Here is a 72,089-nt window from a genome sequence, read left to right as displayed (position 1 = left end):
ATCAGCTTGTACTGATGATGTTGATGTTAAAGCGGAGGAATGTATAGAAAAACAATTCATATATTAAAATAAACAAGTGGGCATCGCGGTATTACCAACAAATTAAAAATTTATTTTCTATCTGCTGTTGCTTTATTCTATTACGCAACAGCAATTACCACCATGATTATCACAATAAATATCAAACTCATTTTTCAATTTAAAACTTACGTATCGTGTAAAAGATCTTTTAATTAATTTTCTTTCTCTTCGGACTGCTCCCTCCTTTCTTTTCTGAATAACTTTTTGTTTGATTGGATCTTCATTATTCATTAATAATAAAGTCGATATAGCGTCGGATTTAATTTTTCGAGCACTTTTTGGTGAATAATTTAACATTTTTTGCTGTTTTGTTTTTTGAAAGCAATCTGGTCCAAAATGTATTGAGCATATGGCGGTTAGAAACATTTATTATTATTATTTATAAATGTATTTGAATGCTAAATCGTTCCTTACCATTTTTTAAATTTATATAATCTTCTCGCTTACACTTGTTTATCCAAATACTTCTATACAATTAATTTTTAGGAAACTTAAAAACCCTAACACCTGTTGTATGTCTGTTACTATTATAACATCCCACTACTGCACAATGCGGCATTGTAAAAGCAAATATTTAAGAATAGGAATTTATTGACTATTGACTTTTGAACACAAAGAAAGCAGATGTATAACAGCAACTGCATTTACTTCAACTGCAGCGGTGGCCGGACTCGTGGTCTCGACTCGAAGGTGACGTCAGCTCCACCCGCATACATGCGCAATAAATGTTTATGCACACTAGTGATGGGCATAATCCGATGATTCAAATAATCGGAATATTGGCACTCGGAATCTTTTTACAATCGGAATATCATCCGATTATTTTACATTCCGTATTTATTCTATGTTAATTTTTTAATACGAGTACGAGTGTATATCGAAAGAAATGGCAACATTTTATTCGAGTTTTATTCCTAACACACGTGCCACGTGCCTGATCGAGCTTGCCGCCTGGTCTACCGATGCATTTCCAGTGGTGTCTTTTTTATCAATATGAATATTTTAATGTTTTTGAAGGAAGGCCGGCGCTCTTTCAGATTTTGTTTACAGTAAAATTTATAACATTTTATATGGCGGGCGGCACCCTTTTTGTTTTTTACTTAGCAATATAAGAAAATAATATGCGCGTATGTCTTGGTATCTCTTGCCAGCTAGGTTTTAGTAATTTAATTATTCAACAAACACTTGTGTGATCGGCACTAGCGAGGGCATACGTTTTTATAAAATAATTTTATTTAAACTGAACTATATTTTGTGTGAATAGAATATATATTTTACAGACAGGTATAAAGTTAAATCCAGTTTTATTACTTGGTGAGTTTTTTAACATAAGTAATTGTTTTAATTTTGGTTAGATAATGGCTCCGAATAAAAGATCAGTTGTTTGGAATTTTTTCGAATTGTCATCAGACAAGAAGACTGCAACCTGCCGGTTGTGTAAAAAGACATTAAAGTATTTTGTTAGTACTACAAATTTATCGCAACATTTGTTGAACAAGCACCCGATTCAGTATAAAGCTGAAAAAGGTGAAATTAGAGTTGAACCTACAAACAATGACGATAATAGTGTTAATGAAAGTCAGCAAACTGACAATAATTTCTCCAGGCAATCAACATCAGCACCTTCAACGTCTACTTCTGGTGCCGAAAAAAGAACAGCTACAGAAACCTTGTCAAATGTTCCTGTTAAACCAAGACGACAGTTAAGGCTTTTTGGCAGCACATCAAACACATTGTCAGACATACAAGTTAAAACCATTAACAGACAACTTATTAAAATGGTAGTGACAGATTTCCAGCCCTTGTCGGTGGTAGAAAATAGAGGCTTCTTAGACTACAGTAAGTTTAAATCCGCTATACAAACCTCCATCTAGAAAGACTTTGAGTACGATTTTGATTCCAGAATTATATAACGAAGTTGTCTCAAAAATGAAAATAATGTTGGAATCTGTTAGTTTCGCAGCCATTAGTACTGATCTATGGACTTCAGATAGCAATGTGTCATACATAACTGTAATAAGTCATTTTATTTACAGTAAACAAATGTATTCTCTTGTGCTGGCACCGCGAGAATTGGAAAAATCTCATCATACTGGTGAAAATATTGCCGAAACCATATCGAATATTTTAAAAGAATGGAATATTCAAGACAAAATAGTTACAGTTATCTCGGACAATGCAGCAAACATGAAAAAGGCCGTGAATGAATATTTGCAAATGCATCACCACCCTTGTACAGCCCACACTTTAAATTTAATTTCAACTGATGCATTAAAATCACCATCTAATGAAGAACTTATCAGAGTATTAAAAAAATGCAGAGAACTGGTAGGGCATTTTAAACATAGCGTTTTAGCTACAAGTGAATTAAAAAAATGTCAACAGATGATGGGTCTACNCAAATGAACAGACATGAATTTGTTGGTTAACTCTTTAAATTAACAACTATAATGTAACTATTTTCTTTAATTTAGTATTAAATGATATTGTAATTTTTTATTATTGAAAGCCGTCAAAGTCTTTCAAGGCCGGCGGTCTATGTTGAAATATCTTGTTAGCTATGAAGTGTCAAAGTGACACAACGTTTTATTTCTGTAATACATAACAACCAAATAAAGATACAGTCCACTTCTAATCACAACGATTCATTTCATTATTCAAGGCAAATCATATAATTATATTTACTCGAAAAGAGAAAATACAGCACAGATATATTTGATCCGGGTTTCTACCGAAGGAAATTGGGATAGTTTTCTGAAAAGATTTTCCATCACTGCAACAAAAGTAATTACTTTCTCATGAGTTCCTTGAGTTCTCTGTCGAATCTCTTCCCATAGCATATATTCGTAATCATATGACTGGAATGCTTGCCGCAACTGTGAGACCAGATTATCCCAAGATATAAAACGACCAGTACGGTACCATAATAAGGCCTTTTGTACGAATAATTCCGGCGCTGATCGCAGCAATTGTTCCTTAGTGACACCCCTAGAGACACGCAATTCTTCAATTCTTTCTAGGAAATCGTTGACACTCGATTTTCCATTAAACCTCACATTCCAAAGACCAATCTCCGGAGCCTTCGGTCTATCTTCGTACGTGACTGGATAATTGGAACCTACAGATGATAATTCTAGATCTTCCAAACGCACAGGGAGACTCTCAACCGGCTCGAAAGGGATTCCAGTTACTTCCTTCTGGAGAGGCTTGCGAAATTCTCTAATTGCATTGGGACGTTGAGATATAACTTCTGGGAAGCGGACTTGTGGTTCTGAACTATTCCTGGGAATCTTAGAACGAGGTCTGGCATCACCGGAATGAGACTGTTGACCTTCAACCCTAGAGTGACCGGTCAGAACATAATGGCTACTGGAAAGGATTCCTCTCGTCAATAAATCATCTCGAGAAATAGATTGACCAGCTCTTGAAGTTGGAACCTCAATTAGGTCATAGGAGACTGTAACAGATTTAGGTTGTCCTGAACATACTTCTGGAATAAGGGGATTGTCTTCATCCAGTATGGCCCGTTCCAGATTTTTGACATTATCAGATTGAGCCTCTGCCTGGCTCGTAGATAAACCCTCGAATGCTAAATTAAGATCGCCTATCAGCTGAGCACATTTGGTTACTAAACTAGCCTTTTAGCCTATTTGATTTTCCTCACACGAGATCCGATTTAATCGAAGAGAAATATGTAACAATCGTGAGTAAATTCGTTGAAATTCATTTTCCCTATTATTTTGATGGAACTCCGTAATAGCAGAATTTAGTTCCTCAATTTTCCCAGAACAAATAGCAAGTTCATTAAAGCAGGCTGCACATTATCGCGGAGCGGAATGGAATAGAACGGAACGGAAATTTTGAAAAGCATATAATTAAGTTAGAGGCCCCACACTACCGTGGATCTGAATACCGCGGAATGGAATAGTTGTCTCGAATATTCATTGCATCACGAGTAGAATTACCTCCCATATTCCTCACTCTTTGTAATCCTCCTGGCACTTCAGATTGTTCTAGTTCACCAGGTTGCCAATAACACTTATCATTTCTTAAATAATTGTGCAAGCAAGTAGCTGCCATAATTATTTTGTCAAGATTTTCAAAAATCACGTTTAATTTTTTGAAAAATATCCTAAACTTTTTACAAAGTAGACCAAAGGCATTTTCGCTATACCGTCTAGCTCTGCTATGTCGGTAGTTGTAAATTTTTTTCATGTTATTGTTTCGAAGTTAAACTCCAGGATATCGACGCATTAGATTTGTACTTAGAGGAAAAGCTTCATCCCCTACTATTACATGAGGCATCAAAATATCAGTTCGAGGCAACTTTTTTGGTCCAGGTATTTTTAACGTACCGCCATTCAAAGCTCTTCCTAGTGCCGAATTTTTGAAAATTCCTCCATCGCTATTTTTTTCGTAAGCGCCAATATCAATGGTAATAAATCTTAAGTCAGCATCGACTAGCGCCATCAGGACAACACTAAATTCTTTTTTATAATTAAAATAAGTTGACCCACTGTTTGCTGGTTTTTCCGTCATGCTTCCCATCCAAAAACCTGCAAAAAAAATAATATATTTTTTTCAGTTGAAGATTGCAAGAAAAAGTGGAAAAATTTAAAAGATTACTACAGAAAATCACAAGCTAAAAAGCGCGGTAAAAGTGGCGATTGTGCAGATTGCATTCCAAAAAAATGGAAATATGAAGATGAAATGAGTTTCCTTCTTCCAAATCTGAAGGAAAGACCTCAAAAATCAAACCTAAATGTACCGACTGATTATGCAATGAATGAAGGAATTGCACATATTGAAGATGAAGGTGGTGAAGATTCTGTCGCTACTCAAGATACATTTGATGACACGCCTATTTTGTCACCTCGCTCAGAGATAGTCATAACACCTACTTCAAGCACATCAACCGTCTCTAAACCAAAGCGCCTTCCAAAACCCGAATTGAGAACAGCAACAATATTGCAAAAGTTCTTAGAAAACAGAAAAACGTAAAAGAGCGGATCATTTAACAAAATTTTTTGAATCCGCCTAAGAAACAACACGATCTTTGCCTCCCGAGCTACAAGTTGAAGTAAAGCATCGAATTTCAATGTTGCTTTATGAATTAGAGTCAAAAGCGCTGAAGAACTGAAGTTTAAATGCTTATGATTATACTGAATCAACAAGTTCTAACCATTCGCTAACATCAGATAACGATAATATTTATCTAAATTTATAAAATAAAATTTAATAAATACATATACTTATTTCAAAGTCAACGCCAATTTTTCTTCTGCACTTATAGCTTTCCGAAATGTTGTATCTTGTTTCTGAATGCCTATAATTTTCAACAAATCATAAAATTTTTCACTAGACATTTGGAAGTACTTAAAAAATGTTTGCTCGTCTTTTAAAAGATCTGGGAATAGATTATGAAATTCCCAATATTGTTGTCTTTTCACGTTAATTTCATGGATCCATTTGCGCTTTTCATTGTTTTTTCTCTCAATTCCTTCTTCTTCTTCTAAAACTACATACAGCGCCACAAATTCTTCGTCTGAAGTGTCTATTGCGAAAGAACAATACACACTAAAACAAGGGTTGGCAACTGGCGGACCGCGGTCCAGATCCGGACCGCGGAAGGTAAAATACTGGACCACCAAAAATTTTTTGAAAGTATAAATTACTCAAATAAATTATTTAAAAAATGTTCTTTACGTTTAAGTGCCAATCTTATCATTTTTTCTTCTACAATTGTGTGAGTTCTTAATGGTTAGTAAGCAGATTAAATTTGAGTCCAAATTAAAATTAAAAAATAATATGAATTTTTTTTGGACCTCATTAAAAATTTTCAAAAGTATCCGGACCCCACCTAAAATTACTTGCCGACCCCTGCACTAAAACTTAATCAAGCTAAGCTAGTAATAAATTAAACTCATATACAAATAAATTTTTCCGCGTAATTCCGCGCTAACGTGCGGAGATTCCGAATTTCCATTTCATTTCATTTGGTCTTGTGATTTTATATTTTCACTATCTGGGGATTTATTCTGAATATTCTTACAATCAGCTTGTATTGATGATGTTGATGTTAAAGCGGAGGAATGTATAGAAAAATAATTTATATATTAAAACAAACAAGTGGGCATCGCGGTATTACCAACAAATTTAAAATTTATTTTCTATTTGCTGTTGCTTTATTCTATTACGCAACAGCAATTACCACCATGATTATCACAATAAATATCAAACTCATTTTTCAATTTAAAACTTACGTATCGTGTAAAAGATCTTTTAATTAATTTTCTTTCTCTTCGGTCTGCTCTCTCCTTTCTTTTCTGAATAACTTTTTGATTGGATCTTCATTATTCATTAATAATAAAGTCGATATAGCGTCGGATTTAATTTTTCGAGCACTTTTTGGTGAATAATTTAACATTTTTTGCTGTTTTGTTTTTTGAAAGCAATCTGGTCCAAAATGTATTGAGCATATGGCGGTTAGAAACATTTATTATTATTTATAAATGTATTTGAATGCTAAATCGTTCCTTGCCATTTTTTAAATTTATATATTCTTCTCGCTTACACTTTTTTACCCAAATACTTCTATACAATTCATCTTTAGGAAACTTAAAAAACCTAACCCTGTTGTATGTCTGTTACTACGATAACATCCCACTACTGCACAATGCGGCATTGTAAAAGCAAATATTTAATAGGAATTTATTGACTATTGACTTTGGACCACAAATAAAGTAGATGTATAACAGCAACTGTATTTACTTTAACACGGCGTCCTGGGTAAGCGGCGACAAACGGCCGGTGCGGCCGGTGCGACCGGAACGGCCGAAGCAGTGATTTTCAAAATTAGAGCATCATAGGTTCTGTCCTACGTACGAGGTACCGCCCGGCACAAGCGGCTCGTGCGGTTTTCATGCGGACGACGCGATCAAATTATTTGATAATTCCGCCTCTGCCGCTTCAGTTTACATTTTTAAATCTTAAAAATTATATGAGAATTATATAATCGACCATTCGAGAGAATGGACCTGCACTCTTAACAGAAATAGGCGTTAGCATCGCGTCGGCCATTTCAACCGCGTCGAACGCGCCGGCCGCACCGGCCGTTTGTCGCCGCTNTGGATAAGCGATGAACTTACGCATATGATAGAAGACGGTGCTAACACAAATGATTCAAATGGAAATATCGATCAAAATGAAAAAAACGCTATTGACTCAAATACGGATATTAATCTATCTCTCTGGACATATTTTAATAATAAACTCGCTCAAATAAAATCTACCAGTAATCCAAGGAGCAATGCAATTATGACTGTTAGGCATTACCTGGAATTACCACATCTTCCAAGAGATAAAGATCCTTTGGAATTTTGGGAACAACATAAATTAACCCTTCCAGAACTATACCGGCTTCATTTGAAATATCTTGGTTGCCCAGCCACTTCCGTTCCGTCCGAAAGAATCTTTTCTAAAACTGGACAACTAACAACCTTACGAAGAAATAGATTGGATCCAAAGAATTTGGATAAAATTATTCTTCTCAATAGTTATTTTTCTCACCCCTCTGAATTTTGAAAATAACACTGATTTTTCATAAGAAAGACGTTTTAATTTGTTAAATAAAATAAAGTTGATTATTTTGCATATTTATATTTTAATTTTGTTTATTTTTGAGAAGAAAGTTATTTCATTGTTAAATAAAATAATGCTTATTTTGCGTATTTATATTTTTATTTTGTTTACTTTTTATGTGAGTGAAAGCCAGTAATTTTATTAGTAAGTTATTGTACACATTATTTCAGTTCTTAATTTGCAATTAACGTTTTTATTGATTCACATTATGGAAGATAATTATGACATGTCTTTGTTTTTCTACATATCAGAATTTACTTAACACACATGCGGAATACATTGGTAAGCAATTCAAAATGCTAATCATCTAATGTCTACATTTTAAACCGATAATTGCGATTTCCATGAAACTAAACAAAACGATTATGAAATGACGATACGATGCACACAGACTTCGGAAGGTAAATGTTTCACCACAATTCCACAATTCAGTTTTCAGTTCTCTATGGGTATACTGACCGAATGCAATAATCGGAATAGGCATCAGAATAATCGGAACGTTCCGATTATTTTTACAATCGGAAGGTTTCCGATTTTTCATTCGGATTGGCCCATCACTAATGCACACACCATCTATATTTGCGCCATGGTTGGGAGCATTGTCGACTGTCATTTTAATTTGTTTTGTTTGTTTATGCTGTAATAGTATTCGAGAACTGGTGTATATTCTAGGGTATTATTGGAATATATAAGGTATTGTCTCTGATATTCGAGTGAGATTTCAGTGTATTTGTTTTATATATTTATCATTGAATAAGTTATTGTTGGTATTTATATAATCTAAGCTTAAAAACTTAAAAAATGCCTGCTTGTGCTGTATAAGGATGCCTCAGTTCTTCCAGGAAAACTAAAGGAACAGATATAAAATATTACCGTTTTCCCAAAACTGAGGAACTATCAAAACGGTGGGTACACGCTTGTCGTCGTGCAGATAAATATTCAGCAAGGTAAATAATTATTAGATGTATATCAAAAAAATTATTTTACAGCACGAATTTGTTCGAAGCACTTTTCTAACCTTTGTTTCCACACTAGTTTGAAACATGAAATGTTAAATTATATCCCTAAAAACTATCGAAATTTGAAAATGGATGCTATTCCCACATAATGCTTACTAATAAAAAATATAACACAACAAATAATGCAAACGTGCAAAATGAGAGACAACGACGAAATTATGACAGAAATGAGAAGAAAAGTGGGAAAACTAGAATCTGTTTTAATGGAAACAGATAGCATACTGAATAGTCCTGAATTAGATGGCGAAGTACCAGCGTTTGAAATTGAATCCACAAGTTCTGAAAAGTCACTACTTGATGTGTAAGTTTCACTGTAAATTGTTTTACTTATGATTTTTTTAAATTCCTGTACTAACTGTTGAATTAATTTTTATAGAAACGAACTACAAAAGGAAAATGGCGAAAGTACAAGATCAGCAGCTGTCTTGATGGAAGAAAATAAAAATTTGGAAAAGCAAAATAAAGCATTAGAAATGAAGTGTGAAACTAAGATCTAAAGTAAGGTTCTTACAAGAAAAAAAAACAAATCTTTGACAACTGAACTGAATGAAAATGATAGTACATTGAAAAAGCATTTTACTTCTAGATAAATTAAGAGATTAACGAATCCAACAAGAAATTTTACATGGAGTGCAGACGATATCGCATCAGCAATTTCCCTTAGGTGTGTCAGCCCTAAAGCATATAGGTACTTAAAGCAGAATGGCTATCCCCTACCTGCACTTTGAGAAAATGGGCTTTAAATTTAGACGTTACACCAGTAATTCTTAGTTAATTTAAATAATTAATGAAAGTAAAAGGATGTTCATTAAGGGTTATGAAGAGGATTACAGTTTTATCCTTTGACGAGATATACATCTCGAATAAATTATGCATCGACAAAAAAAGCCAGCGAGTATTTGGCCCTCACAAGTCCTACCAAGTAGTAATGACTAGGGGTTTGTTTTCCCAGTGGAAACAGCCTATTTTTTATAATTTCGATTTTCCAATGACAAAACATACTTTGACAGAACAGATTAAACAACTGCACAATGCGAATGGTGTCAATTACTAGCGACATAGGACCTGGAAACGTTGGCTTATGGAAGCAATTATATGTTGTGCATGACAGAAATTGTTTCTTTGCTCATCCCGTAGAAACGAACCAAAAAATTTTTGTTTTTGCTGATGTCCCACATTTGCTAAAGTTATGTAGAAACCATATCTTAGATCAGGCGACAACAAAGTGGAAAAAAATTGCGTGGGAAAAATTGGTATCTGCATCAACGGATGACCTCAAGACTGCTCATAAAATTAATAGTTACCATCTTAATGTACGTGGTACTGAACGACAAAAAGTGAGGCCTGCTGCTCAATTCCGAGCGAGCAGCTGAGGTGAGCAGACGTGTCCGTGAAGTGAAGTGCAGTGCAAGGAGCAAGATCTACCTGCCTTTATTAAGGCTACCTGGAAAGAATCCCTTTCTTTCCTCTTAATCACCCACCTAATCCCCGGCTTAAGCGTAGAGGCCGTCGGCATCCAGGTACCTGTGCCGTGGTTATGCCCAGTTAAGTCCCACTTTTACTTATTTATCAGTTATTTGCATTACTTTAGAATGCATTTCTTTAAAATTGCGACCCCCGACAAACAATATACCAGACAGACAAATTACACCAAGACACGTACGCCCCCGTAAGGGGGCATCCCCACACGACTAATACATACATAAACACACACACACACACACACACACACACACACACACACACACACACACACACACACACACACACACACACACACGCACACACGCACCCACGCACCCACGCACCCACGCACCCACGCACGCACGCACGCACGCACGCACGCACGCACAAAATGTCGGACTCCGAACACGAGGAGAACATATACATATACATGTACGATACAGACAGCGAAATACTCTCTTCAAGGGTCTCCGCCTCACCAAAAAACATGACCACTAAAACAGATTTATACGAACAGCTATCACAAAAACAAGAAAACGAGACGCTGAAACAACAAATACACGAACTCACAGAACAAAACATCCGACAATACCAACAAATACTAACCATGACACAACAAATCGTCGATTTGCAAAAAACAATTGAACTTTCGGACGAAAACACCACTAAATTACACCAAAAACTCGACAAACTCATCAACAAACAAATGACAGACAATACACTCCAGACAGGCACACACACATACCCCAAACACACACGCACAGAGAAACGCAAAAAACACACGGCGGAATCCTCTAGCGAGGATGAAGCCCCCAGATATAAAAAATCAGACCAAACAAACAAAACACGACCACAAACACAAGCGCCCTACAAAACACCCCACAAAACACACAAAAACAGACAGATAAAACCAAGCTAGTCCCCGTGGTAATCTTGCGAAAGCAAGAACGGTGGACACAAGTACAAAAAATACTCACGACTCATTAACTACATAAAAGCCAAACTGACTAAAGACGGTATAGCCATATACCCAAACACACCTAAAGACCACAGAATATCTGCGAGGAGTACCACACCTTCACCCTAAGCGAAGAAAAAAACGCTGAGGGTGGTCATACGCGTAATACCTGCGGGTGTTTCGCCAAGTGAGGTCCAACTCGACCTCGCACGACAAGGGTTCCCCGGCGTAATAGAGCACCGCATGGCGAGCCGACAAAATAAACAGGAAATGCCCTGTCATAAGACGCTCCGAGAGTGCCAAAATAATAATCCTCAAATTAGGCGGGATCCGTATTTAAAGTCGGTCAGCGAACCAATCGGCGCACCGAACGCCGAAAATCATGAATAGATGGAGCCTCGGCCTCCCACAGGCCCAACGGCGAAGTGAACGCAGCAACGCAGGAAGTAAGTAGTGAGTAGGCCATCAAAGCGAACGTGTGTCGCCGAAACCGCGACGTCCCCTTTACACTACACACAGGCCGCCATCTTAGCAAGTTAGCTAGATACGCGCGACGCGCTCTCAAAAAAAAATCCTTCAAAAAACCTGTGCCACCAGGCTCAGTTCACTCCAAAACCCTCGCTACTCAACCAACAATCATTCCACGCTTCTATCACAAAACAAAGTGTTCCATTTGCATACGAAAAATTCCATATTTCATCACATTAAGGCCTACGTGCAGCTTCTCTAGAGCAAGTAACTTTCAAGTCTCCGGTCGGCTAAAAGACGCCGAATATCAGCTAAGTCACCCCCTCGTCGCGTAATTAAGTGTGTCGAGCTCTTGGTGCTACCTAAAACCATCGATCAGGCTACGAAGTGTGTTGAGAAATTTCCTATACTAAAAATACTCCCCAGTGTTTCATTAAACGGTCCCTTTAAGAATTAATCTCCTAAAAGTGTTGTGCCGTGCCGCATCTTCGCCAGTTAGATCGCCGGAAGCAAACCAGTCCGCCACCGCCAGCTTGCCGTCCCCCAGGTCCATGTACGCCGTCTCCAGAGTCTACAATAGGTAAGTGGCCAGTTTGCCCTATTTTCTCTCTGCAGGTCAGCTGAAGCCAGGGTCTGCCGCTGTCTGTTCAAGTTTTATGCCTCTTTTTCAGTCTGCCGCCGCCGTACCCGAAACAAAACCGATATGAATAAAGTACAAAATCTGAGTATCATTAATTACGACAAGTAATTATAACACCCCCCAATTATAGCCGGACAGCTCTGTGCTATATCAAATTCTTCACCATTTACCTACATTTTCTAATTAGTATTCCAATAACTCATGCTCCTACGCTGTGAAAATATACAGGGAAGCTAGGAGTCAGTGACGAGACATCCAGTACATTTCCGCGACCGCGGATGGCGCCCGACGTTTAATTATATCTACCAAAGAATCTCGAAATCTAATAACACTGTTTCCGAGCCTCGCTGACGCCTTGAATTTCCCTAAAATATATTTTTACCAGCACCCGAGAACGATCAAGTTGACAGCCCCTGGTCCTAGTTCGGGCCCCACAGGACCAGGAGGGCATTCTGAAGGCAACTCGCTGGTGCTCGCTCGTGGTTCGAGTAGAGCTGCAGCGAAAGCAGCGGGTTGTCACACAGTGCCGCCGGTGCCAGCGGTTCGGCCACGGCCAGTCCCGGTGCACAGCTATGCCAAAGTGTGTAAAATGTGGTGAAAACCACAGCACGCACGTCTGCAAAAAGGCCAAAGACACGCCCGCCAGGTGTGCAAATTGCGCCGGGCCTCACCCCGCCAGCTATATGGGGTGCCCTCAATACCCCATAGCTAAAAACACAAAAACACAAACACACACGACACAAAACACTACACATACGCTGACATGACTAGAAAAACACAAAACACACAAAAACAACAACACAGCACCTCACCACACGCACACACAGACACGACACCCTCCCTACCGGGCGCGGCGGCCCTGATTGACGCAACAAAGCGTCTTCAGGACTTCTGCGTCCAGCTGACGACCATGGTGTTGAATATGCAAAAATTATTCGACTTCTAATAGCTCGTCCGCCTTCCCAACCCTCCTCATTGAGAATTTCGTCCTGGAACCTTGACGGGTTCCGGACCAAAACAATGGAATTCGTGGACATCTTGAACCATCTAAACATAGACGTTATGGCTGTCCAGGAGACCTATCTCAGCGAGGCATCCCCATCCCTGACTATGACATATACAGACATGACAAAAACCGTAACGGAGGGCATATTTTGAAACAAAGGCCGCTAGAAGCATAGCTTTATAAAACGATGCCTAATTGGTCAATTCGTAATCGTACAGTGTTGGTTCTACGCCGGCGCCGCACGAGTAAGGTTTGTTTACATCAAAACACTTAACCAAACTTAGATATGTGACCAAACTTCTTATCGATTTGCAAATCTTATGCCGATTTGGCACATTTTATGTGTGTTCAGTGTTTTTACAAGTGAATATTCCTATTCACATTCTGATAAAAACCATTTTATTACATAAAATACGCTGTGAGGCTCTATTTTATTCTAGATATTTATTAAGTTGTGATTATTCAATAATTATGAACTACGAGGATATTTTAAGTTTTACACGAATAAGTGGTTATCAGTGTGAATTAGAAGAAACCAACGAAAAATATTTTATTTTGCGTATAAATATTAATGATAGTAACGAGGCTGATAGTTATTTAAACTTGTTTGAAGCACATACATTAACGAAGTGGATAAGAAATGGGGAGTTGGCAAATCCAGAAAGGTATGTAAACATAAGTACTTAGGTACTCGAAACAGTATACCTACTACTAATATTCTAAATATTTCTTTCGTATTACAGAGTCGTTTATCATAAATACTATGTGTGCCAACATAGTGCTGTAAATAAAAAGTGTAGTGCTTATAAAACCGAATTTAACACAGGCTGTACTGCAAAACTAGATATAGTCATAAAAAAATGTACTCCGGCTACGAAAAGAAATGACAAATATTTGAAACTGAAACCAGCACTCTGTGGAAAAATTAAGATAGATATTATACATAACCATACTATAGGAACAAGTGGTTCTCTAAAATATTTGAAAATGTCTAATGAGGTAAGGTGTGATTTCTGTCACTTTGTTTATGATAAATATAGGTATTGTATGAATTTTATTTAGAATTGAATCTATTTTTTGATATTGTAGACGAAGCAAATATTTGAACAGTATTTTGACAATGGAATGAGTGCTTCTGAGGCTTTTCGCTATCATGAAAGCATGTTAATGTTTAATGAGAAGCCATGGGAGAAGTTAGCAAATGCTTCAATTAATCCCACGAAAAATGTTGTATATTATTTACACAGGCAATGGACATTGAAAAATTATGGAGCAGTTTTTGAACCTATCCCAAAATTGCAAGAGAAACTTACGTTTTATGAAACAAGAGGTGAGTTTATATGCATATTGTAGTGGTTTTTAATACTGTTATGTTGATTATTTAGTAAATAGTATAAGATTGTTCATTGTTCATTTCTTTGAACTTCTCCCCATTGAGAAGTCAAATTTTATATATATTTTTAATTCAATTATTAAAACAATATCATCTTAGTAAAATTATTAGTAAAACAATATCAAGTAATAAATAGTATTTTTTAACAGGAATGAAAGTGGTATTGGCAACAAATCCTTGGGCAGTAGCAGTAGTTACTTCAATAATGCAAAGAGCACAGCAGTTGAATTCTTCTAAAGAGATTATATTTTGTGATAGTACTTCCAGTTGCGACAGTACTGAAACTACTGTTACTATTTTGCTAACGGTTACCAAAGCAGGTGCTATTCCAATAGCTGTTCTTTTACATGATGGACAGTCTATAGCTAGTTATGAGCAGGCCTATGGTTTGTTAAAGAAAACAATCTATTGTTTTGGGAGGAATACGGTAAGCAAACATTTTTTTTAACAATCCAAGTACATAGGTACTCTGAAACTTAATTACTAAAAAATGAGTAACATTTATGCAAAAATATAATTAAAAATATGTTTGTGTTATCTGGAAATGATTAGATAAGAATGGTGTTTAGATGAATTATTACAGAAAAATTACTTATGTTGTGGAAATAATATATAATTTTTAATTTTTGACATTTTCTAGCAACCACTCAAAATTAAACAACACAACATACAAAAATAAGGAGAAATATATTAGAAATTTGTAAGTATCCAGTATGTGTGTCCAAAACTGGTGTTGTTACTCACTATATAGGCATAGCATGTAGAACAGGTGGTTGGCTTTGTAGTGTGTGGTGTTACTGTAACAAAAACTTGCGTTTTTTTTATCAGGTACCTACTTTATAAAGTGTATGATTGGCTTTGTTTAATATTAGTTAGTAATTTTGTTGCACATGCCGTGTGTATCAAAAGGGTTAATAGTTAATTTTTCCGTGAATATTCTATAAAAATTGTAATAATTTGATACCATAATTTGAGCAATTGTTTAAAAAATCATAATGATAGAATGACTACATGGACATATATTCTTATATTAGGTTTGGGCTATTTCTGCAATAAAGTAACATTGTACAGGTATCATTTTGTCTGGTTGTGGTTAATAGAAATATTCATATTTAGTATGTTAGGTAATGGAAATTAAATTGTAGGAACCATCATGTTTTATGACAAATAACTGTAAAGCTGAAAAAGCTGCATTGGCAAATGCTTATCCACAATCAAGACAACTTCTCTGTTTTTTCCATGTTTTGCAAAAGGAATGGAGGTGGTTATGTGAAAAGAAAAATGGAATTCCATTAGAGAGGCGACAGTTTTTGATGAACTTGTTTCGTAAGGTGAGATTAGTTCTGTAGTTAATTTGGGGGTAGTGTAAATCTACAGGAGGTATATGTTTAAGTTTACAGTACAATTATATTTATAAAACAATTTACAGCAGATGTATATGAGTACTTTAATGAACATATAATTTTACTTACATTAGATGATATATGTATTTTTCTTTCATTTACAGGTTATGTATAGCGAAACAGAAGATGAATTGACTATGATGATACTGAACTTCAAACAGTCATCTCAAGATTTCCCTAATTTTATTAATCGTTTTGAAAAATTTTATTCGAGATCATAAGAATGGTTATACGTTCACCGTAAAAACATTATCATTAGGGGTAATAACACCAACAATTATGCCGAAACATCTATAAGAATATTAAAGGACACAATTATCCACCGAACAAAAGGATACAATTGTGTGGCTTTAGTAGATTTTATTTGTTTTGTCTGGGAAGAATATTTCAAAATTAAATTGTTGGATTATGCACATGACAGGAGGAATAGTATTCGAAATAACTATTTAAAATTATGTTCAAGAATGATATCTGTAAATCCAAGCAATTTATGTGATTTGGGAAATAATTTATATAAAATAAGTGGCACTAAAGACTCCTCGGTGCACTATACTATTGATGTAGAAGTAGGTCTATGTAGTTGCCCTTCTGGCATAAATGGAGCTTTTTGCAAGCATCAGGCTTATCTACATAAGCAGTTGTAAATGCTCCTGCAGTTACTTGTGAGGAACGTAAATCTTTGGGAAAATTAGCGTTAGGTCTCGAATGTCCTAGCAATGATTGGTTTATGGATTTAACTCATACGACTCATTCCTGTAATTCAGTTTCAAGTAGCCAAACGTTAGAATCGGATCATGTTAATCCGCAAGCAGCATATACGGAAGTAATTCTTAGCAACTCGCCTGATGAAGAAAAGCGAAACAAGGATGATGCCATTTCACAGCCGTCATTGGAGTTAGACAGAGTTAAAGCACTTGCCAGTGAAGTACCCAGTACTTTGATAGAGAAGTTTACCAAGAAACTACAGAAAATCAAAAATTTCCAACAATTATACTCAGCACTTAACGTTCCAACGAAAACTTCGATTAGAAAACAGTCGAAAATTAAAGTTCAACCTACAGCTATATCCAGGAGAAGGCCAGGAGTAACTCTTGGTAGTACTAGGATACCATTAGGAAGACCATTCAGTGGCGTGAAGAATAAAGTAAAAAGGAAGCATAATATAAAATTGAATATCTTGGCAAATCAGTCAAATGCTGTACTTCATGGTCGTGCTCATTAGTATAAATAAAAACTTTGAGCTAAAGAAGTTCTAAATAAATATGAAGACAGTTCATGGAGCACAAGATTAGTAAAAAATAAATGGATATATCAAAGAAGTTCATAAAAAGTAAGTGGCAAATGGACATTACTACTTAGATATTACTAATTTTATTTTTTTTTTCTATATATATATGTATTACACCATCAATGGCCAAACTCAAAATTCCAATCCTGTTCTTTTCATATCGTATGTAGAACAGACAGAAAAAACATCAAAAATAAATAGTCTTGACAATGGCACATAATATTTTGTCCAAGCATGGTACAAACTAATTTTAATTTGAATGAAGAAGAAATTTCGAGGCAGATCATTTGAAAAAAGTATTATGTATGTATATTTATGTATTATTTCTATATTCTTAGGCAAATAAATGTCATATATGAAATTTAAAAAAATTGAGAATATTGTACATAATCTAGTAACATCTTTTCATTTAGCTTTTTAGCGCACCAGAAGACAGTAGCAAAGGGATTACCGAAACATCAGCGAGTTCAAGCCCATTTCCATAAGATAAACAAGCGAAAAAACTCAGAAATTTTGAAGATATGTATGAATATACCTAGACTACAATATACAATGGGAATAGAATTATTATTATATGTTTAGTATATGTATTTGTTACTGTATACAGTCTGTGTCACGATAGAAAATTTATTTTGATATTCGACAGCAAGAACGGGGTTGATTACTTAAAAAACTTTTATCACGAAATATGAAATTTGTTATTTATGTCATAATATCACATTATTTATCATTGTGAGTTTATTTTTAAGAATAGAGGTATTTTGAATTTGCATTACCTTTTTGGACATTTTAAAAGTTTCATTGTTTTATTTTGTAGGTAGATATTTTTTATGGCGGATCTGCCAGCATAAATGAATTTATATAAAAATAACTATTTTACCAAATGTCGCCGTATCAAAATAAATTTTCTATCGTGAAATGGAGTTTATCTATTATTCTATATTATATTTATCTAATTATAATATATTACAATTATTAGATTAATTATTTATCCAATTGCTTTTTATTTCAGTATAAATTTGTGTATATCTAAATAATTATATCGTAAATTTCTTCCAGGTTGCTCTTATAAGTAGTAATTAAACGTGGGGATTAAAAAATAAAATGTTACAAAAAAATTCACTATTTTAATTTATACAATATTTATAAGCAATGTATCCTTATTCCTAATCCTAATCAATCTAATTTAATAAAAAAAAGTGACAATCATAAGTAGGTACATTTTTAAAATTATTTATAAAAAAAATAAATACCTAGGTACAAATTTAAATAAGACAAAAAAAACAATTAACATTTCAGTTATTGCCACTGTCTCAAATGTCAATTGAATAATTTATACTCTTGAAGTTAACTCATTAAAGTATTTTTGACAATATATTGATTTACATATTAGTGGTTTTTTAATTCTGGCTAGACTTGAAGTACTTTACATTCTAATTACATACAACTATGGACAGTTACGCAATACGTGTGAATTATGTACTCATTACTGCATTTAAAACTCCCGCCACTAATCCGAATTCCGAAACAACCAATGACAGCTCACTATTTAGTCTAATGCTTCTAGCGTCCTGTGTTTCAAAATATGCTAACGGGGGTGGTGTTGCACTCACAGTAAAGAAGTGCATCGACCACTATCCGCTGCAGCGGCTCCCAACTCAAAACACAGAGGCCGTGGCGATAGCGGTGATATCGCTGCGGCATGGAGACGTTGCGGTGGTGTCATGTTCCACCCACCCAGACTACCTCTACTTGACAATGACAAAATCCTTTCCTGGCCCCAGACAATTGCCATCGGGGACTTCAACGCGAAGTCCCCCATATGGCACAGCGGGACGACGACCACAAGAGGTCGCGTCCTGCTGAATTATGCTGAATTACCAAGACAAACACGACGACTTGACGATACTCGGACCGACAGAACCGACACATTACGACCCGTAGGACGCTCCGACATTACCCTCTTAAAATCTATACCATTAAATGCCCAAATATCCACCCAATACGAAGGGTCTTCCGCCCACAATCCAATATTTCTGGATCTGGGGCGAAAACAGAGATATGAAGGCACCTTCAGGAGGAGGTTCACTGACTGGAAGCGCTTCCGAGCAGTAATGCAAGGAATCATCGCGCTCCCAGTCATCGAAACCACCCATGATCTGGAGGCGGCAATCCTCTCCCTTAAGACTGACATTAAAAACGCCCTGACTCAGACTACGACGGAGACTATCGTTTCGACAGATGATCGGAACACTTGGATCGGAATAAGTCACTATCTTTTTGGCCTGAAAATAAGGAAGCAAACAACTATAAACTCCTAGTATATATATATAAACTTCTTAGAGAAAAAGACATGCGTCTTACCTTGGTTGGTGTGCGGCCAACGAGTGGAAATATGGCAAAATTCAAGCAGGGCTTAAATCTAGTAAAACTACTGAAAATTTGTGAGCAATTCCCCAATTAATGTAGCGTTTGGCTTCACTGTTCCGTGCACTCTTTTTTGCCCAAAGGTTTAGTTGTTCGTCTATTACTATATAAAGTGAAAAGAGTTAACTAGTTGCCGTTCGAGTATTCTAGGACTATTCAGTAAGAGTTCGTTCTGTATGCTCAACCTGTGGTAGGTAAAACAAATGGAGCTTTTTTAAAGTGTGGTTATACATGTTAAAAGATTAATGTAAATAACGCAGCAGTTAGATTAGATGTTATTGGTCTGTGGTTAAATGTTGGTTGGCCGTTTACGTATGGTTCTATTTTAAAGTTAAAATGGAAAACACAGAAATTTCAAGACATACACACGTTCCAGTCAAGGGTGCCTCAGAATTAATTATACAAAATGACCAACTATTGCTACAAGATGTTACTAGTAAGATCTATTTCTGTTTTCTTTAATACAATTAATTTGAACTACATTAATGTTTCAGATGGTGATGCAATATATGTACCACTTACTGATGAAATAATAAATATGTTTCAAATTGTAACTTCCGGTACGGCTTCTGAACTTAATCCTACGGAGTCTATAAATTCAGATGAAACCAATGAAGAGGAAGCTGTAGTAGATTCTAAGTTATGGACTCGTCCTGCCGTCTTATTTCTAATTAAGCAAGTAGACCATTATCAAAATGACTTTGAGAAAGAAAAATATTTGCATAAAAATCGCACAGAAATGCTCTGAAAATTTTTCTAAACACGTTACATACAATCAGTGCGACATGAAATGGAAAAGCTTAAAGCGCACTTATAAAAGTATTTTATTACATAATAGTACAAGTGGAAATGAACGAAAACATTGGAAATATTTTGATGCAATTCACAATTTTATGTTTACAAAACCCGAGATTACGCCCCAAGCCACGTGCAGTAGCATTAAAGGGCTAAGTAAAAATATAAATTGTGAAACAAATGATACCGTTCCTAGCACTTTTGAAAACAACAAAAATGAGGAGATAAATCCTAACTTCGAAAGCACATTTACAAAAAAAAAAAAGAAAGATGAGACTAAGTCAGTGTGAAAAACGACACAAGAAGTTAGCTCGTATGGACAGATTCAACGATTTATCTGAAAAATATGTAGAAAAATTGTATATTTGTTTTTGAAGAATTTAAAATTTTATTCAAATGTTGCAATTATCTATAATTAAATTTTGTTTTACTTGTTAAGTATTATTACTTTAATTACTAATTTAATTTGGTAATTATTATTTTTTAAATAAATATTATTACTGTTTTTATTATTTTTATTTAAACCTGACTACAAAACTATTCTCTAATAATAGGTATGGTATTTATGTTTTGTCTTTTTATTATAGCATTTATATCTTACAAAAAATCTCCACAGTAGCTGCATATATTATGTAGAATACAAGCACAAATTATTAGTTGTGCTATTAGGTCAAGTTTTCGATTTTCTATAAATTTTAGTCGCTTCTCCAGCGTAAACATCGGTAAATAACATTTTGTGGTCACATACCCCCTGCAATAAAAGTGAATGGAAATTTTTTCTGTTTATGTACGAATTGTGATTTTCATTTGGGGCTACAATTCGTATATGGCTGCCATCAATTGCACCGATTATACCTGTAATTAAAAAAATATATATAATTAAATAAAAAATTTGTTTATTTTCACCTGGAAATCCATTATTGTTTAGGAAATTCTGACTTAAGAGTTAAAAAAGAAGAGAAACATTAAAAGGGTAGTAAAAGATATGCCTTCAGATGAAGAATTAGAAGTTATGTCCTCATCGGATTCTTTAGACCAGTATTTCCCAAACTATGGGTCGCAAGTCACTGGTGGGTGGCGAGCAAATATTGAGTGGGCCCTGAAATGTGGGATGGATTAGAACCTTGTTGAGCAGCACACATCCGCGACCGCAAAAGACTTGACCCACTCGGCTATCGCCGGTGTAGGATTCTGTGGTTAAAAGTTATATTTAAGTTGTGAGAAGTGGTGAAGCTTAGGTTAAAGCTTGGTGGGGAAGCCTATCCCCTCTTACTTTCCCGGTTAGCATTACTGATGAGGGACCGTCACAGCCAATCAGAGGAGAGGTGCGAGAGAGGAGAGTACGGGCGGGGGCTGTGCTACCGCCGTGATTGCGAGTCGGACGTCTTTTGTTTTTGTGAGGTTACGTTTCGCGTGTGTGTTGTATTATTTACCGTACGCCATTGTAATCTTTTTAAAAACAATTATTAACATTTGAAGATAATCATGGACAAGTGGTTGAAACGCGGAGCAAAAATTACGTCGCCGTCGCCAGTTGATTACGGACAAAGTAAAGAAAAGACAGAAGATGCTCTGTTACGTGACAAAAGTGGCACTGAATCTGACTTCCAAGCTCCCTCAACGAGTTCATATGAAACGAAGCGCCGGAAAATTGTAGGAAAATATTACTATGAATATATATTTGGAATTAGGATTCACTTGGAATCATGACACGTTAGATCCGCGTCCTCAATGCGTGATTTGCTACGAAATATTAGCGAACGAAAGTTTGGGTCCAAGTAAGTTAACGCGTCATATAGAAACTAAGCATTCTCATTTAAAAAACAAGCCAGTAGACTTTTTTCAAAGAAAATTGTTGGATATGAAATCTTCAAAAAATATTGTTTCACATTTCATTAATATTAATGAAAATGCTGTATATGCCTCGTACCTCATTAGCTTGAGGATTGCCAGAGCGGGAAAACCTTATACCATTGGCGAAGACTTAGTCTTACCATCGATTAAAGATGCTGTTGAAGCCATGTTTGGCGAAAAAAAAGTAAAGGAAATCGAGCGCATACCACTATCCAATAACACTGTTGCACGACGAATTGACGAAATGGCTGAGTGGGCAGAAGATGAATTAATACGAAGAGTAGTACTATACTGTACAACTAGATGCGTCTACCGACGTTGAAGGCCTGTCTCAACTACTTGTTTTTTTTGCGTTATATATAGCAAGACGACGTGCATGAAGATATTTTGTTCTGCAAGCCAATTAGTCGTGGAACGGGCGAAGAAATTTTCAATTCAATTGATTCCCATATAAAAGGAAAAGGTTTAGAATGGAAGAACTGTGTCGGTATATGCACTGACGGTGCGCGGGCCGTGTGCGAGAATTAGCAGTGTGGTTACAAGAGTTCTTGAAGAAAGTCTCTGTGCTTTGTGGACTCATTGTAGCCTTCACAGAGAAGCACTGGTTTCAAAAGCATTACCCGATGACTTAAAAACTGCTAAATACAGCTCTAAAAATTGTAAATTATATTAAAACAAGGCCCTTACAAGCACGCTTGTTTCAAAAGCTGTGTGAAGAAATGGGTAGTCTTCATACATCTCTTCTTCTCCATACGGAGGTACGTTGGTTATCCAGGGGAAAAGTACTGACACGATTAGTGGAACTACGGAATGAAGTAACAATTTACTTAGAAGGAAAAACAGAATATATTGAACTGGACGAAGAATTCGTTCTCAAGTTAACATATTTGGCGGATATTTTTTCCAAGTTAAACGAACTCAAATTGTATCTGCAAGGTTCAAATGGATCCGATATTTTTGCAGTTCACGATAAAATTCGAGCGTTCATGAAAAAAAGCTTATTTTGTGGGAGAGTTGTATTAAGAATGGTAAATATGATTGTTTTGAAATACTTGAAGCCTTTATTGTAGAAAACTAAGTGCAGCCAAATATGATCGTACTCTCTGCAATGTCCACTCATTTATCATTGTTAAGAAATAACTTTGACACCTATTTCGGGGAAGAGATGAAAAAGCTCGAAACGTCGAATTGGATTTGTAACCCATTTCAGGACAAACTACCAACTAATATGTCGACAAAAGCAAGTGAAGAGCTCATTGATTTATCAGAAGATACATCACTGAAAAATACTTTCAATCGCAAGCAATTAACGAAATTCTGCCTCTCGGTTGCTGGGAACTATCTTTGCTTGTTTGGTGAAGCTGTGAAAGTCCTCCTCCCCTTCATTACCTCATACCTATGTGAGGCCGCATTTTCGGCTATGGTTAACATTAAAACTAAATACCGAAATAAATTGGACGTATCAAACTCACTGCGATTAAAAGTAACTAAAATTGAAAATGATGCTAAAACTGTAATGACAAAAAATAGAAAACAAATACATCCTTCCCATTGAAATAAACTGTTTTGTAAGTTATTTAAGTATTAAATAAAAAAATATAAATATATTTGTTTTTTTTTCTTATTTGAACAGGAGACCTCATTGATATTGGTAATACTTTTTCCACAGTGACTGTTTTTGGAACTACAGTACAATTTAAGTAGTTCCGCAACTCACGACTGAGCATTACCAGTATTTATGCCCCCTTTTCTCTAAAGCAGCCAATAGGTGAGTCGCAAAGTTTTTGTTAGATGGGTCGGAGTCCAGTCAACTTTGGGAACCACTGCTTTAGACGATGTTGATTTATTTAAGGAACCTCAACTAAATGATAGAAGAGTTGATACGACCTATAAATGTGAATGATTTTGTTTTGATGTAATTTAAATACAAGAAGAAAGAAATATATTATATAGTAAAAGAAACTGATAATGAGAACAAGGAGTTTTTGTTAAGTTTTATGAGAAGAAGTTTCAAATATGAGCGTTTTTCCAACAACTGATTCTTGATAAAAAAATGTGCAAATCAAATATATTTTACCACAACCATCCCATGTTGGTGCAACGAAAAGGCAACAATCATATTTTCGATTTGAAATAAACTTTAACTCCTTAGATGTGCGGTAAAAATACGTCTTATTGTGGAACAGCTCGTCTGGATGTGGAACCTAGTTTGTTCCACAATCAGACAATTGCCCTGTTTTTAAAACAGAATGTAGTTTCAAAAATAATTTAATTTAAAATCTGTTTCATCTAATGTGTAAAGAATACTTATTTATTCCAGCATTGTTCAGAATTTTATTTTAATAAATTTATTTTTTGTTATGCATACACTCATTTTTGTCCGGTATGGTAAGTGACAATTAAAAAATTAAGAAATCCTTAACCGCTCATTTACTGATGTTTCTACCCTACTCAGAAAATGAAAGAACATACGGGACTGCATCGTATGCTTTACATCAAGGATTACACTTAAGGATTTAATTGATATCAATACATATCTAATATGCAAAAATTTTGCAAAAACCATAGAACAAAACTGGGGTAAGTCAGTTTTACGAATTAAAAATAAATCAATCAAGATACTACAACAAAATACTTCTTCCACTAACCGAAGATGTTATGAAATTAAGAGAAAATTGTATAAAAAAGCTGTGAATGCTATTGAAATTTAAAAAATTTAAACAAACGTTTTGCAATACAGGATCTCTATAGAGCTAACATTCATGTTACTCCTCTTGCACAATAGAAGGCGAGTTGGGGATATTTAATTTATTGAACTTACCGATATGACAAACACTGATAAAGTGCAAGAAACAGATAAAGTATTGCAGGCTTAAACTCCTGCACAAAGAGTATTAACAAAATTTTATAAAAAAATTCACACTATAGGAAAAGGCTCAAAAGACTTTGTAGCGGTACGCTACAATTACATTTAGTACCTGCCCCAATAAATATATTTTGCTTTCTGGGAATTTTCGACCCATATAAATTATACTTCGAATTATCCGAGATTATCCCAAATAAATGTATTTAGCAAATGAGATTAGAATAAGTAGGCAGTAAACATAAATTAGTTGTTGTTTATTAGCGTACAAACAGAGTAGGTATTGACCCGGATAAGTGTTAATTAGGATAGGGTAATAAAAGTAGGTACCTGAGGACAAGGATAAAACCGTAAACATTTCGAGGCACCACCAGAAGTATTGAAGCCTCCTGCTCGGTTGTGTCTCGTGTTACCACCAAAATTAGTAGAATAAAGTTTTCCATGCTACTTACAGTTTTTCTCCTCACTTGTCTCACTTGTAGACCAAACCACTACAACTTGTTTGTTGGTACTAATGCCACGAGACATTCAAGACTTTGTGAAGAATACTTTAATTGTGGAAAGAGTTAAATACATAGATTCATCAAATAAGTACTTTTTCCCTAACTGGAATGGCACAGATGATTGGATAAATGGTTGTTATATTCAGGCAAAATATCCGAGGAAATGTGGTGCAAAATTACCTTGATTAATACGAAGCTCTAGATTGCGTAAACATATCAATTAATGGATTTACAAGACGGCGAAATTGGCGCAAGTGGCATCTTTCATTGGTCACACTGAAAAACCCATCGAGAGTTTTATAGGTTACTAAAAGATATAATGATAATTGTTTCGAAAATTTTACTTAAACTCGAAAAGGGAGGAAACTTCCTCATTGCAACAGTAAACGTATAGACGAGAATGATATCCAGATGGACGAACCAGACTTATAACATTCTTCTTCTGAAGAAGGTGGAGAATTAAAGGTTGCCAACAATTTTTGTATTTCCATATCTTCAGCTGGTATTATTTAATTAATACTGTTTTTAAACCTTGAAACTCTAAAGCTTATATGCTGTGTCCCATTGATAACAAGCGAGATCGATACATTATACATTATATAAAAAGAACATAGGTCTGCCTGGATTCTTATGCAGAAATCACAAATGCAAAAATATACAGAGTTGCATTTGCACGTGTCCCCATTTATTTCATTTTTAAGTCTCATCTCTAAATATACCGTCATCTGGAGTTACTCTGCCAGCAGGGGTAATTTTGCCGATCCTCGTCCGCAGCGAAACAAAAATTTGTTGTTTAAAAGTTGGCAACATTCGATTCCCATTGTATGCGTAATACTATTCCCTACGCTTCAGATTGGTATCCAGTGGTCAGTACACTTTTGGTCGAGGAGTGTCGGCGCTGACAGCTTTGTAAGTAAAAACGTAATTACGACAGTTAGAAACACGTATGCATCATACCTTTGATATTTGATAATTTCTAACGTATAAATTCTAGGAAATATTTATCCTTTGGCAAAATTACCCCTTACTCTTTTGAATAATTTTAATTTCCAGAAAAATAGTTCGTACCTATAAACGTCAATTGAGTTCCAGGCGCTATAAAGACTACTACACTGATGTTCAATAAAAAATAGCAGTATTCGCTATTAAGCTCAGGTGGGATGTCGTTTACATAGGCAGCAGAACATTACCAGATTCCAAGAAGAACCTCAGTAAATAAAATCAGGAAGAAACATACAGGACCAGTGAGTGCAGTTCAAATTATTTCGCCGGAAATTGAACAAAGCATTGTTGACGTTGTAATAGCTAGTTCCGAATACGGATGTCCATTAACCGTGTTGGATTTAAGAATAATGTGGAACACCTTAACAAAGAAGGCGTTCGCATAAATAAATTTAAAAACAACATGCCTGGAGTTTATTGGTGTCTGAATTTTATCAGAAGGGATAGGCATATGCTTACTATCAGAAACTGCCAAAACATAAAGAGAGCAAGAGCAGAAAAAACGGAGATCGAAATGGAAGATTAATCCAAGGGATCGAAGTTTAAACAAAAGCACATTTCCCATTTTTCTGAAGAAATTTCAAATTAAATTAAAAGAGAACATAATTAAAAATAGCTTCAGAGCTGCAGGGATCTTAATAGAGACCTTAAGACCTTAATAGAGACCTTAAGACCTTAATAGAGACGAGGTTTTGAAAAGGATGCTCAACAATAGATTTAAATCAACCTAAATCGAAATTGACGACAGTCTCTTAACTTTTTTGAAAGGAACGCGATCCTCGGAATCCACTACTTCAAAACAAAGAAAGAAAATTGTAAGGGTGGCACCTGGAAAATCAGTCAGTTATGTATGATGACGTTATGAAAAATTCAAAACCAGCGACCAACAAAAAAAAGNTTTGCTTCTCTAATTGCCCTTAAATAAAAATTTGAAAAATATGATGTTATTAATTTAAATACTTGAGTAACTAATTAGATAAGTCATTGAAATTAGTTGTGATCAATAAGATCACGTTGGGATGTAGAGACCAGTGACCTCGAGAAAGTCAAAATAGACCATGGAACTACAATGTATTGTTTCTATGGTTGAAATAAAGAATTCCACGGAAAAATAGTTTATTTTGGACTTGGCCAAACAATGATTAAAAGAAAAAACAAAAAGTATTACCTACGTTGAAAAAGTCAACATGTTGCGGTTCACTTAATTTTATGGCATATAAAAATTGATACTATTTTTCAGAATTTGTTACTTTTTTGCGCTTGCAGCTGTTACTTTTTATAAAAGAGTTATGGCAACACTGATGCGTAATACTATTCCCTACGCTTCAGATTGGTATCCAGTGGTCAGTACACTTTTGGTCGAGGAGTGTCGGCGCTGACAGCTTTGTAAGTAAAAACGTAATTTTGACCGTTAGAAACACGTATGCATCATACCTTTGATATTTGATAATTTCTAACGTATAAATTCTAGGAAATATTTATCCTTTGGCAAAATTACCCCTTACTTTTTTGAATAATTTTAATTTCCAGAAAAATGGTTCGTACCCATAAACGTCAATTGAGTTCCAGGCGCTATAAAGACTACTACACTGATGTTCAATAAAAAACAGCAGTATTCGCTATTAAGCTCAGGTCGGATGTCGTTTACAGAGGCAGCAGAACATTATCAGATTCCAAGGAGAACCTCAGTAAATAAAATCAGGAAGAAACACACAGGACCAGTGAGTGCACCTCAAATTATTTCGTCGGAAATTGAACAAAGCATTGTTGACGTTGTAATAGCTAGTTCCGAATACGGATGTCCATTAACCGTGTTGGATTTAAGAATAATGTCAGGAACACCTTAACCAAGAAGGTGTTCGCATAAATAAATTTAAAAACAACATGCCTGGAGTTGATTGGTGTCTGAATTTTATCAGAAGGGATAGGCATATGCTTACTAACAGAAACTGCCAAAACATAAAGAGAGCAAGAGCAGAAAAAACGGAGATCGAAATGGAAGATTAATCCAAGGGATCGAAGTTTAAACAAAAGCACATTTCCCATTTTTCTGAAGAAATTTCAAATTAAATTAAAAGAGAACATAATTTAAAATAGCTTCAGAGCTGCAGAGATCTTAATAGAGACCTTAAGACCTTAATAGAGACGAGGTTTTGAAAAGGATGCTCAACAATATATTTAAATCAACCTAAATCAAAATTGACGACAGTCTCTTAACTTTTTTGAAAGGAACGCGATCCTCGGAATCCACTACTTCAAAACAAAGAAAGAAAATTGTAAGGGTGGCATCTGGAAAATCAGTCAGTTATGTATGATGACGTTATGAAAAATTCAAACCCAGCGACCAAGAAAAAAAAGCAAATGAGGACAACTGGAACAGCCCAGATAATAGCGACTTAGAGAACGAAGTTGTCACTGATACTCTCGAACCTGAACCGACCACTAGTGGCCAAACACGATCTCGACATATCGTAAAAAAATCTAATAAAAATAACTGTGATAATTCAGATAAAAGTGATATTTCCGAAGCAGAATATGGTTCCAATGCATATGGTTGAGAAGTNTCGAAGTTTAAACAAAAGCACATTTCCCATTTTTCTGAAGAAATTTCAAATTAAATTAAAAGAGAACATAATTAAAAATAGCTTCAGAGCTGCAGGGATCTTAATAGAGACCTTAAGACCTTAATAGAGACCTTAAGACCTTAATAGAGACGAGGTTTTGAAAAGGATGCTCAACAATAGATTTAAATCAACCTAAATCGAAATTGACGACAGTCTCTTAACTTTTTTGAAAGGAACGCGATCCTCGGAATCCACTACTTCAAAACAAAGAAAGAAAATTGTAAGGGTGGCACCTGGAAAATCAGTCAGTTATGTATGATGACGTTATGAAAAATTCAAAACCAGCGACCAACAAAAAAAAGCAAATGAGGACAACTGGAACAGTCCAGATAATAGCGACTTAGAGAACGAAGTTGTCACTGATACTCTCGAATCTGAACCGACCACTGGTGGCCAAACACGATCTCGACACATCGTAAAAAAATCTAATAAAAATAACTGTGATAATTCAGATAAAAGTGATATTTCCGAAGCAGAATATGGTTCCAATGCATATGGTTGAGAAGTAGCCATAATCAATTCTGTGATAATGATAAGACTGAATCTCAAACAAAACATTAGGATAGGATTACGAATTTGACTTGTAGCATTGCCAGGAAAAAAACAAGAAGTATTTTGTAGTGCAAGTCACTGGAATGTTACAACTTGAAATTTCTAAGAAAAAATCTTGACAACACACATCATCATCGTCTTCAAGATAACTGTTCACGTTTTCTAATTTTAATTTCAATAGATATAATATGGGTTAACTTTTTTACATTTTACCATTGAAAGAATTTTTTTTAAATCCATTGTTTAAGTTTATTGTTATTTTGATAGAAATATATTTATCTTTAGTTTTTTTCCGCATTTTTTATTCACTTTTTATTAGGGCAAATTAATCTCTCCATGATGTTAACTTTACTTTAAATCGTATAATTAGTACTAAAAATGTGTTTGGCAAAGGAAGCTGCAAGTACACTAAATAGAGAAGATCCTGAACCTAAACCGGGAACTAGAAAACGATGTTTTTTTACCAAAAAGACTCAAAAACCAAGTATTATTGTCAAAAATGTCATAAATTTATTTGTCTAACTCATCTTCAAGCTTGGTGTCCAACATGCTCAAGTATTGCCAAAAATCAATAAACATTAATTTTTGATTTTATTGTAACATGTTTATACAATATAAAAAAAAATAGTTTTCGTTACATATTTTTTTGCATCCGCATTTTGAAAATTATGCTTTTTTGTACTGTTTTTTGTTACAATATAATTTATGTATTTGTTTTTTATAACTTAAGTTTTCTTTGTATTAATAATGTAAATAAAGGTTAGTTCTATTGTATAGTGTCGTATTAACAAAAAAACTGTTTACCAAAAAAATAATGGCTACGGGTCTGTAAGACCCGGCGCGGCGCTCCGTCTGGAGTTACAACTTAAAGCGCCTCGACTGGAAGGTTAATATGGAATCTGACAATTATAATCTAATTAAAATTTTAGGTAAATTAAAGTAAGTAAGTTAATATGTTCTGTTTTTGTAGATGATGAACAAATAGTTTGTGGTGATTAGATTACGTGGCCAAAAGTTTCCCTACAAAGAAGAATATTGTGCACTATGTTGGTCAAATAATGGACTTGACAATGAATATGAAGTGAAATTTTTAAGACACTCAAATAGTCGTTTTCATTTTCCATTAGTCAATGATGTCGCCACAATTTCTAGAAGTGATATACAGTCAAAGTTACATAAATCAATTTCAATTAGAGGAACTTCACGCCTCTCTAGCTTTCTAACATTTAATGTTAATTTTGACAACTTAAATATTAAATAAAATTAAATTTCAAAGTACTGTACTGCAAAGAGACTGCAAGTCTCCATGGGTTTTTAACAATTAATGTCAATTTTGATAACTTAAGCAGTAAACAGTGTACGTTTTTAAGAACTGTAGTTTTCATTTCTTTTTGTCCAAATGTGCCCCAGGCATGTCCAATACTGCCCCACCGTGGGGCACATTCGGACAAATGCGATTTTTTCTTTAAAATTATTTATAAGAAAAATAAATATTTTCAGAAATAACATCGAAATTAGTTACATAATATATTATATAATGTACTAGCACATATTTTACATTTTGTATGCCTTTGGTCTCTTCGGAAAATTATTTTGAAAAAAGTGTACAAACCTGCTCCACTCTACCCTACGTAACTTGGGGAAAGCGTACATAAATGCAGCAAGAAAAAATTTAAGGAAATTGATTGTACTTCATACAAAATGAAATTTTCAGCCAATGTTTCCGAAGAACAGANCGATTTGCTTTACTTATTGAGCTACACGAATTTGAAAATAAAATAATGGAAATTAATTTTCATTTTTATTTTTAGAACATCGGTAATAGTGATACATACATTCTTAATTTAAAAGGTTTTCGAAAATTCCACCTCCTACTTCAATACAATTGTCAGCACGCATGTGAATTGCTCGCGTTGCATTTCTAATATTCGCGTGCTTTTCTTTTATTTGCGTTGCAGCATTAACAATTATTTGGATTAGAGTTTTGCGTGTTTCCACTTTCTCTTGATAAACCAAATCCTTCATCCAACCCCAAATGTTGTAATCTAACGGATTGGGGTCTGGAGACCTAGCTGGCCAAATGTGTGGCCCACCTCGACCGATCCAGCGACCAGGGTAATGCTCATTTAGGTGAGCAGTGACAATTCGGGAAATATGAGGTGGAGCTCCATCATGTTGCAAGTATATTCTTATTCGTCTTGCCAGAGGTACATCTTCAAGCAATCGCGGGAGTTCTTTCTCTAAAAATTGTAGATACTTTGGTCCATTAAGACGACCTTCAGTAATAAATAGCCCTATAAGTTGATCGTATAACATTCCACACTACGCATTAACGCTAAATCTACGTTGAAAATTACTTTCTACGGTGGCATGAGGGTTGACGTCCGACCATTGATGCATGTTATGGGTGTTGTTGATACCGTCTCTGGTAAATTGTGACTCATCCGTAAATAAAATGTACCGATACAAATTCCTATTATTATTCAACCACTGACAAAATTCCACCCGCCTAGGGAAATCTTCTGGCTCCAGATGTTGAACATGCTGTAGATGGTATGGATACAACAGATTCTTGTTTAATGTTCTCCATACTATCCTATTGGGAATCACTAAAGACGTGGATATCCATCGTGTACTAACACCGGGATTACGCTCGGCCATAGTAAGGATATTCTCTTCTTCTACAACACTGCTGACTTACCCGTTCGTGGCGAATGCGAACACTTGGAAGTGAACCAGTTTCTCTGAGTGCATGAAAAGTTGTGGTAAACGTTTTCGGGGATGGAATGCGATTATTTGGGAAACGGCGTTGATATTCCAGTGAAGCTAGAGTAGCATTTCCATCGCAATTACCCAAAACAAACACCATANGATACAAAGAAAAAAAGCAAAACATGTGAAGAAGATTCAGAGACGGACACAGAAAGTGTAGATTTGCATTTCGCGGATTCTTCAGATGATGAATTAACCTTAGCTGAACTTGAGTATCATATGATGGAGGAAGAGAAGGATCAATCAGAATCTTTGGCAATTGATGAAACTACTGAAATTTTAAAAGATTCTTTTGTCTTGGTCAAATTTCAAAATAATGTTCACTATGTTGCTAAAATTTTGGAAGCTGTAAACTCTAATGAATTTAAAATTTCGTATTTGAGAAAAAGTGCAAAAGTTTCAAATTCATTCTATTTCCCGGATGTTCCGGACATTCATATGGCATTGAAATCAGATTTTGTAATCCTGTTGCCAAGTCCGATACAAACAAATAATAAAAGGCTTTCGTCATACTTTAAATTCGGAGTTGATTTTGGTAACATGATTGTACGCTAATTAAAATCTTTTGTTATTACTTTTTATTAAAAATAAATATTTTAGTTTTTTACTTTTTTTACCGATAGGTATTTTTTGAAAAGAAAAAATGTTTTTGTTCCTTCTTTGAGTTGATTTAGTTTTTTTAGTTTTTTACCAACGTTTTTTGAAAATAAAAAATGATTTCGTTCTTTCACAACTGATTTTTTTTTTAAATAATAAATATTTTTATACTTGTACCATTTTGTTTCATGTTTCAAACTTTACCACCAGTGGTACACATTGATACAAAAACATCCATGTAGATTTTATTTTTTTTACCTAAACAGTATGGTTTTTTAAAAACTAACTACGGAGATTTATAGCTAAATATCCAATAACTATGCAATAAAAAAATTAGATTATTTAAATAATAACATCGGAAGTTATACAGAATATTCGAAAAATCGTTTCATTGTGTACCACTCTCCCCTAACCATAAAAGGAAAATGTATTCCTTTTACATTACTTACATTAGATTGCAATTTTTGTAATAATGTAATGCGAATTAGCCAAATATTTGTTATTTACACAGCTTCACGAGAAAAATATGGTGATAGTGCAATTGGATATGTAGAGTTGAAACAAGAAAGTCCTTTATGCACTGTAAAAGCAAGAGTTTGTCCAGAACACAGAGTTCGATAGAAGGCATATTCTGTATTGTAGATGAAATTGAAGATAAAATTGTGAATGTTCATTGTCAGGACTGTGCTGCTTCTTCAGGTAGGTTTAACTTCTAACGGGGCATTGGATTTATAGTGACGTACTTTTAAGACACAAGGGTATTCATGTTTCTGTAGTAGCATATTTTTCTATAACATATAAGCATAACTGATTCTTTAAAAATTTTGAGACAATTTAATTTTCATACTTATTATTGCTATCAGTGATGATAATTTCAATGTCTATTTTTTATAAAAGTTGGTAAACATTTAAAAAGTTAATAAACCAGTCTGTAGATGTTATTTCTAATCGGATTCTTTTTAAATAGGTACTCCATTTATCTTAGTATTTGTTGTAGGTGGTTGCAAACACTCATTGGCTTTTTTAATGTGGGTCCACCGACGCGACGGCTACGTAGTGAAGATCCTGCACCCACTGAAGTGTTCTCATTTTAAGTAAAATCAAGTCTATCGAATGTAGGAACTACACGGACATTTATAAAAGCAGAAGACTGCATCACAATTTTCGGCTTCAAAAATGAATATTTCATCAAATTTCTTTCATGCAAGATGTTATACAAATTGGAAAACAAAATAATTTAGATGGGCAAATATTAAGGTACAACTGTGATGATATGAAGCTAAACAAATTTGATAATTTGTCGATATATAATGTATTGCTAAAGTTCACTTCCAGCAGTGGTATCAATTTCAGTGATTTTTTGTCGTTTGCAAAAAAAATGACAGCTAAGGAAGTTGAGAAACTAACTCGTCAGCAAAATAGTCATTGTGGCATGAAATGATGTTTCCCGCATAATATAAGCATCAATAGCTCCTATCTACAATAATCAAAGGAAAACAATTCCTCCTATGTGTTTCCCGCGCAATATTAAGCATCAATGGCTCGTATCTGCATTAACTTATAATAATGTGTTTGTTTTATGTCTATGCAGTGTTAAAAACATGTCCATTTCATTATTAAATAAATTAAAACTATTTATTGATAGTGATAATCACTGATAACTTGAACTTAGGTGTAGCAAAATATATAATAGAAGATTTACAATTTTCAGGTAAGTCTAGTTGTTCATAGATAGCGTTTAGGCTTTAGGTTATGTTTGTCATGCATGGACCATTAATATTATAGGTATTTAGTAGCTATTGCAGTGATAGTTACCATAACAACATAATAAAGACTGTTTAAAGTAAAATATTTGTACTTGGGAATTATTTATTCCTAGTCGTAAATATAAATATGGAACTTAGGAGGTATTGTTTTATATGTTTCAGGAGAATAATATGAACCACATCCATTCCAGAACACATAAAATATTAAAATTAGCACATAAGATTCACGAGGAAAATTATATGGGGGAAAATTCAGTCACAAATTAATATTGAAAATAATATAAACACCTGAAACGAAGATTCTGAAACACCAGTGTGCTACAATACCGATTCTCAAAGTGAAATGGAAATCTCCGAAAATGAGTCAAATTATGAACCGTCTCTAGAGAGACTGAAGAATCTGCAGATCGTTCGTCTGATGCAGAATCAATCAACGAAGTACCAGAGAACATGTTGCCCTACTCTTCTGATGATACAGAAACGTGAAATGTAGACCAACATGTTCATTATGGAAAGATGTCTGAGGGGAAGAAAGAAAGAAAAGTGCTGTTAAGGGTGACTGGTAAAAATTTAAAAACCAAGAATTACGAGAAAAAGGAAAAAAGTATTTAGGGTATACTCGGGCAAATGGTAAAATGAAGCATGATACGTCAAGATGCGAAAGAAATATGGGCCCGCCTTGTAATTCCAATGCTTGTAAAAGGTCGAAGAACAGAAAATGTTCCTTATTTACGAAGGAAGTAAGACTTCAAATTTTTAATAAATTCTGGAGTGCTCAGCGGGGACCAAAAAAATTTTTGCTTGTTCTCATGTTAACCTAACAGAAGTAAAGAGAAAATCGAACGTCAGTAATAATATTATATCTCGTAGACAGGGAACTTTTCATTATACTTTAAGTATTGATGGACAGGAACATTTAGGGGTGTGTAGAAAATTTTTCTTGAGTACCTTAGGGCTGCGTCCTTTCACTGTTCAGGCTTGGGTGAGAAGCAGTACTCATGGAATGAAAGAGCAGAAAGAGGTCGCAAATAAGAGAAGAGACAAAAATCACCGTGTCCAGGCATTCAATGAATCTAAGCAGTATCTGCAGAAGTTTTTGGATGACCTGCCAAAGCAGCATTCACATTATGTCAGAAAAAGTACAAACAAGTTATACTTGGAACAACACTTTACTTCATATAAACAATTGTTTGATATATATAAGGAAAAATATACAGTGGATGGTGCTACTTCATTGGAGAGATTTACGTTTATGAAGTTATTTAATGAAAAAAATTTAGGCTTATTTTCGCCAAAAAAGGATCAGTGCGACATCTGTATTCAACATGAGCATAAAAATATACCAGATGAGACGTGGAATAACCACATAGAAAGAAAGACAAAAATAAGAGATAAGAAAGAAAAATACACTGAAAAAGATTTTACTTACCATGGATCTTCAGGCTCTCAAAGTATCACCAAATCTAAATGCTACGGCAATTTCTTGTAAGACCAAATTATGTTGCCATAATTTCACAATTTATAATGTGGTAACTCATGATGCCACATGTTATTGGTTTACCGACGTTGATACCAATCTAAATGCCTCGACGTTTGTTTCTTGTCTTATAAATTATATAGAGACGAACTGTATGACTTTGAATAAAATTCTGATTATAATTTATAGTGATGGATGTACATTTCGAAATCGTAATGTAGTGATCATTCCTTCTTAATTTTTCTGTAGAACGTGAAATTACTATAACACAAAAGTACTTCGAAAAAGGACATTCTCAAATGGAAGTCGACTCAGTGCATAGTTGCATCGAACGTAAACTTAAAAACCGCAGAATTCACTTGACTAGTGATTATTTGAGAGCCACAGAGGCTAGAAAATTTCCAAAACCATATGAAGTTATAAAATTGGAATATGATTTCTTTCGTGATTTTTCTCAACAAGAAATCTTTCGATATAAATCGATTAGGCCAGGCAGAATATTTTTAATTTTTTTAAATAATTTAAAAACTAGTAAGTGAAATAATTGGAAATTGTGCACATGCGTAAAACTTACGAACTGAGAACATACTTCGATATTCATGAGTGAAAAAAGAATTGAATTTATAAGAAAATCTATACATTTCAATAACACAAATCTAAATAAAAATAATGCTAACTACGATCGCCTACATAATTTGCAACCGATAATTGATCACCTAAATTCAAAATTTCAAAGTATTCATCTGGAAGAAAAACTTTCTGTCGATGAGCAAATATGTACTTCGAAGTCCAAACATCACACGAAACAGTACATGCCAGCTAAACCTCATAAATGGAGCTACAAACTTTTTATTTTATGTGGTGTTAGTGGATTTTCGTAGAAATTTGAAAATATTGGCAGAGAAAATAATGAAATAAATCGTCTTCCAGAAGAACCGAACCTTGGAGTTAGTGCCAATGTTGTTTGCTGAATCATTTACAACTAACTTATCTATACAAGGAAACGTGGAAAATAATACCATGTCAAATTTGCAAATAAATGTGAGCGCGAGCCAAACTGTTTCACAACCGAAAGAATTAAACCCGCAAAAGTTGAACTTCCTAAATTCCACAATACGATCCTTTTGATGATACAGAAATTGAATTGATTCAATTTTTAGAATCTGTCGAAACATTCATAAACGCTTTACATCTACCTCAATAGACCGACATACAATCGCGCCTGGTTATAAACATAATCAGAAGCAAACTAAAAGGACAGGCCTGAGATAAATATGTAGCAAGAAATTTGAAACTGTTTAATACAAAATTTTAGCGATCATAAATCACTTCAAACATGGCAGAACGAAATTTGCCTGTTGCAGCGTGATATATGAGAACCACTACCTAACTTTTGTAACAAGAGTCTGAGTATGCGCTCAAAAATTGTTCAGAAAATACAATTATTATATACTGATCCGCAAGAAAGGGCATCCCTTCAACTAGTATATACTTCCTTGCTTTTAAATAAATTAAAAAGTAATCTCCCACAAAATTTCGAAACAATTATACTGTCCAGGCCTGATTTAAATAGTCTAGAATCGGTAGTGCGGGCCATACTTGAACTTGCAACAAATTTCGAATATAAAAACATGAACCGTCGTCTACCCCAAACTTCACCACAAAGACTTCCTATACCACCTGTTAGACAAAACTTACCCCCTAAACTTAGCTATAATTATAAACCTCAATATTATTTGAATCCACAACCTGATTATCTACCAAGACAATTTCCATTATCCCAACCTTCTCCACGACAAACCCGGCCACCTATAAGACCTCCTCATGACCAACCTAAACCCTTGTTACCCACTAAAAGATCTGTGAACCAACAACCCCGCTTCATGAAATCATACCCAAACGACAAGGGACGATTTGAACCTGAATCAATGGATACCACTGGTACCTCAATAACCAAATATCAGAACCTCCCTCACGATGTTCAACATTATTGTCATGAATATGAATCACAAGCCGCAAGCCATGATTTCAACGAATATCAATATAGAAATTATCCATCAGATCCTGACTACCTAGAACAACCTGAGGAGTACCTCCAGCAAATTACTCCAGATATTACACCCGAAATTTTCAGAAAAGAGCCTCGAACGAAAGCCTAGAAAAATGATCTTTGAAAATAATTCTATTTTAGCTTCACCACTTTCTTATATCAAAATCCAAAACCCGCCTTTAAAATTGCTTATAGACTCCGGCTCCTCTAAAACCTCTATCGCCCAGATATTGTTGAAAAATATTATGCTCAATGTATATATCAATCATCGAATGTTATAAAAACATGCATGGGCCAAAAGAAAACAAAATTCTGTGCAACTATCCCCGCTTTAACGAATTTCAAAGTAACGAGAATATTGACATTTTACGATATGATTTTCACGATTTATATGACGGACTAATAGGCCCAGATGTAATAACTCAATGTGGGTTACTTTTTTACTATAAAAATGCAATGGTCGTTAATGAATATATTTCAATCCCTCTACAAGTTCGAAACGCTCCATATACAGGGTGGCCCAATGGGTATTGACGATTTTTGAGATGCCACTGTCCGAATATGAGTAAAGTGGAGGGAATATTCAACCGCTTAAAATATTCCGCATGTAATGCCATTTAGTAGCCATGGATACGTGGCCAGTGAACCAATGCAGCTTTTGCATTAGGGCGTATCACCGATCGGAATCTGTTATTGAGGTGCAACGACAGTTTCGGCATGAATATAACATTCCAAGGCATGGTAAAATTCCTTCGCGCAACACAATTTTGCAGTGGGTTGCAAAGTATCGTGATCAGGGAAGTGTAAAAAATGAATTTGTCGGTTCTATCAAAACTGTGCGTACACCGGAGAACGTAGAGCGAGTACGGCAAGCTGTAATAAGGAGTCCAGTTCGTTCAGCAAGGCGTCAAGCAGTAGCACTGAACATTACACGAAGAAGTTTGGGTCGAATTTTACACGAAGACCTATGATTTCATCCATACAAAATTCAAGTTGTTCATAAAATTTTACTGCAAGATTTACCAGCACGATTGCAGTTTTGTAGAATATTTCTTGATGTACTGAACCCAAATGTTTTAAATTTTATAATGTCTGATAAGGCGCATTTCCATTTATCAGGATATGTGAATAAACAAAATTTTCGATACTGGGCTGCTGAACAACCTCAACAAATTTACGAACAACCTCTGCATTCCGAAAAAGTTACCGTATGGTGCGGTGTGTCTGCATTCGGAACACGAGGCCCGTACTTTTTTGAAGAAAATGACCATACAGTGACTAACTTCATAACGGTATTTAGAGATGTTTCAAAAATTTTTACCTGCTGAATTGCAACGACTGGGGGTAGAAAATAACGTCTTATGGTTCCAGCAGGATGGAGCAACAAGCCATACTGCGCGAATTTGCATGGCTGCTCTAAGAAACATGTTTCCTGGACGACTTATATCCCGTCATGGTGATTTTAATTGGCTGCTGAGGTCACCAGATTTGACCAGCCCTGATTTTTTCTTATGAGGTTTTCGAAAATAGACCTTAAAAGACAACATTACTCGAGAAATCAGAGCAATAAACCAGGAGATGCTGCTACGAGTTACAGAGAATTTTCAATCACGACTTTAGGAATGTTTAGAAAAACGTGGTGGCCATTTAAGACATTATTTCCAAAAAATAATGTTCGTTGTAAAACTGCATTATGTGTGTAATAAAAATATATCTCTTTGACCTTGGTCGTTTCATTGGTATATCCATAATAACATTCTAAAAACCGTCAATACCCATTGCGCCACCCTGTAGATCTCTTCTTTATTAATAAAGAAATTTTTCTAATCTTATTTGACCCCTTCTCAAAATTCGGACAACAATAAAAATCGTATCTAAAAATACTCTTGATAGTATTCAAGGACTAACTACTTTCACGTCTTCCTTTGGAACCCCTAAATACATAATTCATGATCCTGATAAAGAATTCATTAATACCCTCTATAATGTAATGTAACCTTGACAAAACTGTCAAATAGTTTCTGTAGAGAGATTCCGCTCTACACTGTTAGAGTCTATGCGTATATTAAAAATGGAAGACCCACATAAACCATTAGAATATTTGATGAAGATAACTATTAAGAAGGAACAGCTTTACCACGTGCGAGGTTCAAGGACTAAAACCATGACGTCACATGCCGGGAGCACAACGTCACTGCCGGGAAGTGGAAGGACGATGTCACATCCAAGCAGCCATATTTCGAGTCAAGGAGGAAGGAGTACGTCACGTTCGATACGAGACCTGTCACATGGTAGAGGAGGTTCATCGCAGTCCAAGGCGCAGAATCCATGCGATGTATGTGGAAAGAGGAACCATCCATCATCAAAATGTCAGTATCGTGAATGTTTTTGTCATATTTGTCATAAAAAAGGGCATATTGCATCTGTATGTCCAAATAGAGTTGCAAATTATCATAATAAGTATAGAAATAACCGTATTAAAAAAGACAAAATTTTTTACAATATTAGAGATGACGATAATTCCTTATTTACTGTGGAAAATTCTACAGATAGTAATTGTAGTTCTTTTTTTGTGGACGTGATAGTCCAAAATAAAACGTACCAATTTCAGGTTGATACGGGAGCAAGTGTTTCTTGTATTTCAGATACATTTTATTATAACCATTTTTCTTCTTTTTCTTTAAGAGAAACTAGTAAAGAATTGTATGTTTATACGGGACAAAGAATTAAACCAATTGGTAGTATTGAATTGGGAATAAATTATAAAAATATTATAAAAAATTTAGAAATATCTGTTGTTCAAAATGGAGGTCCACCTATTTTGGGAAGAGAATTTTTACGTTTATACAATTTAGGTTTATCAGAGATTGATTTTGTGAGTAATAATGATTTGCAACTAAAAATGCTAATGGAAAAATATAAAATTTTATTTGATAACGGGTTAGGTACATTTAATAAAGGAAAGGCTAAACTTTTTTTTAAAAAATGATAGTATGGTACCAAAATTTTTCAGATCACGTTCAGTACCATATGCTTTGAAACAGAGGATTGAGGATGAACTGGAACGATTATTGGATTTGGGAATTATTTCACCAGTGGAGTATTCAGAATGGGCAACACCTGTGGTCCCGGTTCTAAAAAAAAATGGATCCATTCGACTCTGTGGCGATTTCAAGGTCACCGTGAATCCCTATTTAGAGATAAATCAATATCCTTTACCAAGAGCCGAGGACTTGTTTGCTAAATTAAGTGGAGGTATTGAATTCACTAAGTTAGATTTAAGTAACGCTTATCAACAAATTTTGTTAGATGATAATTCAAAAAAATATGTAACTATTTCGACCCATAAGGGGTTATTTACTTACCACCGCTTACCTTTTGGAGTTGCTTCAGCTCCAGCTATTTTTCAAAAAACAATGGATGCCTTATTACACGGGTTATCTGGAGTAGTATGTTTTTTAGATGATATTTTAATAACGGGATGTAGTAGACAAGATCACTTAGATAAACTTGATAAAGTATTGGAGATTTTAAAAAATGCGGGATTCAAAATTTCTTTAGAAAAGTGTTCATTTTTCCAAAGTTCTATAAATTATTTAGGGTACAAAATAGACAAAGAAGGATTACATCCTTCAAAAGAAAAAATATTAGCTATTAAAGAAGCCCCAATTCCTGAAAATATTACACAATTAAAATCTTGGTAAATTATTATGGAAAATTTTTAAAAAATTTATCAACAGTATTACATCCTTTGCATAATTTATTAAAAAAATCTGTTAAATGGGTTTGGACAGAAGAATGTAATCAAGTTGTAAATTATATTAAAAACAAATTAACATCTGATGATGTATTAGTTCATTATAATCAAAATTTACCGCTTAAACTAATAGTAGATGCTAGTGCGTATGGAGTAGGTGCCGTAATATGTCACGTTTACGAAAATAATATGGAAAAGCCTATAGCTTTTGCATCTAGAACGTTAACTAACGCTGAAAAAAATATGTCACAAATTGAGAAAGAAGCTTTAGCTATTATTTTTGGATTAAATAAATTTAATGATTATTTATACATGCGACATTTTACACTAGTCACAGATCACAAACCATTATTAACCATTTTCAATCCAAATAAGGGTATACCGCAGTTCTCTGCAAATAGGTTGCGTAGATGGGCAATTATATTATCAAACTACAATTATTCGATAGAGTATGTAAAATCTGATAAAAATATGGCAGATTTCCTATCAAGATTACCACTGAAATGTGGAGAAAATGAAATTACTGAAAACAATAATTTTGAATTTAGTAACTATTTTGTCGCTAGTAACAATGATTTTAATTTAACAATTGATGATGTTAAAATGGCAATGAAAAACGATGTATTTTTAAAAAAAATTATAAAATTTGTTAGAACTGGACAGTGGCCAACCTATACACATAACATTGCTAAATTTAAACCTTATTTATCAAAAAGATATGAACTGACAGTAGAGGAAAATTGTTTAGTATGGAACAATAAATTAATAGTTCCAAGTAAATTACAAAAAATGGTATTGAATCAATTGCATGCTACACATTTAGGGATAGTAAAAATGAAAGGTATTGCTAGGAGTTATTTTTGGTGGCCAGAGTTAAATAAAGATATTGAAATATTAGCAAATTCTTGTGAAGCTTGTAAATTAAATAGTCCCAGTCCCGAAAAAGGGAAGTTGTCTCTCTGGAAATTTCCTGAAAAGACTTGGGAAAGAATTCACATCGATTACTGTGGCCCATTTAAAGGAAAAATGTTTTTAATTGTCACGGATGCATATTCTAAATGGTTAGAAGTTTTTGTGATGAAATCTTGTACAACTCAAGAGACCATAATTAAATTAAGATCACTTTTTGCTACTTTTGGCTTACCAAAGCAATTAGTATCTGACAATGCAACAAATTTTACATCTTATGACTTTAAATTATTTTTAGAACAAAATGGAGTAGAACAATTGTTTTCACCTCCATATCACCCACAATCCAATGGGGCAGCGGAGGCAAATGTTAAAATTGTAAAGAACGCCCTTAAAAAAGCTATTTTTGCGGGGAGATCGGAACAGTTACATTATCTATTATCTAATTTTCTTTTTGACTATAGGAATTCAATACATTCTACTACTGGTGTTACTCCTTCTGAACTCATGTTTCAACATAAAATTAATGATCGTTTTAGTTTATTGTCACCTATAAATATTAAAAGCAAGGTTAATAAGAAACAGGTGGAGGAGAGAAAATATTTTAGAGGTAATAGAATTGTAAACTTCAAAATAGGAGATTTAGTTTTAGCTAGGGGATACAATGTAAATAATGTTTATTGGTGTAAGGGTATTATTAAGCAGAAAATAGGTAAGAATGTGTATTTAGTGGAAGTACCACATTTAAAAACTGTTTGGAAGCGTCATATTGATCAGCTGAAAGGTTTAAATAGTAGCAAGCTGAAACAAGGTGCTATTCCTGTAGAGCCTTTAGATAAACCTTCCACTAGCACAGATATCACACATAATAGACCTAAAAGAGTTGTTAAACCAGTTGATCGTTTAGCTTATACTTAGAACTTTTCAAATGTAGCATATAGTTTTGTAGTTTTTTTTTGTAGAAGAGAGATGTTGATGTAAGTACTGTATTATTAATAGCAATTGTGAGTACCTTGTATATATTGTATTGTTAAGAATGCTAGATTAGTTTTTGTAATATTTGTTATCGCTATAAAAACCACGGCGCTCGACACCGGGCAGTGAGAAGTTATCAATATATTGTAAGAATCAGCTCCAGTTGTTAATTTATTATAGTTAGCCTTTTCCTATAATAAGTAAGGTATTTAACAATAACAATAACTTCTTATAATAATTGTATCCACTCTGCCACACAGCAAACCCCTTTTCCAATACTGTTCCCCTCTATCTATACAGATTTTTCACCTATTCTTAACGAAGTTGAAACTACCCACGACTTCGTAGAGAACTCTCGAAAATTATCTGAAAAACTTATGAGCAAATTAGAAGCAAATTGGACCAAGGTAAACAGACACGAAAAGATAAATCAAAACTGCGACGAACCTGAACTCTTTCATCCCAATGATGATATTTATTTAAAGACAAAAACCCCCTTGTCTCGTAAAATCCAGAATCCTTTTGAAAAGGTAAAAGTTCTGCAAGATAAATATAGCTGACAAAACAACTATATTCTTTTATCATTCTTTTGTTCACATCCTTAACTTGACAAAAATAGGAGAACACATAAACAGACGTCTTGTATCTTCAGAAAATATACCTATAGAAAAACAAAGAGTATGTCGTCACAACACAAAAACCTATAGGTGTTCAACTGTGCAACTAAAAGACATCAAACGTTTGCGTAAGAGATTTTACGAAGTTCCGGTCAAAGTTGTCCAAGACACAAAGCTTTGTCACATGCTCTCTGTTACACCTACTCAACGCCATAGGTCAAACCAAAAATTTAAACAAAGAAACTCATCAGTTTCTTATTTTATTAAAGTTGGCAACAGGGCAGAAAGAGTTTGCCAGAAATTTTTTCTCGCAGCGGTAGGTGTATCAAAACATAGAATTATCACTGTTTCAAGGTTTATATGTGAGGGGCAAATTCCAAGAGAGACGCGGCGGAGACCGAATTTCAAAGAAAAGTGAAACAAAGAAGGAGAACGTCCGTGATTTCATAAGGAAATTTCGTGGAAGAGAAAGCCACTATAACAGGAAAAAATCAAAAGGAATTTATCTTTCTCCTGAGCTTTCAATTGCTAAGCTCCAAAAAATGTATAATAGAAAGTGTGAGGCTCAAGATCGAGTTACTTATGACATGTTTAGAAACATTTTTATAAAAAACTTCAATATTGGATTTTCGTCTCCTGCCTCAGACGTGTGTGCAAAATGTACTAGATTAAAACAACAAATAAAAACGGAAAAAAGTATTAAAAAAAGACACGATCTTCTTATAGAGTATCGAATTCACAGAAAGCGAGCTGACACTTTCTACGAGCTTGCGAGAGAACAAGACGAATATAGCTTGGCATTTTGCTTCGATCTCCAGCAAGTTCAGCCTCTACCGAAAACACCAATAGGAGATGCATTCTACTCACATCAAATTAGTTTCTACTGTTTTTGTTGTGTTCCAATCAGCTCAAGAAATCCTTCCTTTTACGTTTGGACTGAGAATTTAGCTGGCAGGGGACCTACTGAAGTTGGATCGGCATTGCTAAATTATCTTGATACTTTGGATTATGACAATAATATACGTACCATTAGATTATTTTGCGACGGATGCGCCGGACAAAATAAAAATTCTCACGTTATCCATACATTGATGTTCTGGTTAAAAAATAAATCTCCAGAAAACATAAAGGAAATAATATTAACGTTTCCCGTCAGAGGCCACAGTTTCATGGCAGCAGATAGAGTTATTGGGAGAGTGGAACGTTTATTAAGAAAATTTCCAGAAGTAATATCGGCTGAACAATATGTTGACCTAAACTCGCAAGTAGGTCCTGTAAAAACACTTGGACAAAACTGGCAGCTATATAATGTCAAACAGTTGGAAAAAATTTACAAAAAAGTAAATGGAATATCTGATTGTAAGAGAATTTCAATACAGAAAATAACAAGCGGACCTTAAAGCAGTATAAAAATTGTCACGTATCAGCATTATAGATTTCAGTTTAACAATAATAAATTAGAGAGCCTCACAAGGAAAGGTAAATCAGAAGATATTGAATTACAATTTGTGCCACTAGGCAACGATATAACAGAAAAGAAAAAAAATCTCTTGGTACTTTAATGATGCAACATTTTGGAGAAGACTGGAAGAGTCGACTTGGCATGGTATAAGGCACTTTTAGTGTCTGAAAACACTGCAGAGATGCAGTCAGTAGAGGATGAAGCAGGAATACAGGTAGATGGAGAAGCAGGGGGGGACGATGATGGTCTACTTTGTGATTGCCTTCACGAAGAATCTGGGTTACACATCTAGTACTTCAATTAAATAAATTTAATTTAAGTAATTTAATAATTTTTTTTCTATTTTCGTTTAGTTTATAAAAATCATACATTTTAATAAAATTACTGTTTATACTCCATTTAAAAGAAGAAATATGTTTTTCTTTAAATTTCTTTGATTTTCTTACAAAACCGGTTATATCCATTTAATTTTTTTTCAATAGTGGTGACGCTTTTGACATTAATTGAAAATTACTCTACACTATTTATTCATATCATCAATCCCTATAACTTTATGATTGAAATTTCCAATTATTCCTTCAAGCCCAGAAAGAAGACGTTTTTTTGATCTCCTATAAATTCCGTAATAAGCGATTTGAACGGGATTTTTTGTTTTCCGAGGGAAGGCAAACGAGTCTTGAATGACAGAAAAATGCTATTAGACGAAATCATCAATTTGAATTTATAATGCAACAATTAATTCACCTAACTTTTTAAGCAAAAAAGTTTTTAATAAATTACCAGTACATATTAAAAATATAAACAATTTAATCTTGTTTAAAAAACAATTAAAACTTTATCTTCTGGATAGATGCTTTTATAACTTGAGCGAATTTGTATGATCTCTGCCGATTCATTCGTTTATTTTTCGTTTTTTATTCTCCTCTTTTTTTTAACTTAGTCAGTTTTAATATCATTGTGACTATTCCTATACAATGTATGTTGTCAAAAGGAAAATAAATTTATTATTATTATTATTATCAACCATACCGTTACATTAGCTTTGGAAAATGCAGTAGAAGATATACATAAATTAGGCATATCTTCTGATGGTGAAGATTGGAAACACGTTGATATTCCATTAAATTTTGACAATAAAACAAAGATGATGAAATAGATATAGAAAAGGAAATAGATGAACTACAAACTAATGTTAAACAGGATCAAGAAAATTTAGATTTTTTTTCAGCACAAGATCAAACTGAAGATGAAATATCTTCTAACAAATATGATATAACTTTAAAGGATTATTCAGATAAAGTGACGGACATACGGGACAACTCACAATTTGTAGAAGTCCAATTATCAAATGAAAAGAAAATTGTAAAAAAATGAAAATAACGGAAAAGTCAGTACTGACAGATTAAGAAGATTTTATATAAACCAGAAAAGTCAGACAAGAAAGCGACCATTGAAGAGAACCTCAAGAAAAGTATATAAGATACCAAAAAAAAACCTGGTATATTGGTTTCTTCTGAAGACGAATTTTTAAATGAAATAATACCACTTGAAGATTCCACTGACGCGGAAAAATCATATAGTTCCAATTCCGAGCCGCTAGAAGAGAATGTACATAATTTGAACATCCAAACGGAACAGTATTACGCTGTGTTTTATGAAGAAAAATGGTACATTGGCCTCATTCAGCAGAGCACATCGATGGCCAATCGCTGATCATTTTGCGGCTGAATGCGCATATTGGAACCGATGAGTTATCGCGCGATTAGGAATCGGACGCCATTTTTTAAATCGTGTTTCAAACTCGATTAGTAATCACGATTAGCGATTTGTTTACCTATAATATTTGAATCCTATCCTAACAGTTTGTGGAAACGGTTATTATCTATAGTGAAAACTGAAAAATGGAAACTTTAGACACGTTAGAAGTCTGTTATGAATTTAACGACATTATTTATACAATAGTTGGAACACGTAGGTACTTTACATGACAACTTGAAAAATGGTGAGTTTGCAATCTTGTAACCTGTATATTTGCCTAGACATGTTTTCTTTTACATGTATATACATATTTTATACTAATTGTAGCGTTAAATAAAGGTTTAAGAACTTTTCAAATAAAAATAATTACTAAAATTTTGATTTTATTTTAGATGCAGAATTTTTCGAAAACTATATTTCAAATAATAAACCTTCATTGGAAATGCAGGTGTCAAAGAACTTACAAAGTAAATATTCACAATTGAAAATGTATTTTTGCTGATTATTTTATTTTTCATAGATGAAGAATCATGGACTTGAAGCAGAGGCAATATTGTTGTTAGGGCAATGTTTAAAAAAACAAAAACTAGACTTACGAAACCCTAAAATTAAAAAAAAAAAAAGATTTATGGAAGTCCATACAAATGGAAATGGCGAAGCAGGTCTATACAAATTTGGACGAAGGAAGAATCGAAAGGAAGTTTCGAAATATGAAGAATACTTACAAAACTATTAAAGACAATAAAAAGAAAAGTTCTACAGGCAGAGAGACAGTAAAATGGGGATATTTCGACATGATGGATGATGCATTTGAGGAGGGCAAAACGATTAATTTGGGAGCTACAGTGTCCTCTATATCTTCGACACCAGGAATATCAAGAATATCCCATGAAAATATGATACAAATGGAAAACTTGGCAGGTCCTTTGGCAGTTGCATCTGTTGTCACTTCTGAGGTTTCATCTTCCATAGCACACATCGAAAACTTGGCAGGTCCTTCAGTTGCAACCACGATCACTTCCAAGGATAAATCTTCTTTGTTGCATTCTGCGTCCTTCATACCGCCTTCATCTGGAGTAGGGAAAATACTCTCCCCAACAACAAAAGCTGAGAGAGGAGAGAAACTCTATGGTTTGAGAAAAAAACAAATCGAATTGGAAGAAAACAGAGTCTCTGAGTTAAGAATGCTTAGGGAATCAGTAGAACGAAACAATCTGATCCAAGCAGAATGGAACGAACTTTTAAAAATATTAGTTGAAAAAAAATAATAACAAAAACTACATATATATTTATATATTAATGTAAATACATATTTTGTTATAATAAAGTAATAATCCTATTGCGTTTTTCAACTGCAGCCATTTCTACGTAAGCAGGTTCTTCACCTTGTTGATCGTGTACAAAGTTTTCCATAGCATCTACATTTTCTCTCTCCATATCATCTTCCATGCCTCCATAATTTTGATTTAAAATAAAATTGTGTACCACACAAGCAGCTGCTATCATATTTTTGCCCAGCTCCAAATCACTTATATTGAGGTACTTTAATCTCCTGAACCTTCCCTTCAAGTGTCCAAATGCCCGTTCAATAATTGATCTACCAGAACTCAATTTAATGTTAAAATTTGTTTGAGCTGGTGTTAAATGACCTGTGTCTCTAAAAGGAGTCATAACATTTACTTTTAAAGGATATGCTGCATCACCTAGTAGGTGTTAATGAGATGGAATTAAATTCCTCTCTGTAATAGGTTCAAACAAAGGGCTATTTCTAAAAACTCTTGCATCATGCATCCTTCCAGGACTACCAATATATTATATATATCTATAAATCTACCCCTATGGTCACATGTACCTAAAATAAGTGGAAATAAAATTAATGTTGAAATTCATAGTAAGATTGCTTCTCATAAACCTTCCTGCTTTTCAAAAGTACCTTGTCATAAAATGAATATTTATAATTATTAACTTACCTTGTAAAATAATAGAATGGAATCCTTTCCTGTTATAATAATCTACTTTATTTGCAATTGGTTGTTTGCAGGGAATATGACATCCGTCAATGGCACAAAGTATCCCAGAAAATCCATGTGTCTTATTCTGAAAAATCTGTAAAATATTAATTATGTGTAGAATTCAATTTTATTTAATAAACTCACAGCAGATAAAGCTTCATATGAGTTTTCTTCAGGCCAGATCACCAACTGTGGCATCAAACTAGCTAAAGCCATAATAATTTGTTTAAAAATAGCTTGGCCTGTGCTTACAGCAAGATTAAATCTATCGCCAGTTGCAAGAAAACTTTCTTGCTTGCTTAACACCCAGATAGTATATAGTAATTTTTTTCGTAACGGTGCCATTTCATTCGGGTTATCAAATAAATTTCCTACAATATGCACTAATTCCTAAAATAAAGGGTAAAATCAGTTGCAATTACATAAAATTGCTTGACTGCCAAGCTTGCCTCTGCAGATTTCCTCGCATCCTAAAATGTTCAAAGAATTGGACATCACTATAACTTGGTATTATTTGTTCAAAATAATTTTCATTTCTCGCCTGTTGCTGTCGTGGTTTTATGGCTAATAACAGCAGCGGTCTAGCAAGATTAACCCCTATATTTTCAACAATATTCGGGTCTAGTTCATCGTTAAAAACCAAATACAACGGGATATCCATTTTCAAACTCCTGCAATAATAACCGATCTAACCTCAAATCAGCTACCAGCTGACAAATGAAAACATCACAAAAAAAGACCATTCAGAAGAAAATGTTCGATTAGTAATCATCACGTGATTTTACGTCTAATCGATAACTCATTGCTATTCTCTGCTGAATACACCCATTGGTCGCGTTATAGAGGAATGTGGAGTTAACTGTTACAAAATGAAATTTCTTAAAGCTGAACTTGAACATTTCATATGGCCGCGTTGTGTTGATATTGCCAGTATAAATAAAAGTTATATATTTTATGGGCCAGTTCAACTATTAGGAAATGGACCTTTTCAACTTAAGCAAATAGACCTTTTAAATATAACTAAAAAATATAAATTTATTAAGAAAAACACCAATTAAAGACTAGGAACCGATGTTTGTATTTATATTTATCATTTATACCAACTTTCCACTTTTTATAAATTATTTTTTATTTTTGTGAAAGGTATACTCGATGATGCGCTTGCAATCAAGGCTGTTATATAAGTTGTACCTTTTAATTTAAATTTAAGTATTTTTGTTATTAAGAATAAATGATTTATTTTTTTGTCATTATTTTTTTAAAACTTACACCTTTTTTTATTATTCTTGACTTAAATAGATTTTATTTAAATCGATTTTTTGTTAAAAATTCTTGTTTTCATGAAAGATATTTTTACATTTTTTACACATAAGATACATTTTTTGTAGCAGATAAACAAGCTAGCTAAATTTACAGGTAATTTAAAGGAAATAACATGTAATGCATGGAAAATTCTAGGTAATGCGAGGAAATTCTGGATAATATGAGGAAATTCTGGGGTAATACAGGGAAATTCTGGGGTAATACGGGGAAATTCTGGAAAATATGGGGAAACTCGGGGGTATACGGGGAAATTTTGGGTAATGAGGGGAAATCCCTAAGTATTACCCAGGAAATGCCAGTTTCGGGGAATAAAGGGTAATAGAGTGTACACCATACTGGGCAGCGGTTTCCCCCTCGAGTTGAATTATGTAAATTTCTTAACCCAAAGCGAAGCGTTAACGAATAGTTAATAATTAAATAATTTTGAAATTTGTTTAATATTGCTATTTCTTTAGAATGTATTTTTTCTATCAATATATAACTTTAAACTGGTTAATTTGTGTATTTACAAGAAATAATTGTACATAATATTATATTGATAATATGTCTGTAGGTGTATCAGTCGGGACTTATCACAAGGCATTAAAGAAGCAGATGCATATGCATCCCTATAAAGTTTCTGTTGTGCAAGAGTTATGTCCTTCTGATCACAACCAACAAGTACAATATTGTCGATGGTTTAATGAACATTTAAATGATGTTAGTATATTAGACTTGACATTTTATTCCTATGTGGCATGGGTATATTTATCTGGTTACGTAAATAGTCAGAATTATAGAACTTGGGCTGCAGAAAATACGCATAATTTTATTGAAACATGAAGCCCTGGAATTAATGCACGACGATGAACTGCAGAATGGTTATTTTCAACGAGATGGAGTCACTGCACATACTGCAGCAGAAACTATTGATTGATTACTAGGGGTTTATGGCCTGCTCGAAGCCCTGATCTCACACCTTTAGATTTTTATGTGTTTGGCCATATCAAAAATAAGATATTCAAAAATCCACATACTTGAAGATCTGGAAGCAGCAATTGAACATGAAATAAACATTATAACACCAAATGAACTTGAGCATGTTTTGAGAGCATGAAATGCAGGGTAAATTTATGATTGCAAAATGAAGGTGGTCATTTTGAATATTTATTATAAAGGACCACGCACATTTCTTATGGAAAATCGCTTTTGGTGAAAATAGCTGAAAATTTAGTATGTTATAATTCTCAATGTTCTGATCAAAAGTTGTCATTACACCACGGCCCTAAAACCCATACTTTTAGAGATATAATGGGTTAAACTTGTATGTGTGCAGGAATTTGTAAGTATTAGTTGGAGCTATACGTTAGGAATGAGACTATTTCCTTAATAACATTATTGAGTAAGTGTAATTTTTGGAACTGAGTTTTTGGGTTGTTGGGTTATTTCTCTGCTTATATTAGTTAGATATGTATCGAAAAAAATTTATTGGCATTTCTGTGTAAAATAAGACAAGGACTGTTTGATGAATTTATTAAATTGATTTTTGATTACTCTTCTAGACAGGCCACGAGCATGGCTATATCTTCTGTTCGGCAATCACTAATGTAAAGATTTGTTCCAAGTAACATTGGTTTAGATGCAATTACAAGACGAAATTACATCGAGAGACATGTTACCAAATTTTCAAATACTCTCTACAACCCAGAACCTGAAGTACCACGGGTTATAGCATACATCGACGGTATTTAAAAAAGTAGTAATTTTCGCAGTCTTCGTCAGTCTTACTGTATGCAGAAGGGTCGACATTTGCTAAAGCCAGTACTAGTTGTGGCTTCCAATGGCTAAATTCTTGACATCCACGGGCCTTACTTTTCTAACAGTAATAATAATGACGCTGCCCTTCTTGAACATGAATTTAATAGAAACGCTGAGAGAATGCGAGAATGGTTTCAAGAAGACGACATAATAATAGTCAATCGGGGTTATAGAGATGCTATAGAATCACTTCAACATCTTGGAATAAATTGGAAGATGCCATCACTTCTTCCACGAGGCAGAAGGCAACTAAGTACTGATGAAGCAAATGAATCAAGGCTTATTCGTAAGTAATAAGTTATTACGAAGACAAGATGGATTGTAGAAGCGAGAAATGGCCATATATGTAGAGTCCATTTTCAAGTTTTTTCAGCAAATCATACATACATATCACCTTCCACATCTTTTATACTTTTATAGAATTACTGGAGCTATTATCAACCGATATCGCATTCCTATTGAAATGAATGGTGCTGACAATTTACTTGCGCAGAGATAGTAGAAAGTGCCACTGAAGTAAACGTTGTTCAGGCACGCGTAGAGGCCCAACTACTACATACTCGAAATGCACAAAGATGGGTCCGTTTAAATGGTCAACAATCAGATTTTCCTGCTCTAACCTTAGATATGGTCCGAGATCTGAAGTTTACCAGGTGAAGCTAGCTCCTAGCAATATTCAAAATAAGTTACAACGGGAAGATATGGAAGAATTTCAGCTCGAAATGATGAGAGACAACGAACAATTACTAGAACCTGGCTTTATAAGAATTAGAATATTCTCTCGATTCCATAATGTCGGAAAGTATCAACTTTGGATTGCATACAGGCCTGTCGAAAATAATGAATTGAACCCTGATGAGCACGAGGAAGAGGAATCACCTACATTGGGTTATTATTATACGTGTAAATCTGGGGCTCGGACTCTCGGAACATTGTTCTCACATTGCCAGTGTGGTGTGGTTTCTTGGTTATGCTCGAAACCAACAAAATTCATTATCCTTCAACAATCAGATCACATCCTTGATGCTGGAAATCGAAACCTTCAAGGAAATGCTCAATGAAAAATGAATTTAATAGATAAATATAAGTTTTTCTTGGTTATTATTTTATTCGTTTATTTAATATATGTATGAATGTATGTATTAAATGACACACAATTAACGATAATAAAGAATTATCTGTTAATTACAAGAATATTGTACATTTGATTTATACTTATAATCTATGCACATCAACTTATTAAAGATCAAAGCGATTATCTCGGTATTTATTTGTATCAGGAATCGGTATAAATGGTAATGGAGTGTAATGACTAAACAGAAACGAAAGATAAGACATGTACTTTAACGTGGCTGGAATGGCAGTAGTTTCCTCAGATTCCCTACTGAAACCTACTATAGAGTCCCCGTTGGTGTGTCAGTCAGTACTTTCACAGATACGGTTAATATGCTGGTGTACCAGTTCCAAACCTGCACCATGTCTTCGGAAACTTCAGATACAGAGAGTCGGAGCTACACTACCAGTCCCGGTTCTCCGTTCGACAGTACGACTGATGAGCTAGATGCATCTCGGATTCTCTTCCCACTACATTCAAAAGTGCCTACTACTATACGTGGATGTGCGAATATTCTCGATTATCTCTGAAATGTACCTAAGTACTCAAAATCGGGCGAGCTACAACAATTAACATGCGAGTTATTGCCTGTAATGTTGCTCTGGTTAAATAAGGAAAACAACATAACTGATAACGACACAATAAGGGTTGAAAGACCTAGAAGAGGAAATGAAAAAACAAAATCAATTAACCAGCTAAAAATCTTTTTTAATTCCCTTCCTAAAATCGAAAGTCATTATTGCCGGTCTTCTACCAGCAAATTATATTTAGAACCCTTATGGTAGAGCAAAAGAGAACTATATCGTTTTTACAAAAATACTTGGTGCAAAATGCACAAGCCGTTAGTATGTCATTTTCTTCAATATTCAACGAAATGAATTTGTCTCTATACAGGCCAAAAAAGACCAATGCGATGTATGTATGGGCTACAAAACTGAAAATATCTCCGAGGAAATATACCAAGAGTATCTGGTCCTAAAAGAAGAAGCCAGAAACGAAAAAAGCAAGGATAAGCTTTCCGAAAGTGATGTAGTCCTTACTATGGATCTTCAATCGGTATTACTTGCCTCGAAATCCTAAGTATCCCTTATGTATGTAAGACCAAACTAGCCGTGCATAATTTTACTTTATATGACACAAATGATGGCTATTGCTTTTTATGAATGAATTGTCAAGTATACTTACTTATTTTATTGAAAATATTTCTTTAAAGAAAATGGATAAGAGTGTATCAAAAATAATACTCTGGAGTGATGGCTGCACAGCCCAGAATGGAAATAATGTATTGTCGAACGCACTCTTAAATATTGCAATCAGAAATAATGTTAAAATCATACAAAAGTTTTTACACAAGGGACATACGCAAATGGAGGCTGATTCCATGTCACAGAACGTCGTTTACGAAATTGTGACATTAACCTTCCTGTCGACTATGTCCAATATTGCAAAACAAGTCGCCTAAATCTGCGACCATATTTTGTTAAATATTTTGTTCTTATAGTCTTTTAAAAAATTTTGATAGTATTAAGTTCTATAATTCAATTAGACCTGGATGTAAAGCTGGTGATTCAGTCGTTACAGATCTAAAATATTTCAAATATCACAAGAATTTGCGCATCCAAATTTTAAAAAGTGTTTTTGGTTTCCCTTGTAAAATTTGTCAAATTGGAGTTACACACTTTTCGGGTTTCGCTGACGATATGCAGACATATATGGACGACATGGGGACACATTATTTTTCATTTGCAATATTATTTTGTCTTATAGTAGTGGGTTATATGTTCTTTGGCAATCGGGATAATCTAAGAATACCTGCAATAATAGCCCCAGCACGAGGAAAGACAGACAATCGACTTGAACGCGACATATATTTTGCAATTTTGAGATTGGAACTAGACATTATAATTTTGTATTTTGCGATAAAAGTATGTCTAGTAATGAATCAAAATACAGCCAAGAAAAGGAAAAAACCACAAGCATTTAAACGACGAAATCCCCCCTTAAACGAACCTGTCTCCTCAGGCAGACTGAATTTATTATGCAAAATTGTCGTATGTGATATTACTAAGCAAAATTGTGGCATCTACGATAACTCGGGTAAGCTACGTATTACCTTATGGAAAGTTCAGTAATGCCTAACAATTTGAGGTTATGTAAGGCTATTTACATATGCGGGGTTAAAAAAGTGGTATTATTAATTGAAATAGCAAGTGCAAATTTTGTAATAAGAAGTCCAAAACATCTTTAACTTACTTCACAAAGGGATACTTAGTAAGTAAGTCTCTAGCATGGTTCAAATTTTAGATTTTAGTATTTTAATTCGTTTTTTAATTGTAGGTTAAGGTCTACCTAAATGATGTATAGTCAAAGAAGTTTACGGATTTTAAGCCTTGCAAGGAGAAGTAGTGAAGACCAACATACATCAAACAAAAATATTATTCACAATATTGCCCCATCAGAAACCGAGATCGACGCAATTGTATTATTATTTGATAGCGATGATTGAAAATTTGTCAGATTATGATAGTGATGATTCTATACCGCTTGTTAACTTGAAAAATTAAATCAAGAACAAAATTTCTGAACAAACATATAGAAAAAAGAAAATACAAATTTGGAAAATGAAATAGGAAACAGAAACGTTGAACAGGCACTGGCAAATAAAACTGGAAAACGAAAACAACAGAAGCATGCTTTATCTCATGGTCAAGCTTCATAAAACGTTTGTGGTTTGTGCTTCGTTTGACCTGCAACAGGTTATTCATGTATCTATATCAAATGATAACAAAATCTTTTACGAAAGAAGGCTAGGAGTTTTTAACTTTACGATTTACGATATTGGTTCTAGAGATTATTTTTTTTTACCTGGAATGAAGGAAATGGTAAACGAGGTTCCTGTGTGATAGCGACAGCTTTGTATACTTTTTTACGTAGATACGACAAAGATGGAACTAAAACAGTGTACCTATTCGCGGAAGGATGTGGGGGGCAAAATAAAAATTCTATTATAGCCTCCACTCTTTTATATGTAATTAACAACAGCACCATTTGGAAGAGATTTCTCTCAGATTCTTTGCCCCTCACCGTGATCAAAACGAAGGAGACTCGGCCCACAGTGCCATATCAAATACTCAAAAATTAGCTGGTGATATTATGGTTCCCACACAATTCATTCCAGTATTTCGTCTGGCGACAAGGAAGAATCCATATACTGTTGTCTCCTAAGCTACATTGACTTTTTAGATTTTAAGATGTTTTCGCAAACACTTCGACTTCTCTTCATACGAACAGATGACAACAATTCAGACAAAGACGTAAAGTGGAACGAAATGCTTGAGTTTACTGTAAAGAAAACTGAGCCAGTAAAGATTTATTTTAAGAAGGGCCATTTAGAGAATCAGTACAGGTCAATCAGTTGAAAAAGACAAACGTCTTCTGTTATACATTCGGTTATGCACAATGATATGCTCAAAATTTACAAAGAACCACCTTTAATTTCAGAAGAGAAATACAGAAATCTGTTGGAGCTTTGCAGTGGTGCAATCGAATAATCCCAAAGCTATGATAAGTAGTTTATAGTGGGCTTATCCCACAATTTATTTTTTTTTAAGTCACAATTAGGCTTATCTACAAAAAAACATTTAGTGGCATCCTTTTTGATTTTTTTGTTGTATTAATTTTTAAATGAATTGGCGGTACTTTATATTTCGATAAAAAAATACTGACCGCCTTCGAATGAAACACTAAATGTTTAAATTTTACGTCAAAATACTATAAAACCTTTAAGACCTGAAGTATATGGTATTTTCAGTTAAGCCCCTACGTCCTGAGGAAGACGTTTTATGATTTTTTCCTCGAAATGTGTGATTAAAAAAATAACTAGGTATATGGCTTGATAATTGTTCTGCCCAGAACAGGAATTGGGCATTATTTTCCTTTTTTATCTATGTAGGGAACTGTGATATGGTAAACTTAAATCATCTAGAAATAAAATAGTTCGAACCAGGCCACACGTTTATGTCTGCCGATTCTTTTCATCATGTTATTGAGAGCCAATTGAAAAGAAAAGGCAAAGCCTATGATTTTCAAGACTTCAAAGAATGCGTACAAAATTCCAATTCCAAAGCCAAAAGCATAGACATGAGTGTAGAGAATTGTTACGACTGGACAGATGATACATCTTTAAGTAAATCAAATAATCCTAGACCATATATGTCTGATCCGGTACGTTTGAAGTTCACAAGGGGTGATAAAACTATACAATATAGAAACTCTTTTGCTGTTTTTTTTATGACGCTGAACTTTCTAAAAGCTAAGCAAATGAAAAATCGTTTCAGTTGTCCTCCCAAAAAGACATTGCTAAGCGGAATAAGGTAAAATGGGGTAACATTGACATAGAGGAAACATTGACATATTTTCAAATTTGCCACCCACTTGCAGTTCTATGGAAATTTGAAATAATTTATGGTGTCTAAAATTTTATTTATAGTGCTGCCATCTTATAAAAAATAGTTAAAACATTTTGGAAGCACTCAGTAAACTTTATATTAGATTGTATATATGTGCTATACGAGTACCTGTTGCTTTACATCTCTGTAATCGATCAAGGTAAGTTATCTTTGTAATACTGATTTTTGTATCTTAGTTTGTTTCAATTGTTATGTCTGTAATTTGCAAATAATCATTTTTTCCAATCTGAGGTTAAGATTGGCTGGTGTCAATGTTATTCTCTCGAAAAGTGTCATTGTTTAATAAATATTTTTTTTTTGTTCACAGAAATGCCCCGTTCAAAGAAAACCGATGACGTTTGCAGAAAATATAAAAGCTATAGTGAAGAATCGATGAATAACGCAATAAGTGAAGTAAAAAATGGAATATTAAGTGTCAAGAGAGCTGCCGAATTATATGGCATAAACCGTTCAACGTTAATTAACCACTTGAAAAATTATAAATGTAAAGCAGTTCCGTCCCACAGTGCTTACTCTACATGAAGAAAAAGTGTTAGTAAATTCATTGATAAAATTAGCCGAATGGGGTTTCGGCCTGGATCGGTTTCAATTACATATTTGTGTACAAGACTATCTGAAATGTATGGATCGCCGAAATCCATTTTAAAGTGGACTTCCAGGTATTGACTGGATTAAATAATTTGAAAATCGCTGGAAACAGGAAATCCGCAATAGAGTTGCCCAAAATTTGCCAAAAAATAAGGCATAGGTGTGTTCTTTAGAAGTACTGAATGACTTTTATGAAAAATTGAAAAGTACAATTGAGACTGGATTTATCGAATAAACCGCAAAATAATTTTAATTGTGACTAATCCAACTTTCAAACTGATGCTGGAATTCAGAAAATTCTATGCCGCAAAGGCTTGCATAATCCACATAAAATTGTAGGTAGCGTAACAAAGGCCACTTACACAGTAATAGTATGTTGTAATGCTATAGGCGAGTACCTGCTTTTATTTGTAAATTATAAAGGCCAGCACCTTTATGCAACATGGTGCCAAAACGGGCCAGAGAATGCTGCGTATAACTGTTCTCCATCTGGATAGATGGAGGCACCACAGTTTGCAGATTCGTTTGAAAATGTTTTTGTTAAATATACTGCTACTTTGGACGGATCAAGATTACTAATATTTGACAGCCACAATTCCCACATAACACTGCCACTTATTGACATGGCTCTGAAGCATAATATAGAACTGTTGTGTTTGCCCTCACATACATAGCACGTTCTACAGCCACTGGATGTTGGGGTTTTCAAACTGACGAAGACAGCATGGTGTAATGTGTTAAAAATTTTCTATCAAGAAAGTGGATTCAAAAATGTAGACAAGGTTTTATTTCCTAGTCTTTTAAAAAAACTTCAAGAAACAGGATGCTTTACAAGAAGTAATGTGATAGGTGGTTTTGAAGGGTCTGGAATTTATCCCTTAAGTAAAGAAAAAATATTACAAAAATCTATCTCATCTACATTGCTTAGTTCCTCATAAAATCAAATGCAACACAGCATTTCTATGGAACAGAGCAAAAATGAAACGTCAGGACCCGATTTTATAGGATTTGGTCAAACCTCGCCATCATCTTCTCCGAAACCTCAGAAATTAGAAGATATTACTCCAACTAAAAAGTTGGAACTGTCACTAATGTCCGTATTGACGCCAAGAAAGCAAAACATAAAACAAAAACATAGTAGACAGAGAATGATAGAAGATGAATTGAATAAAAAGGAGAAACAAGTAAAGAAACACCACACACCTAAAGCCAAGAAATCCGTTAAAATAACTGACGATAGCTCAAATAGTAATGCTAGTTTACAACTCGACGATGACACAGATGATAATATTTTAATAGATGAAAATAATTGTAGTGAAACAGAAGAAAATAATCGTGATGAAGCAAAAGCTATGAATGTAGATGTAAGTAATCAGAAAATAGACGATAATTCATGGCTATTTGTTAGATTTTCCAATTCAAGAGTACAAGCAATAAATAATGAAGACTGCATACACTATGTAGGAAAAGCGTTGGATGTAAATGGTAGCCAAATACTCGTCAGCTTTTTGAGAAAGAAGGTAAAATGTTTTGTATATCCAGATGTGCCTGATCATAGTCTAATTTCTCAAGCTGATGTTGCTATGGTTCTCCCCGTACCTAATATTAGAAGAGGACTACATAACTTTAACATAAACTCTATTCCTTTAAATTATAAAACGATTCCTAAGATTAACTAAGTTGTAATGTTACTGGTAATCCAAAATTGTATATAAAACTGCTATTTACTATTTTATTTTTGTAGTTATCTATGTCAATGTTGCACTATACAGGGTCGGAAAGTCCCCATGGTTCATCGGCCGTTACGTGAGAGCGATAAAGAAAGTCATAGAAATCCGTGCGATAGAGAAAGATGGCTATAATGAAAGCGTCTAATAGCCACCGCCCATTTCGCCCATCCACAAATAAGATCCACTTCTTACTTACTAAAAAAGGGAAAGTGGTTGCAGAAAAAAAATGTAGAAATTTGCAGAAATGTAGATTAAAATGTAATGAGAAATTTGATGACGAGATAAGACAGAAATTGTTGTTTGAATATTAGTCTATGGGGAGTTACAACAAAAGAGTGGCCTATGTAGCAGATCTTATATTTACTAAAGAAAAACAAACAACTCGTACAAAAATCTTGAGTAAAAAGCACAAAAACAGGTGCGTTACACATTCTTATCACGTGCGCTTTAATGGTCAACTAATAAAAGTGTGCAAAAAGTGTTTTTTGTTAACTTTTGATGAGACTAACAAATTTTTAACAACTGCGATTAAGAAAAAACAATCATCCCTTTCCGGAATAACACAAGAAGATGGTAGAGGTAAAGGAGCACCATTTAACAAGACTTCCGAAGAAGCTTTAGAGGCAGTAAGAAACCTTGTATCTGCTTTACGATGCTATGAGAGTCATTATTGCAGAAAGCAAACAGAAAATATGTTTCTTCCTCCTCATTACACACTTACAAGGATATATGAAGAGTATAAGAAATTGATACCTCAAACTATAACCCCAGTGAGTCGAAGAATATATGAAACTATATTTCATAGCATGAAAATAAAAATAAAAAATCCTAAGGAAGATAGTTGTGCTAAGTGTGATAGATTAAATATGCAAATTAAAAACACATTGGATTTAGATCAAAAACAAGCTCTGCAAGATAATCTAAATAAACATCAATTAATTAATAAGAAAAGTGACGTATTCCGACACATGTGCTGGACAGAATAAAAATTCTTATTTGCCTATAATGTACATGTTGCTCTTAAAAAATAAACCAAATCTAGAATATATAGAACATAAATTTTTAGAACCGGGGCACACGCATATGGAATGTGACACAGACCATTCTATTATTGAAAAAAAGAAAAAGAAACACGATTCTGCCATTGAGCATCCACGTGATTGGATGCAACTTGTACGTATGTGTGGCAGTGCAAAACTGTTTAAAGTTATTGAAATGCAACGACAAGATTTCTTTGAGTTTTCAGCTTTATTAAAAACATATTTTATACACAAAAAAAATAATGACTCTGGAGAACAAGTGATATGGAAACAAATTAAATGGCTTCGCTTTTCTGTTGAAGAATTTGGAGTCATACAGTACAAAACAACATTAAATAAAGAAGATCCATTTAAAAAAAATTGATTTTAAACGCAAGTCCAAAGTTACATTGACCAATATTAAGCCACCACTTAGCTATAAAGGACCCGTCCCAATTAACCCAAAGAAAAAGCACAATTGCTGAATTGAATTGCTGCCATATGTTAATCAAACCTTTCATTCATTTTATCAAAGACTCCTTACTAAGGACAGTCTTCCTGATATTTTGCCAAAAACTAGCGAAGAATCCGATTCAGAATAGTTTTGTAATTATTGATGTGGATACATATTTTTCACTTTTGTATCAATATTATATATTTTTGTTTCAAATTTGCTTTTATTTATTTTATATTTAATATAAATATTTTTCGTTATGTACCTATTTTATATTTTGTAATAAATTACTTAATAATAATAGTGCATTATTTACTTAAGAATGGGAAAAAGGGAGTATGTTGTTTTTTTACTGGTTTTTGAGGTGTAAAAGGGTATATATTATTATTTTTTTTAATATTTCGTATTTTGAAATAATTCAAATCAGAATGAAATTAGATCAAAAAAGTTCGTAACTGCTGAAAACTATGTCTTTGTAACCCAAAATTTGATAAAAAGCGAGCATCTCAACTTTAAAGCGCAGTTTCTGGAAACTACTGTTTTAGGACATATCGCTCATTCGAAAGAATAGTGACACATCTCAAAATATAGATATATTGAGTTTCTCTGTGAAAAAGTTTTTAAAAGTGTTAATGAATGCTGTAGAACGACACATGTGAATTTCAAAGGAACACCGTTAGATGGCGCTAGTGTCATTATTTTATTGGTGGGAAATTTTAATACACTGATCGTCAACATTGCCACATCCAGTGTTAATACGATGCTTGTCGTGAGAACGTCAAATTTTTTATTCAACAATGTCACATTTGAAAATACTAAACTGCGGTAAGTAGTTTTATATATAATGTCTAAGGCAATAGTGGCACATCTAGGAATGTGTCACTATTTATAATAATTTTACTTTGAAATTTGTATTTATATTTAATTACATACCGTCATATTTCGCACTGTGTCACTATTTAGCTTAAATTTATGGCTCAATTCGATATTTTAGTAAAACTAATATTGTCATATTTTGTGTTATGACAGCGTTCCATAAAAAACGGGTTATATATGTGTCTCTTTTTGATATGAGCCACTGTTGAATTAAATAGTATGTATGTTTTGTACTTGTTACTGGTTGGTCTTGTAAACAAAAACACTGAGATACATGTACATTTCCTATTATTTTGTTAAATGTTTTATAACAATTTGAATAAGAATTGTCTACCTATAGATATTTGTTATAAAATTTTACGTTTTTGTTACCACTGTCGACATCCAGTTGTTTAGCTAATTAACTTTTTCAGAAATATCGTCGCGTACGACACGAATAATGGCCTTAACCCCAAGAGATAAAGATGTCTTCCCTCAAAGTGAGCCAACGTCATTTTAAGATTTTTTAGAACTTCTATAATATTTAAAATTTTTAGGCATTATTACTCCAATGGATGCAACAGGACAACATAATGATACCCCGTTTAAGAGTCCTAAAGAACATGACATGACAAATGAAAATTGCTTTGATGCAAATTATATAACATCCAAGTCTACTATCGAACCTACTGAATTGATAAGTGATCAATGCTCTGTTATGTTAAAAGGTAAGGCAATGTAACTCTAGCTTTTGAAATTAGTTACCTTTTATTTAATTTTTATAGATGATTTAAAAGTTACGGACAATTAGCAAATGAACTCATTTTTTATTTATTTGTATGTAGTTAACGTTTTTAATTTTCAGATAACTTGAATATTTTTTTAAATGAAGATACGACTGCAACTGCAAGTCAAATTGTGTCCGCCGATATTGAATCGCATGAAGCAATAATGGTTACAACTATATCTGGAAAAGCATCAGTGAACGAATCAAGTTATCAGGAATACTCTGATGACTCGGTTAAGGACTTGTCTTATGTTAACAGTAAAAGTAGTTCGTCGTCGTCCTGCCTTACTACGTGTAGTTCTTCATCCAGTTCAACATCAGATTCTAGTGACACTGAAGCAGAAAATAACGTTGAAAATGAAGATCCTGAAAACCAACAGCCTAAAAAACTAACTAGAACACGAAAACGTGGACCAGAAAATTGGAAGAATAGTTTAGCCAAACGCCTCAGAAATTCTGGAAAGGAATACAAAAATGCTAAAACACAGAAAAAATATCCAGAGAGACGGTTAAAACCACCTTGCGGGGAAAAATGCAAACTTAAATGCTACACAAAATTTTCTGAAGAAGAGCGTACAGAAATATTTAGAAAGTATTGGGACCTTGGATGCATTCAAAGACAACGTGATTTTATCAGCTCCAGCATGACAACCATAAAGCCTAGATATAGGTATGTAAGGGAAGGTAGTAACCGCCAGCCAAATAATGCATTTCACTTCGAAATTAAAGAAAATAAAGTACGTGTTTGCAAGCTATTTTTTAAAAACACATTGTGCATTAATGACCGTCCAATTAGAACGGTACTGAGCAAAAGAGATCCAGAACACCCACAATTTTTTGCAGCTGATTTACGTGGTAAACATGCAAATCACCATAATCTAGATGGCGAGCTAAAAGAAAGTGTGAGACATCACATTGAGTCAATTCCTCGAATTCCAAGCCACTATTGTCGGGCTCACACTAACAAAGAATTTATTGAGGGTGGATTAACAATTGCAGATCTTTATCGTAGTTACAAGAAGTTACGCCAAGAAGATAATAAACCGTCAGTAAATTATGTTATGTACAACAAAATATTTAATGAGGAATTCAACATTTCCTTTTTTACTCCAAAAAAGGACGAGTGCGAACTTTGCGCAGCTTTTAAAAATGCAGGTGAAACAGAAAAAGAAGAAATGAAAGTAAAATATGAAGAGCATTTAAACCAAAAGGAACTTTCGCGTTTAGAAAAACACAAAGATAAAGAAACAGAAGAGTTTGTAGCAGTTTATGACCTGCAAGCTGTTTTACCTTGTCCTAGGGGTAATACTTCTAGTTTTTTATTATGTTTCGAAATTAAACGTGTTTAATTTTACGATCTATAATATAAAAGATAATTCTGTTGCATGTTATGTTTGGCATGAGGGACAGGGCAATAGAGGTGCCAACGAAATCGGTTCGTGTGTGACGATACCTAGAAAATATAAATGATATTGTTGATAGTCCAAAAAACATAATTTTCTATTCGGACAACTGTGCTGGACAACAAAAAAATAAATTTATTCTCTCCTTGTATGTTCATGCAGTTCGAAATTTTTCAAAAATTAAAAGTATAACTCACAAATATCTCATTACCGGACATACGCAAAATGAGGGTGACAACGCCCATTCATTAATTAAAAGGAATGTGAAGCGTGCTCTAAGATCTGGTCCAATTTGTTTACCAGAACAATATGTAACGCTGATTAGAACAGCCAAGAAAACCGGAACGCCATACAACGTTGAGGAATTGACCTACGATGAATTTTTCGATCTAAAAAATTTGGCTCAATCAATAGGAATTACACCTTCCCTAAAATTAAAAATTTCTGATTTACAGATGTTTAAAGTTGTAAAGGAGTACCCCTACAAGATTTTTTATAAATATTCTTATGACCAAGAAGACTTTGAAGAAGTAGAATTCGGGAAAGCAAGGAATAGTAGAAGCAGAAACACAGAGTCTGTCACCTTGTTAAAAGCATACAAAGATAAAATTGTTATCACCAAAAATAAAAAAAAAAGTTTACTGTCACTGTTTCAAGAGAAATGAAAAAATAAAAGTACCGCTATTCCTAAAACCCACAAAGACTACTATAGTAGTCTTTAATAATAATTACCTACCTGGTATTTCGTTTTGTTTAGTCTATCTACCTGTTATTTTGTTTAGTTTACTTGTTATGTTTTTTTTTGTTATTTATTTCTTACCAATTAAATTTTGGTGTTATTTGTTGTTTTGTTAGTTAATTAGTGTTATTTTTTAGTTTTATTTAACTTGTACTTTGTATTGCATTAACATAAATATATTGTTTTTCATAACAAGAGTTTTCGTACTTTGTGTTTTAAATTATGGGGAACACTGTCACAAGTCAAAAGTTATGTCTATAAAATGGCTTAGTTACTTTCAATATGGCGATAAAATCAAAAATTTCTGCTTTAATATTTTCAAATTGCCATGTTCTGTAAATATCTATAAAGGCTAGGCTTAAATATTTCGTTATTTATATAGAATCTTTCAAAAACGCTAAACAAAAACTTTAAAACAGGTTTCCTCTAAAATTACACTTTTTGAGTTGTGCCATTGTTGTTTCGAGTGAGCGATATTCTCACCCATGTGCCAATTAATTGCCGTGACAAAAAAAAAATTCAAAGTTATATCAATGTTACCCCATTTTACCTTATCAAAAAAAATAAAAGATACTCTTTTCGGAAAGTTTTTACTAATTTTACCAATATGTACATAGACGACAATTCTGGGAAAATTTTCCAGTAGCAAATGGCGAACAGGTGGAAAATATTGACAACAAAGTTAACGACTAACTTCCACAATGATTTAAATTTTATATAATAGTTGGTTATTAGTATTTTTTGGAAAAAATTTTTAAATTTCGGAGGAAAATAGAATGGTTAGAAAAGTTTCTGATAATATAAGCGCTCACCTAGAAAATAGCAAATTTCTAATTTAAAATGTGGATGGCATTGAAAAAATCTTAAAATGCGATTATCTCAAAATCAACAAAATGTCAGTTACAATCTTCTTGCTTAGCACAGCAGTATAATGCAACATTGTTAGGCGATTTAAGCTAGTAGCCATTAGATTGTTCTAGATAAACGGCAGATCCAATCAAAATTAATAAACTCATGCAACAAAATGTACTAGTACAAAAACCATATAAGAAATTCCGGAATGCTACGACCCATAACTGGTAGTAAAAGTTTAAACATGTACTTAAATTTTAAACTCCACAACCATAAAATTTAAATAAAAACATTTTTGAGAAACAAGTCAAAATCGCTTGCGAGAAAGAATAGAGTCCAAGCATTATATATGCTTATGTAAGCAAGGCCTCAAAGATGTCAATAAGGATAGTTTATACAAATTAAGGGTAGTAATGTAAGAACTTACTGGGTTAATTATTTCTATTTTCATGTGGCTGAGCACGTGGATGAGAGAACGGATAGTACTAGAATGGTTCCTCAATGGTATAAAGGGTTGGTTCTCCACCTACTAATAACAACACCTCGATTCCAAATCCATAACCAATTCCCAGGCCCATATGCCTGACGGGTCAAAATGGCAGGTTGCGACAAGCAAAAGGATGAATTGAGGTGTTACGCAGGAAATCTTCACCGAGGAGAGGTGAACCAATCCAACGCCATATTCCCATCTCTTGGGTATATACAGGGTGTATCTAAATAACACCGAAAAAATTCANAAAATTATTTGAAAAAATGTCATAGGGGTTGATTATTTCAACCCCTTACAAAAATAGTTCAGGGTTGAAAAAAATTCAAAAAGTGTAGTTTTATTGACAGATAATGTTCACCAAGTTTGGTTTCTTTAGCTTGATGTACGTGGAAGATAAAAAAGAAAAACAATTTTTTTTGTAATTTTAGGAGGGGCGTAACTTTTCAGGGGGTTTTTTCAAAAAATTTTATACCAAAGACCCCTATTAATTTTCATCGGAGAATCGCCCCTTGAATTTTTTCGGTGTTATTTAGATACACCCTGTATAGACAGTGATGTTCACATGTAGCCTCACCATACCAGAGCTGTAAATGAAGGCTACTGTACAAACATTCCACACTGCTACCTGTTTAAAGGTTATGTAGACTTAAAATCTTACCGTAATCAAATTATCTTCGGTCCAACTCGCACGTACAATACAGCCACTGGTTCACACACTAACACTCTCATAAATCCGCTTAGCAAGCGGTAATATTAACACGAAAAGTGTTGAAAAGTGGAAAATGCAGTAATCAACATATTATTTACTGGTTAGTGGTATTCAGGGCCTGTTCACTTGCCATAGAACACAAAAACGTCAAAAACTTAGCTTTGGTAAGCCTTCATGTCGCCTGTGGCGCTGGTGTATATTAAAGAGTGGGGTGGTAACTGTCACCACCAATCAGATAAAGGCCAACAAATAAACATTAGAATTTCAAGAGTAGAATTCTCAACAAATTTATTTATTCTATAGTTATATGTTGAGCGAATAGTTTGTGAAGTTGTTAATTTTTAATGAGTGATNAACATATTTGTGCGCCGCTGGGATGAAAACGACCAATATCTCGTATCTCGAGTGATCACTCGATTATTAGAAGTACTCGATTACCGATAACTCGATTATCAAAATTGGTCGATTATGCCCATCACTAGTGTGCAGGGCCTGTTCACTTGCCATAGAACACAAAAACGTCAAAAACTTAGCTTTGGTAAGCCTTCATGTCGCCTGTGGCGCTGGTATATATTAAAGAGTGGGGTGGTAACTGTCACCACCCATCAGATAAAGGCCAACAAATAAACATTAGAATTTCAAGAGTAGAATTCTCAACAAATTTATTTATTCTATAGTTATATGTTGAGCGAATAGTTTGTGGAGTTGTTAATTTTTCATGAGTGATCCTGTTGTGTTGTTGTGTTCCGGGTTGCAAAATGACAAACAAAACCTCGATTTTGCACAGTTTACCAAAGGATAATGAGGTATCTATAATTTGTTTATTAGTAGTTTTGTAAATAATAAAATAATTATATCATGCATAAACGTATGTTGTTTCGAATTATCAATCTCGAAACTATATTATTTATTTTTCTTAATTTATAACACAATAAAATTAGTAGCTATATACTTAAATTGTTTCATTACAATATAGCACGATCGCTTGTTTAGAAAAATTTCATTTTATGAACATATTTTTATAGTATTTATCAATTAAAATTTAATTTTTATATATTTTTTAGATGAGGAGAATTTGATAACATCATTGGTTTTGAGGATATCGGTACCAAAAAAACTATGAAGTTTGCTGACCATGCTTTAGTGTTCATGATTAAAGGATTAAGAAAGAAATAGAAGCCAATATGCCAATATCATTTTATTTCAATCAAGGAGGAATGAAAGTAAATGACATTAAGAATATCATTAAAACTATAATAGAAAATTAGTGCGATCAGTTTTCAGCACATTCTGCTGCTATCAGACAATTAGTGGAAGCTACTGGTGAAGAAAATAATTTAGAATTATTTAAAATTAAAGATCAAGAAATTATAGCAATATATGATCCTCCTCATTTATTAAAAGGAGTTAGAAATAATTTCATTAATAATGATATCAAATTTATTAAAGACAATACCGAGAAACGAGCACTGTGGAGTGATATACAGAAACTGTATGAATTAGATGTAGGGGATTCTAACACTAAAATGTGTTACAAGTTAACGAATGTCCATATATACAGGGTGTTTTTGAATGGAGTAGCATAAATGATACTAGTGAATCTACATTTCAAAAGAACACGATCTGCAAAAAATCGCCTTAGTAAAATGTTCACCCCTGAAGAGATATGGGCCATCAAAGTTTCCAAAAAAATTATGAAAATTGGCTGTAATTTGAAAACCGAACGAGGTACAAATAACAAATTTTTTACAGGTTGTTTACTAATACAGATGCGAGTTTTCAACTATTTTTCGAAAATTTTAACCCCTCGAAAGGGGTTGAAATAACCACCCCTCAAGCCATTTTTTGCCATAACTTTTATATTTCGTAAAAACTCGATATCCAAAAATACGCATTAGATAAACTGGTTCTTTTAGAAACTTTTACCTCTCTAGCAATTTTCCTTTAAAACTTTTCGTTTATTAATAAAAAAATAAAATGTATTACCATTCACCTCACACCGTATATGATTGCAATCAATCAAAGAAAAACTAAGTGTGCTGCTGTCATGCCAGTTGTCACAATTAACTCTTCTGTAAGTTGTCACTGTTATCAGCTAAATACTTTTTGGGTGTAAATTAACAAGAATTATGCCAAATTTTACTAATGATGAATATGTGGACATGCTACAAGTGTATTTTGAATGTCGCAAAAACTGTGCTGCGGCAACAAGAGCGTATAATGAGAGATATCCAAATCGTCAAGTTCCCCACAGACAAACTTTTTCGGCGGTAGAACGAAGACTTCGGGAAACTGGAAAAATACAGCCGCATATTGAGGGTACCGGCCGAAGACCTACTGTTCGTACTATTTATCTTGAGGATGCAGTACTTGAAGAGTTTGACGAAAATCGTCAGACTAGTACGAGAAAAACAGCAATGCACTTAAATGTGTCCCATAGTGTTGTTTGGAATATTGTCCATGATAATTTATTATATCCTTTTCACCACCGGCCAGTTCAAGCTCAAGCTCTACTTGAACCAGACATGCATGAGCGAGTTGTTTTTTGCGAATCGTATCTTAATATTCTAAGAAATAATTTGAATTTTGCCTCAAAGATACTTTTCACAGATGAAGCAACTTTTCAAAGACATGGTTTAACCAATATTGTACCATCTTATTTAGATAAATTGGTGAATTCGGAACTGGTTGAGTTTAACTTCAAGGACCATCTGATGCACACAGCTTCAATGTATTTTGGATTCGATTTTCACACTATTCCACAGAAACTTGCGTCCAGAGACTTATCAGATGTTCAAGAAAGATGTAAAAATTTTCTTTGTTGTTTAGCAGAACAACTTCAAAAGAGGCTTCCAGAAAATTTGTCAATGTTAAAAGTAATTGCTGATTTACATCCGAAAGTTGCTACATCTCGGGTAAAACCTGATATCAAACCAATATTAAGTCATATTCAACGAACTCATATCTACGGTAATAAAAATGATGTCGAATCTGAGTGGCGCCAATTAAGTAATAAACAATGGTCAAATACTTCTAACACAGCCGATTTTTACTATGAAGTTTCTAATGATTTAGACGCTGCTGGCTTTAAGCACTTTGAAAATGTTTCGAAATTTGGACTGGCTTTTGTCACAGTACCTATTTCAAATGCAAGTGTTGAACGTGCGTTCTCAATCTATAATATTGTGAAGAATAAGTTGCGTAATAGACTATCAATTGAGATGTTACAAAGCATGATGATGGTTCGGTTCACGCTGCAACGGAATGGTGGATCATGTACAACCTTTCAACCATCCGCGAAAATGTTAAAATTATTCAGTGTAAACATGTATGACTTTAAAAAAACAGAAACTGACACTTATTAGATAATATAAATATGGAATATTAAAAAATGTTGCCAAATATTTATTATTTATTTATAATTTTTAATTTATTATAAATTTGATGATATTTGATTATTTATATTAATAAATATAATTATATTTATAATTTGTAGTGTAATTTATGTAATAGTAATTAATAATTTATTTTCATAATAATAATAATTTTTTGTTAGGGGAATTTCCTAGTAATTGTAGGGATTTTAGGGGTTTTTGGTTGGAGCTTTAGGGAGAAAAATTTTTGAGA

At 33.9% G+C, this 72,089-nt stretch overlaps 2 protein-coding genes across 5 annotated transcripts; one reads left to right on the top strand and one right to left on the bottom strand.

Annotated features, from left to right (window-relative positions):
* Nucleotides 1-14,054: 14,054 nt before the first annotated feature.
* Nucleotides 14,055-16,374, top strand: LOC111691967. Of its 2 annotated transcripts, XR_002763104.1 has the most exons (6): nt 14,055-14,276; nt 14,367-14,607; nt 14,820-15,097; nt 15,311-15,370; nt 15,816-16,001; nt 16,178-16,374. XR_002763104.1 is itself a non-coding variant. In XM_023455537.1 (5 exons), the coding sequence occupies exons 1-4, from the start codon at nt 14,265-14,267 to the stop codon at nt 15,347-15,349; spliced, it is 570 nt and encodes a 189-aa protein (XP_023311305.1). In that variant the 5' UTR covers nt 14,055-14,264; the 3' UTR covers nt 15,350-15,370; nt 15,816-16,374. The 2 variants fall into 2 exon arrangements, 1 of the variants encoding a protein (XP_023311305.1); XM_023455537.1 differs by having other exon boundaries at nt 15,816-16,374.
* A 33,041-nt stretch (nt 16,375-49,415) lies between these two features.
* Nucleotides 49,416-67,993, bottom strand: LOC108911420 (putative nuclease HARBI1). Of its 3 annotated transcripts, XM_018716356.2 has the most exons (4): nt 67,691-67,993; nt 50,278-50,523; nt 50,092-50,227; nt 49,416-49,973 (listed from the first exon to the last, which is right to left on the bottom strand). In XM_018716356.2, exons 1-4 carry the CDS (start codon nt 67,712-67,714, stop codon nt 49,849-49,851), a joined length of 531 nt encoding a protein of 176 aa, XP_018571872.1. In that variant the 5' UTR covers nt 67,715-67,993; the 3' UTR covers nt 49,416-49,848. The 3 variants fall into 3 exon arrangements, with proteins under 3 accessions (XP_018571872.1, XP_023311307.1, XP_023311308.1); XM_023455539.1 differs by lacking the exon at nt 50,278-50,523; XM_023455540.1 differs by lacking the exon at nt 50,278-50,523 and having other exon boundaries at nt 50,092-50,218.
* Between the last annotated feature and the right edge of the window lie 4,096 nt (nt 67,994-72,089).

This window comes from Anoplophora glabripennis, unplaced genomic scaffold, assembly GCF_000390285.2.
Source record: "Anoplophora glabripennis isolate ALB-LARVAE unplaced genomic scaffold, Agla_2.0 scaffold755, whole genome shotgun sequence".
NCBI lineage: Eukaryota > Metazoa > Arthropoda > Insecta > Coleoptera > Cerambycidae > Anoplophora > Anoplophora glabripennis.
The sequence above is the reverse complement of the archived record's forward strand: the minus strand, read 5'-3'. Positions and strand labels throughout refer to the sequence as shown.

What these genes read in the sequence shown, in the direction of transcription:
- LOC108911420 (XM_018716356.2), bottom strand. Translation starts at nt 67,714, where the DNA reads ATGAAAATAGAAATAATTAACCCA. An exon ending in AAATAGAAATAATTAACCCA is followed by an intron (nt 50,524 to 67,690) that starts GTAAGTTCTTAC and finishes CCTTTATTTTAG; the next exon opens with GAATTAGTGCATATTGTAGG. An exon ending in CCATTCTATTATTTTACAAG is followed by an intron (nt 49,974 to 50,091) that starts GTAAGTTAATAA and finishes CACTTATTTTAG; the next exon opens with GTACATGTGACCATAGGGGT.
- LOC111691967 (XM_023455537.1), top strand. An exon ending in TACGTTTTATGAAACAAGAG is followed by an intron (nt 14,608 to 14,819) that starts GTGAGTTTATAT and finishes ATTTTTTAACAG; the next exon opens with GAATGAAAGTGGTATTGGCA. An exon ending in ATTGTTTTGGGAGGAATACG is followed by an intron (nt 15,098 to 15,310) that starts GTAAGCAAACAT and finishes GACATTTTCTAG; the next exon opens with CAACCACTCAAAATTAAACA.